Source organism: Macaca thibetana, chromosome 10 (genome assembly GCF_024542745.1).
Source record: "Macaca thibetana thibetana isolate TM-01 chromosome 10, ASM2454274v1, whole genome shotgun sequence".
Lineage (NCBI taxonomy): Eukaryota > Metazoa > Chordata > Mammalia > Primates > Cercopithecidae > Macaca > Macaca thibetana.
In genome coordinates this window covers 29494013-29566101 of record NC_065587.1, presented here as the reverse complement: position 1 = coordinate 29566101, position 72089 = coordinate 29494013, and the positions used below count along the sequence as shown (strand labels likewise).

The following is a 72089-nucleotide window of genomic DNA, read 5'->3' as shown; positions in this document are numbered from 1 at the left end:
TTCATGGATCAATTTGAGGCCAGGACACAGCCCAAGTCCATACAGGAGGCAGCGATCTGAGAATCAGGTAGTCTCATGAGAGACAGAAAGCAGATAAACACCCTCATGTTGAGCTCTTAAGCCCAGAGGAGTTAAGGAAATGAAAGAAATTCAAGAAGAAATATAAGTGGTCACTGCCCACCATCACATGGGCACCTGTTCTCCATCTGCCTCTCTCTCAGTAAAGACCAGACTCAGAGGCCTAGAGAAACACATCCTCATCTCTTCACACCGTGAGGTGCCTCCTTCTGCACTCATCCCAAGACTGCTGCCCCCTCAGGTTACCTGTGTCACTGCTGAGAGTCTTCACAGGGTCCTGGTCACAGGGGTTCAGATCAGGATCAGCCTGGCTATAACTCCGCTGTGAGCCTGCCCCTTCAGGACAAAAAGTGAACTATCAGGGCTCCAAGTGAACTCTAGTGGTTTACTTAAATCTTAAATTCTCCTTCTCAGTATCCTTCTAGGAAGTTCTGTCTCTAACCAATAATATCATGGCATTTCCTCAGGTCTAGGGCCATTTGATTTCCATAATTCTATAGTCACTCTCATGTTGTCATTCCCTGTCATGGCTCATTTTCCACTCAGCAGCTAATGATGCCAACTATGTGTCTACAGCCCATTGTCATGAAAAATGGGGAGGAGAGGGTTCCTTAGATAAATACAGGGTTAGCAAAGAAAAGTTGCAGTAACTCTTAGGAATCACTTCAGGATCCAAGAAAATTCATTCATTCCAGAGCTTCAAGAGTTTATAACTCAAAAACAACAGCAGCAATGCACTAGGTGCTGAATCTTCTTGGCCTTGTCAATAGATAACCTCAGAAATGATCAGAGAATACATTTCAAAAAGGTAAGCATATGACTTTCACAAAAATGTAGTATTCACGTATGTCAAAAATTTTAATAAGCTGATGTATTTTGGAGACAAACAGTATGATGGTAAATAAATGTAAAAAAGCATTTTAAAAACTCAGTGCTTATACTCCACCAGGATAGAACCTGTGAAGGAAATTTTTTGCATTGAAGATACACTGTCTTTTAGAATAATAGCAACATAGGTATGAATTTATGTTCTCATCTCACAATCTACAAATTAAAATCACCCCATTTATATGAAATATCTAGAAAAATAACTGTACATTTGGACATTCCCATCTAACACCACCCATCCATCCTCTCCCAAAGTGGAATCTCTCTGCCCACGTTCTGCTCCTCTCCACACATCTGCCTGCTGACACATGGCTCCTCCCTGTCTTCCTTTCCAGTACCCCCCGCAGATTGGGCCCACGAGGGGAACAAGCTCCTGGGCTTGGGGAACAAAAGTGCATCTTGTTGGACTTCTGAGGACTTGCTCTGCCAGGGTCTCTTTCTGGATCACAATCCCTCTGCTCCTGGGAGTCCACTTTTGCTGGATCCTGTTATTCATCTCTGTGTTACTCCATCTAGGTCTACTCTGTGGACTTCTCGACATCTTCACCTGAACCCCAGGAATCTTCAAGCCATGTCAATATTTCCTCAGTTGTCCTGAAATGTCTTGTTTTCTGTTCTCCTGTGATCCCAACCAAGTCATCCCTTCTGAGACCCCTGAGTGCAGCAGGGGCCTCTCTGGTCTCTTTGCTTCAATTATGAATGAGGAGAATGGGAGGTCCTCTTTGCCACTCCCACCCCTGTGTTGCCATCAGGGTCAGCTTCACGAGGCAGGGATGAGGCTGTCTAGATCAACATGGCGTTCCCAACACTGAGCTCTGTGCCCAGCACAAGGTAGGTGCTCAGTAACTATTTGAGAAAAACCTACATTCCATCACACTGGCCTCATTATACTGAAGCCAGGATGGGGCTGAACTGGGAGAGGCAGCGGTAGAAATGTTCCTCTCTCTGCTTTCAGGCTAAGAACTGATGGGATGTTCACCAGGGAGAGCATCCCTTGGCAGAAAGGCGGCCACGGGCAGCATTGTCCTCTATGGGAGACACCGCTCAGCCTGGGGGAAGCTCTGTTCTTGGAGGTGGGAGAAAAAGATAAACAAAATTCACCGTGAACGTCTATGCATCATCACAGAGGAGGCAGTGACAAAAAATAGAAAGTGCAAGCCCAGTTGCAATTCCTTTCTACTTTAAAAGAAATAAAATTTAATATGCCTGCTGTGTTACGTAAACACAATAAACATTTTTCAAAAGCTATAAAAATATTTAAAATAACACGGCTTACAATAAATGGGAACCTTTCAAATAATGACACCCATGAAACGCAATCCTAAAATACCGCATACACTTTATTTCAGTTACATGTCTTGGCTTGTTTGATTTAAATGTCTGTATTAGATATCGCTATTTCTTTCTGTATTTTTGTTTGTTTGCTCCTTTGTTGCTTTTGAGATGGAGTCTTGCTCTGTCATCCAGGCTGGAGTGCAGTGACACAATATCGACTCATTTCAACCTGCAACTTCCAGGTTCAAGCAATTCTCCTGCTTCAGCCTCCCAAGCAGCTGGGACTACAGACATGCACCACCATGCCTGGCTAATTTTTGCATTTTTACTAGACATGGGGTTTCTTTTTTTCTTTTTTCTTTTCTTTCTTTCTTTTTTCTTTTCTTTTTTTTTTTTTTTTTTTTTTTTGAGACACAGTCTCCCTCTGTTGCCAGGTGGAAGTGCAGTGGTGCAATCTCAGTACACTGCAACCTCCGCTTCCCAGATTCAAGCAATTGTCCTGCCTCAGCCTCCTGAGTAGCTTGGGACTACAGGCACCAGCCAACATGACCAGCTAATTATCGTATTTTTAATAGAGATTCCATTTCACCATGTTGGCCAGGATGGTCTTGATGCCTTGACCTTGTGATCTGCCCACCTTTGCCTCCCAAAGTGCTGGGATTACAGGCGTGAGCCACTGCACCTGGCCCAAGATGTGGTTTCATCATGTTGACCAGGCTGGTCTCAAACTCCTGACCTCAAGTGATCCACTCACCTCAGCTTCCTAAAGTGCTGGGATTACAGGCGTGAGCCACCATGCCCAGCCTAGTCCATTGTTTAGATGGTGCATTTAAAACCTCATGGTACTACAACTGCCAGGTGACAGATACACCAGAGTAAATAACATAACTATCCTGCTGTTCTCCAACCACATGGGATTCCACAAACAAAGATTTGTTGAGTCCAAGATGTATCAGGCCAGAACTCCCGCAGTCACATATACAATCTGTTTCATTTTAATGAACAGGATTATCTTTTTTCTTCAGTTTATTGTTTTTAATGTATCATATTCTAGATTTCATTACAAAACAAAGATGAATAATTTTTATCATCTTTAAGACATGCCCAAAACACTCCTTACTAAATTTGAACCATATTATTTCCTAAACATCCTAGTTGGAATGGTTGATCCTAAAGGCTACCATGTGTCAGGCTCACCTGAGTACAGACTCTGGTCAAAACAAGTTAGAGTTTTAATTCTTCCCATCTTCAAATACTGAACATATTTGCTTTTTTGCTCTTAAGCGAAACACTGCAAAGTCATTTGCCAGGATCTCCTGCAGACTGGCATTCAGTGATGGAGAACAGACTCCTGGGTGAGATCCCTGGGCACAGGATCCAGATGACTGTGACTGCAAGTGTGGAAAAGTAGATAGAGAACAAACATTTACCAGCATAACCCTCTGAGAATGTGTCCCGGCCATTCTGGAGGGAAGATCTGCTGACTACCCAGCACTGCAGAATCCACAGAGGAAGGAGGGCTCTGGCCACCAGGGAGGAGCGATGTGAAAGCAGAGGACCCGGTGTCCCCACAGGTGAGGAAATGAGTCCATGGGGCTGGTCAGGGCTCTTGATTTCATTCTGACATGAGAGGACTTTGTGGAGTCACCACCTGAGTCCTATACAGTGAACAGCCGGGAGCCATGGACAGATTCACCCCTGAGGAACCCAGGAGAACGTGAAGTCTGCCCTGAAGTCATGAAAAAAAGACTCAGGGGGCTGCGTGGCCTGGCCCTGATGGAGAGGGCCGTGGACAGAACAACCGGGAGGGAGGGGTGTCTCTGAGAGGCTCTGGTCACCTTGTCATACAATGGTGGTGTACAATGTCGCACAATGGACACGAGGGGGCGCCAGCGTACCATTCCTGAGAAGACTGGGTGTGATGAGAGCAGGACCAGCGCCAAGTGTCCTGCTTGGTGCCCTATGCTTAGGGCTCATAGATGTGAACTCTCCACCCCTGGGACCACACGGCCCCACCCCTGCCACTCCCTGACATCCTCAGGCAGAGGAGTTTGACCCAGGGCCCAGGGTGGGATCAGAAAGCTGGAGGGTCTGATTTGCATGGATGGACCCTCCTCTCAGAGTATAAAGAGGGGCAGGGAGAGATTTGGGGAAGCTCTGCCTCAGCTGTGAGCACAGAAGGCAGGACTCGGGACAATCTTCATCATGACCTGGTCCCCTCTCCTCCTCACCCTTCTCATTCACTGCACAGGTGCCCAGACACAGGGTCGGGGGAGGGGTCCTGGAAGCCCATGAGGCCCTGCTTTCTCCTTCTCTCTCTAGACCAAGAATCACCATGTCTGTGTCTCTCCCGCCTCCAGGGTCCTGGGCCCAGTCTGTGCTGACGCAGCCGCCCTCAGTGTCTGCGGCCCCAGGACAGAGGGTCACCATCTCCTGCTCTGGAAGCAGCTCCAACATCGGGAGAAGTTATGTATCCTGGTACCAGCAGGTCCCAGGAACGGCCCCCAAACTCCTCATCTATCAAGATAATAAGCGACCCTCAGGGGTTTCTGACCGATTCTCTGGCTCCAAGTCTGGTACCTCAGCCTCCCTGGCCATCACTGGACTCCAGACTGGAGATGAGGCTGATTATTACTGCGGAGCATGGGATAGCAGCCTGAGTGCTCACACGGCGCTCCAGGCCAAGGGGGAACTGAGACAAGAACCCCCTTCCTCCTCTTTCAGGAGGGTGAGTGCCTGCAGCTGCTGCTCACGCCTGACCTGTAGCTTCTGCTGCTGCAACTCCCCCATGGGCCTAGGGACAGCCAGGGCCCTCCTTAGGGGTGGAGGCTCCACCGCTTTTGTCCTCAGAGTCAGGGACAGGGACCCCAGGAAACAGAATATCCTCCTCCCGCAGCTTGGGACACAGGGTCTCTGTACTGATATCGTGGGCCGAGGTGGCAGGTTCAGCTGTGTCTCCACAGACCTCCCTGTACCTGCCCATGGTGGGTGGAGCAGGGGAGGAGGTGTGGGCCTTTGAGCTTCACTAGAGGCCTGAGGGAGCAGAGTTGCTCCACAAAACCTGGACTCCTCCTCTCACCCTCCTCCCATCGCTCTCCTCACTGTAGCTATGGCCAGGTGAAGGCTTAGGGCTACCTGAGGACCTTGCTCAGCCCAGGGCCTCCATCGCAGGCATTGTTTCCAAACTCTGTAAGCGCTGTCTCTGAATCTGTAGAAACATTTATTTCTATGTGCCCAGGACAGGGTTAGAGGGCACCAATCCCACCCCTTGCAAACTGCTCCTCACCTCTCCATGCCCCAATGAGGAGAAGAAAGAGTTAGAAATCAGGAATCCCCTCTCTTCTCTCTCCCAGCCACCCCCTGGCTTCCTCCTTCCACAGAAATAAAGAGGAGGCCGCCACAGAGGGCAAGGAGAGGCCCAGACATTATACTGGGCAGCAGAGCCAGGCACTCCCTCAGAGGATGGAGGGAGGTGGTGGAGGTGTCTGGGACCAGAAAATAGTGAGGGCGCTCTTACTAAAGTGAGGAGGGGGTGTATAAACTGAGGCTCAGGTGGTGGACCAGATCTCCTGAGCCATCTACTCATTTTTTCTTGTGTTACAGTTTGGGTAAGAATAGGATTTTTAAAAAGTCTGAAGAGGTTCCTTTCCTCAGATAAAAATTTGTTGAGGATTCTTGCCCACTCAGGCATTGAAGGGAGGCTAAGCCACACTCTCAGGCCAATAGAATTGGGGGATTTCAAGAGAATTTGATTGTATTGAAGCTCCCAGACTCTGACATTTAAGACTTATGCCCTCATAACAGAGCCCAGCACTGACACCAAAATGGATGAAGGCTGATAGATAAGCCTAGAATATTCTAGCTGACACTGACTTGTGGAAAACAGAATCAAGCTAAAATATTGAAGTGATAAGGTGGCATCCCACAGTGAGGAGAAGAGAACTTGGGTGGGGGAGGGTAGAGGAGCCATTAGAGGGTTGGACAAGGAGGACACAGAATCTGAGGTAAGTTTGTGAGGAAAACTCCAGATGCTTCAGCGAAGATGGACAAGGAGGTAGGGAGTGTGAAGGCTGTGGGATCAGCTCTGGTCACCAGGAGAGAATGGTCAGATTCAGCACCAGTGTCTGGGGAGGAGGGACTGAAGCCTGGGTGACCGGAGAGCGCAAGGCGGGCCTTAGGACCTGAGGGGGGGTGCAGTGATCACACTGTTGGGGGGTCCTTCAAGGGCAAGGGGGCTGCAGGAAGACTGGAGCTCATTGTCACAATGGAAACTTAGACAACAGCTCCCCAGCCTTGTTCAAAGGCATCACAGACCTTTCTCCTTTCCACATGGCAATGGGAGGAAAACATATCTCTGAAATATATAAGATGTTAGTTCTCCATAACTTCTCCTGTCCCCTGGCTGAATTGCTACTTGGAAATAAAATGACTCTCCAGTTTTAAATATGACACCCTCACTACAAAAAAGTTCCAGAATGAGAAAGATCTGCCCTCCCTGACCCACTGGTGAGGAATCTCAGCCTGCGGGACCACCGGACTAAATCATCCATGCCATCTCCCATGACAGCGTCATGGCGACCAGGCAGCTTATCTTATGGGTTTGGGTCACACACTGACTGTCCCCAACACTGCGGCTGGGGACACTTACATGCTGAACTCATGGCTGGGAGATCTGGAGGCCAGACATGACAGGAAAGGGAGAAAGACCAGGAGCTCTGCCTAAGTAGCCCCACTGTGTGAATCACTGCACCCTCCAGCCTCATCTTCCGTTTGTGGTGGGTGTTGTCTTGTGAAAACGGAAAGCTGGGCTGGGACACAAGCAAGAGAGTCTCTGACCCACAAATCTCCATCTTGGGCTCTCTGGCCTTTCTGACATTCTTTTCACAGATCAATTCCGGGCCAAGACACATCCGTTCTCTGAGGACTTGCCCTGCCAGGGTGTCTTTCTCAATCACAGTCACTCCTTCCTGGGAACCCACTTCTCCTAGATCCTGTTATTTATCTAATGTCATTTATCTGTATCTACTTGGTGGACTTCCCTACATCTTCCCCTGAACCCCACGAATCTTCAGGTCATGTCCACATTCCTTTGCTTCTCCTGTAGTCCCTTCCTCCTTCTTCCCCTGTGATCCCACCTAGTCGAGGTCTCTTCTCAGACCCTGGAGTGCAGCAGGGACTTCTCTGGTCTCTGCCCCAGGGATTAAGGGGGTGGAAGGGGGGACTCCTGTGCCCCTCCTATGCCTGTGTTTTCATCAGGGCTAGCTGCACAAGGTAGGGATTAGGCTGTCTAGATCAACATGGCATTTCCAACCCTGCGCTCTATGCTCAGCACAAGATACGTGCTCAGCAACTATTTGACAGAGACCTACCTCTTATCACATGGGCCACATTACACTGGACCCAGGGTGGGGCTGACCTGGGAGAGGTAGCCGTAGACCTGCTCCTCACTCTGCCCTCACCCTAAGAACTGATGGGGCATCCACCAGGAAGAGCATTCCTGGGCAGGGAGGGGGTCATGGGCAGTCTTGTCCTGTATGTGAGGCACGGCTCAGTGCGGTCACAAGATCCAGATGACTATGACTGCAATTCTGGGGAAGTAGAGAGTGAAGATTGACCAGAATAACCCTCTGGGAATGTGCCCTGGGCATCCTAGAGGGAAGAGCTTCCCTTCTACTCAGCCCTGCAGGATCCACAGAGGGAGAGCTCCGGCCACCAGGGAGGAGCCACATGAGAGGATCAGGTGTCCCCACACGTGGGAAAGTGAGTCCCTCAAAGTTGGTCACTGCTATGGGTTTGATTCTGTCCTATGAGGACATTGTGTAGTCACCACCTGAGTCCTCTACAATAAACAGTGACAGCGTCACAGACAGATTCACTCGTGAGGAGCCCAGTAAAGTGGGAGAACTGCCCTGAGGTCACAGGGAGAAGACACAAGCATCTCCTGGCCTGGCCCTGAGAGGGGACAGTGGACAGAACAGCGGGGAGGCAGCGGTGTCTCTGGAGGTTCTGGTCACCTTGTCTTACAATGGTTTGTCTTGGTCTGGACACCAGGGGGCGCTTGGGGACCATTCCTGAGAAGAGTGGGGAGATCAGAGCAGAACCAGCCAGCTGCCCTCCCTAATGTCCTCTGCTCAGGGCTCACAGCTGTGTCCTTTACACCCCTTGATACCACATAGCCCCACCCCTGCCACCCCCTGACATCCTCAGGCATAGGGGCCTGACCCAGGGCCCAGGGTGGGATTAGAAAGCTGGGGGTCTGATTTTCATGGATAGACCCTCCCACTCTCAGAGTATGAAGAAGGAGGGGCAGGGAGAGATTTGGGGAAGCTCTGCTTCAGCTGTGGGCACAGGAGGCAGCACTCAGGACAGTCTCCAGCATGGCCTGGTCTCTCCTTCTCACTCTCCTCGCTCACTGCACAGGTGACTGGATACAGGTCCAGGGGAGGGGCCCTGGGAAGCCTATTGATGATTGGTTTCTCCTGTTGTCTCTAGAAGCAGAATCACGATGCCTGTGTCTCTCCCACTTCCAGGGTCCTGGGCCCAGTCTGTGCTGACGCAGCCGCCCTCAGTGTCTGGGGCCCCCGGGCAGAGGGTCACCATCTCGTGCACTGGGAGCAGCTCCAACATTGGGGGTTATTATGTATCCTGGTACCAGCAGCTCCCAGGAACAGCCCCCAAACTGCTCATTTATGGAAATAATAAGCGACCCTCAGGGGTTTCTGACCGATTCTCTGGCTCCCAGTCTGGTACCTCAGCCTCCCTGGCCATCACTGGACTCCAGTCTGAGGATGAGGCTGATTATTACTGCTCAGCATGGGATAGCAGCCTGAGTGCTCACACGGTGCTCCAGGCCAGTGGGGAACTGAGACAAGAACCCCCTTCCTCCTCTGCCAGGAGGGCGAGTGCCTGCAGCTGCTGCTCACGCCTGACCTGTAGCTTCTGCTGCTGCAGCTCCCCCATGGGCCTAGGGGCAGCCAGGGCCCTGCCTAGGAGTGGAGGCTCCCACACTTTTGTCCTCAGAGTCAGGAACAGGGACTCCAGGAAACAGAATATCCGGCTCCTGCAGCTTGGGGCACAGGGTCTCTGCACTGAAGTCCTGAGCTGAGGTGGCAGGTCCAGCTGTGTCTTCACAGACCTTCCTGTGCCTCCCCATGGTGGGAGGGGGTGAGGAGGTGTTGGCCTTTGAGCTTCACTAGAGGCCTGAGGGAGTAGAGGTGCTCCCCAAGACCTTGAATCCTTCCCTCACCCTCCTCCCATCACTCTCCTCACTGTAGCTATGGCCAGGTGAGGGATCAGGGATACTTGAGGACCTTGCTCAGCCCAGGGCATCAGATAAGAATACTTAGAAAACTATTGCCCACTCAGGCTTTGAGGGGAGGCTGAGCCTCACTCTCAGGCCAAAAGAATTGGGGGATTTCAAGGGAATTTGATTGTACTGAAGTTCCCAGACTCTGCCATCTAAGACTTATGCCCTCGTAGCAGAGCCCAGCACTGATACCAAAATGGATCAAGGCTAATAGATAAGCCTAGAATATTCTAGCTGACACCGACTTGTGGAAAAGACAAGTAAAAATATGGATGCAATAAGATGGCATCGTACAGTGAGGAGGGGTGAGTTTGGGTGGGGGAGGGTAGAGGAGCCATTAGAGGGTTGGACAAGGAGGACACAGGATCTGAGGTAAGTTTGTGAGGACAATTCCTGATGCTTCAGAGAAGATGAACAAGGAGGTAGGGAGTGTGAAGCCCATGGGACCAGATGGGGCCACTGGGAGAGAGTGGTCGGATTCAGCACCCGTGTCTGGGGAGGAGGGACTGAAGCCTGGGGGAGGGGAGAGCGCAAGGCGGGCCTTAGGACCTGAGTGGCGGGCAGTGATCACACTGCTGAGGGGTCCTTCAAGCGCAAGGGGACCGCAGAAAGGCTGGAGGTCACTGTCACAATGAAAACTTAGACAACAGCTCCCCAGCCTTGTTCAAAGTCATCACACGCCTTTCTCCTCTCCACATGGCAACAGGCAGAGGAAAACTTATCTCTGAGATATATAAGATGTTAGTTCTCCATAACCTCTCCTGTCCCCTGACTGAATTCCTATTTGGAAACAAAATGACTCTCAGTTTTATGTACGACATCTTCACTTTTTAGTTCCAGAATGAGAAAGATCTCCCCTCCCTGACCCACTGGTGAGGAATCTCAGCCTTCAAGACAACTGGACTATATAACTGCCATCTCCCATGACAGCATCATGGTGACCAGGGAGACTATCTGACCAGCCACACACTGCCTGTCCCTAACATTGCAGCTGAGGACACTTACATGCTGAACCCATGGCTGGGAGATCGGGGGTCCAGACAAGACAGGAAAAGGAAAAAGACCAGGAGCTCTGCCTAAGCAGCCCCACTGTGTGAATCACTGCACCCTCCACCCTCATCTTTAGTTCATGATGGGTGTTGTCTTGTGAAAACTAACAGCTGGGCTGAGACACAGGCAAGAGTGTCTCAGTCTCAAAAATCTCCATCTTGGGCTCTCTGACTTTTCTGATATTCTTTTCACAGATCAATTCCAGGCCAAGACACATCATTCCCATCAAGGAGGCATTGATAGGAGAATCAGGCAGCCTCAGGAGAGACAAGAAGCAGATAAACACCCTCATGTTGGCCTCCTAATTCAGAGGAGAAACAAAGGGGAAAGAAGCTCAAGAAGCCACACTAGATGTCACTGATCACCATCACCTTAGCACCTGTCCTCCATCTATCCCTCTTTCAAGAGAGGACCAGACTCAGGGCACAGCACCTGCACCTCCCCCTCTGTCCCCGCACTGCATAGGGAGCCTCCTGCTGCTCTCATCTCAAGGCCGCTGCTCCATGAGGTCAGCTTTGTCACTGCCGAGAGTCTTCCCTTGGTCCTGGTCCCAGGGTCTGGGGTCAACGGCAACCTGGCATTGACTCAGCTGTGACCCTGTCCCTTCAGGACACAAAGCCGATTAAACTATTAAAGTCATAACTGAACTTCCTAGTTTACCCAAACTTGAGATTCTCCTTCTCAGTGTCCTTCTAGAAAGTGCTGTCTATACCAAATAATAACATGTTATTTCCTCAGGTCTAGAGCCATTTGATTTCCAAAATTCTGTACTTAAACTTATGTTCTCATTTCCTGTCATGGCTCATTTTCCACTCAGCAGCTAATGATGTCAACCATGTATCTACGGCCCATTGTCACATAAAAGAGAGATGGGAGGGTTCTTAAATAAATAGAGGGTTAGAAAAGAAGAGTTTCATTACCTCTTAGGAATTACTCCAAGAGCCAAGAAAATTAATTCCAGAGCTTCAAGAGTTTACTCCTCAGAAACAACAGCATGAATACATTAGGTAGTGAATGTTCTTGGTCTTCTCAATGAATAACCTCTGAAAGGTCCAGAGTATATGTGTCAAAAACGTAAGTGCGTAACTCTCATAATAATGTAGTATTAATTTATGTCAACAATTTTAATGGGTATATATTTCTGAAAAAAAAAAGCAGTATGATGGTAAAAGAAATGTAAAAAGCCTTTTAAAACCACAGTGCTTATAGTCCCCCAGGATAGCACCTGTGAAGCAATTTTTTTTTTTTTTTTTGGCTGAAGATGCACTGTCTTTTAGAAAATAGCAAGATAGTTTAAATTTGTCGACTTCTCTCACAACACTCTAAAAATTAACATCATCCCATTTATATGAAATATCTAGAAATATACCCCTACATGCGGACATTCCCATCAGACATCTCCCATCCAGGCTCTCCTAAGGTGGAATCTCCTCTTCTTCTGCCCATGTGCTCCCCCTCTCCACCTCTCTCCTGCTGACACGTGGCTCTTCCCTGTCTTCCTCTCCAGTGACCCCAGCAGATCAGGCCCAACCAGTGAACAAGCTCCTGGACTTGGGGAACAAAAGTGCATCTTCTTGGATTTCTGAGGACTTGCCCTGCCAGGGTGTCTTTCTCAATCACAGTCACTCCTTCTTGGGAACCCACTTCTCCTAGATCCTGTTATTTATCTAATGTTATTCATCTGTATCTACTTGGTGGATGTCCCTACATCTTCACCTGAACCCCGGAAATCTTCAGGTCATTCCCTTTGTTCTCCTGTAGTCCCTTCTTCCTTCTTCCCCTGTGATCACACCTAGTCAAGATCTCTTCTCGGACCCTGGAGTGCAGCAGGGACTTCTCTGATCTCTGCCCCAGAGATTAAGGGAGTGGAAGGGAGGACTTCTGTGCCCCTCCTATGCCTGTGTTTTCATCAGGGCAGCTGCACAAGGTAGGGATTAGGCTGTCTCGATCAACATGGCAAATCCAACCCTGCGCTCTATGCTCCGCAAAAGATACGTGCTCATAACTATTTGACAGAAACCTACCTCTTATCACATCAGTCCCAGGATGGGGCTGACCTGGGAGAGGTAGCTGTGGACCTGCTCCTCACGGTGCCCTCACCGAAGAGCTCATGGGGCATCCACCAGGAAGAGCATTCCTGGGCAGGGAAGAGGTCATGGGCAGCCTTGTTCTGCATGTGAGGCATGGCTCAGCGCGGTCAGAAGATCCAGATGACTATGACTGCAATTCTGGGGAAGTAGAGAGTGAAGATTGACCAGAATAAGCCTCTGGGAATGTGCCCTGGGCATCCTAGAGGGAAGAGCTTCCCTCCTACTCAGTGCTGCAGGATCCACAGAGGAAGGAGAGCTCTGGACACCAGGGAGGAGCCACATGAGATGAGAGGACCTGGTGTCCCCACATGTGGGAAAGTGATCCATGAAAGTCAATCCTTGGTCTGGGTCTGATTCTGTCCTATGAGAACACTGTGTAGTCGCCACCTGAGCCCTCTATAATAAACAGTGAGAGCGCCGCAGACAGTTTCACTCATGAGGAGCCCAGTAAAGTGGGAGAACTGCCCTGAGGTCACAGGGAGAAGACACAAGCACCTCCTGGCCTGGCCCTGAGAGGGGACAGTGGACAGAACAGCGGGGAGGCAGCGGTGTCTCTGGAGGTTCTGGTCACCTTGTCGTAAACGGTTTGTCTTGGTCTGGACACCAGGGGGCGCTTGGTGACCATTCCTGAGAAGAGTGGGGTGATCAGAGCAGAACCAGCCACCTTTCCTGTCTGGTGTCCTCTGCTCAGGGCTCAGAGCTGCATCCTCCCCACCCACTGGGACCACACAGCCCTGCCCCTGCCACCCCCTGACATCCTCCGGCATAGGGGCCTGACCCAGGACCCAGGGTGGGATTAGAAAGCTGGGGGCCTGATTTGCATGGATGGACCCTCCCACTCTCAGAGTATGAAGAGCGGCAGGGAGAGATTTGGGGAAGCTCTGCTTCAGCTGTGGGCACAGGAGGCAGCACTCAGGACAGTCTCCAGCATGGCCTGGTCTCCTCTCCTCCTCACCCTTCTCATTCACTGCACAGGTGACTGGATACAGGTCCAGGGGAGGGGTCCTAGCCAGTCCATGAATGACTGATTTCATGGACTGTTTTCTCCTCTTGTCTCTAGAAGCAGAATCATGATTCCTGTGTCTCTTCCACTTCCAGGGTCCTGGGCCCAGTCTGTGCTGACGCAGCCGCCCTCAGTGTCTGGGGACCCCGGGCAGAGGGTCACCATCTCGTGCACTGGGAGCAGCTCCAACATTGGAGGTTATTATGTACACTGGTACCAGCAGCTCCCAGGAACGGCCCCCAAACTCCTCATCTATGACAATAATAAGCGACCCTCAGGGGTTTCTGACCGATTCTCTGGCTCCAAGTCTGGTACCTCAGCCTCCCTGACCATCACTGGGCTCCAGCCTGGGGATGAGGCTGATTATTACTGCGGAGCATGGGATAGCAGCCTGAGTGCTCACACGTTGCTCCAGGCCAATGGGGAACTGAGACAAGAACCCCCTTCCTCCTCTGCCAGGAGGGTGAGTGCCTGCAGCTGCTGCTCACGCCTGACCTGTAGCTTCTGCTGCTGCAGCTTCCCCCATGGGCCTAGGGGCAGCCAGGGCCCTGCCTAGGAGTGGAAACTCCCCGACCTTTGTCCTCAGAGTCAGGAACAGGGCCTCCAGGAAACAGAATATCCTGCTCCCGCAGTTTGAGGCACAGGGTCTCTGTACTGAAATCCTGGGCCTAGGTGGCAGGTCCACCTGTGTCTTCACAGACCCTCCTGTGCCTGCCCATGGTGTGGGGAGGGGGTGAGGAGGTGTGGGCCTTTCGCTTCACTAGAGGCCTGAGGGAGCAGAGTTGCTCCCCAAGACCTGGACTCCTCCTCTCACCCTCCTCCCATCGCTCTCCTCACTGTAGCTATGGCCAGGTGAGGGCTCAAGGCTACCTGAAAACTTTGCTCAGCCCAGGGCCTCCATCGCAGGCATTGTTTCCAAACTCTGTAAGCGCTGTCTCTGAATCTGTAGAAACATTTATTTCTATGTGCCCAGGACACGGTTAGAGGGAACCAACCCCACCCCTTGTAAACTGCTCATCACCTCTCCATGCCCCAGTGAGGAGAAGAAAGAGTCAGAAATCAGAAGCCTACCCAAGGCTCGCCTCTCTCCTCTCTCCCAGCCACCCCCTGGCCTCCTCCTTCCACAGAAATAAAGAGGAGGCTGCCACAGAGGGCATGGGGAGGCCCAGACATTATACTAGGCAGCAGAGCGAGGCATTCTTCCCAGATGATGATGGGAGGTGATGGAGGTGTCTGAGACCATAAAATATTTAGGACCTACCGGGCACGGTGGCTCACTTGTGTAATCCCAGCCCTTTGGGAGGCCTAGGTGGTCGGATCACGAGGTCAGGAGATCAAGACCATCCCGGCTAACACGGTGGAACCCCACCTCCACTAAAAATATAAAAAATTAGCCGGGCATGGTGGCGGGCGCCTGTAGTCCCAGCTACTCGGGAAGCTGAGGCAGGAGAATGGCGTGAACATGGGAGGCGGAGATCGCGCCACTGCACTCCAGCCTGGGCAACAGTGCGAGACCCCACCCCCCCCAAAAAAAATGAAGACCCTCTTACTAAAGTGAGGAGGGGTGGCATAAACTGAGGCTCAGATGGTGGACCATTTTCCGGAGCCATCTACTCATTTTTTCTTGTGTTCCAGTTTGCGTAAGAATGGGAGAAAATACAGCCTTTGAAGAGGTTCCTTTCCTCAGATAAGAATTCTTAGAGGATTCTTGCCCACTCGTGCATTCAGGGGAGACTGAGCCTCACTCTCAGACCAAAAGAACTGGGGGCTTTCAAGGGAATTTGATTGTACTGAAGCTCCCAGACTCTGACATTTAAGACTTATGCCCTCATAGCAGAGCCCAGCACTGACACCAAAATGGATGAAAGCTGATAGATAAGCCTAGAATATTCTAGCTGACACCGACTTGTGGAAAAGAGAATCAAGTTAAAATATTGAAGTGATAAGGTGGCATCACACAGTGAGGAGAAGAGAGCTTGGGTTGGGGAGGGTAGAGGAGCCATTACAGGGTTGGACAAGGAGGACACAGAATGTGAGGTAAGTTTGTGAGGAAAACTCCAGATGCTTCAGAGAAGATGGACAAGGAGGTAGGGAGTGTGAAGGCTGTGGGACCAGTTCTGGTCACCGGGAGAGAGTGGTCGGATTCAGCACCGGTGTCTGGGGAGGAGGGAGTGAAGCCTGGGTGACCGGAGAGTGCAAGGCGGGCCTTAGGACCTGAGGGGGGGTGCAGTGATCACACTGCTGGGGGGTCCTTCAAGCGCAAGGGGGCCGCAGGAAGACTGGAGCTCATTGTCACAATGGAAACTTAGACAACAGCTCCCCAGCCTTGTTCAAAGTCATCACAGGCCTTTCTCCTCTCCACATGGCAACAGGGAGAGGAAAACTTATCTCTGAGATATGTAAGATGTTAGTTCTCCATAACCTCTCCTGTCCCCTGGCTGAATTCCTGTTTGGAAACAAAATGACTCTCCAGTTTTACATATGACATCCTCACTAAAAAAAGTTCCAGAATGAGAAGGATCTGCCCTCCCTGACCCACTGGTGAGGAATCTCAGCCTGCGGGACAACCCGACTAAATCATTCATGCCATCTCCCATGACAGCGTCATGGCGACCAGGCAGCTTATCTTATGGGTTTGGGCCACACACTGCCTGTCCCTAACATTGCAGCTGGGGACACTTACATGCTGAACTCATGACTGGGAGATCGGGGGTCCAGACATGACAGAAAAAGGAAGAAGACCAGGAGCTCTGCCTAAGTAGCCCCACTGTGTGAATCACTGCACCCTCCACCCTCATCTTCAGTTCGTGATGGGTGTTGTCTTGTGAAAACTGACAGCTGGGCAGAGACATAAGCAAGAGAGTCTCTGACCCACAAATCTCCACCTGGGTTCTCTGACCTGTCTGATATTCTTTTCACAGATCAATTCCGAGCCAAGACACATCCATGCTCATCAAGGAGGCATTGATAGGAGAATCAGGCAGCTTTGGGAGAGACAAGAAGCAGATAAACATGTTGAGACAGATAAATAGGAGAGACAAGAAGCAGATAAACCCTCATGTTGGCCTCCTAAGCTCAGGAGAAAAAAGAAAGGGAAAGAAGTTCAAGAAGCCACACTAGAAGCCACTGATCACCATCACCTCAGCACCTGTCCTCCATCTGCCCCTCTTTCAAGTGAGGACCAGACTCAAGGGACAGCACCTGCACCTCCCTCTCTGTCCATACACTGCACAGGGAGCCTCCTTCTGCTCTCATCTCAAGGTGCTGCTCCACCAGGTCAACCATGTCACTGCTGAGAGTCTTCCCTCAGTCCTAGTCCCAGGGTCTGGGATCAGCAGCAACCTGGCTTTGACTCAGCCGTGACCCTGCCCCTTCAGGGCACAAAGCCAACTATTAAAGCCATAACTGAACTCTCCTAGTTTACACAAACCTTAAATTCTCCTTCTCAGTGTCCTTCTAGAAAGTGCTGTCTCTATTAAGTAATTGCATGTTGTTTTCTCAGGTCTAGAGCTATTTGATTTCCAAAATTCTATATTCACACTTCTGTTCTCATTCCCTGTCATGGCTCATTCCCACTCAGCAGCTAATGATGCCAACCATGTATCTACAGCCCATTGTCACAAAAAAGAGAGATGGGAGTGTTCTTAAATAAATAGAGGGTTAGCAAGAAAAGTTTCACTACCTCTTAGGAGTTACTCCAAGATCTCAGAAAATTAATTCCAGAGCTTCAAGAGTTTACTCCTCAAAAACAACAGCATGAATACATTAGGTAGTGAATGTTCTTGGTCTTCTCAACGAATAACCTCTAAAAGGTCTAGAGTATATGTTTCAAAACGTTAAGTGCATAACTTTCACAAGAATGTAGTATTAACTTATGTCAACAATTTTAATTGGTATACATATTTCTGGAAAAAAAAGCAGTATGATGGTAAAAGAAATGTAAAAAAGCCTTTTAAAAACACAGTGCTTATAATCCACCTGGATCGCACCTGTGAAGGAAATTTTCTTTGCTGAAGATGCACTGTCTTTTAGAAAAATAGCAAGAAATTTGGAATTTGTCTTCTTCTCTCACAGCAATCTAAAAATTAACATGATCCCATTTATATGAAATATCTAGAAATATATCTGTACATGTGGACATTCCCATCGCACCCCTACCATCCAGGCTCTCCCAACGTGGAGTCTCCTCTTTTTCTGCCCATGTTCTCCCCATCTCCATGACTTTCCTACTGACACGTGGCTCCTCCCTGCCTTCCTCTCCAGTAGCCCCAGCAGATCAGGCCCAAGCAGTGAACAAGCTCCTGGATGTGGGGAACAAAAGTGCATCTTCTTGGATTTCTGGAGAATTTCCCTGCCACGGTGTCTTGCTCAATCACAATTGCTCTTTCCTGGGAACCCAATTCTCCTAGATCCTGTTATTTTTCTGATGTTATTTATCCGTATCTACTTGGTGGACTTCCCTACATCTTCCCCTGAACCCCAGGAATCTTCAGGTCACGCCCATATGCCCTTGGTTCTCCTGTACTCCCTTCTTCCTTCTTCCCCTGTGATCCCACCAAGTCGAGATCTCTTCTCAGACCCTGGAGTGCAGCAGGGACTTCTCTGGTCTCTGCCCAAGGGATTAAGGGGGTGGAATTGAGGACTCCAGTGCCCCTCCTATGCCTGTGTTTTCATCAGGGTTAGCTGCACAAGGTAGGGATTAGGCTGTCTAGATCAACATGGCATTTCCAGCGCTGTGCTCTATGCTCAGCACAGGATACGTGCTCAGTAACTATCTGACAGAGACCTACCTCTTATCACATGGGCCACATTATACTGAACCCAGGATGTGGCTGACCTGGGAGAGGTAGCTGTGGACCTACTCCTCACTCTGCCCTCACCCTAAGAGCTGATGGGGCATCCACTAGAAAGGGCATTCCTGGGCAGGGAGGGGTCATGGGCAGCCTTGTCCTATGTGTGAGGCACGGCTCAGCCTGGTCACAAGATCCAGATGACTATGACTGCAATTCTGGGGAAGTAGAGAGTGAAGATTGACCAGAATAACCCCCTGGGAATGTGCCCTGGGCATCCTAGAGGGAAGAGCTTCCCTTTTACTCAGCCCTGCAGGATCCACAGAGGAAGGAGAGCTCTGGCCACCAGGAAGGAGCCACATGAGAGGACACGGTGTCCCCATACGTGGGAAAGTGAGTCTATGAAAGTTGGTCCCTGGTCTGGGTTTGATCCTGTCCTATGAGGACATTGTATAGTCACCACCTGAGTCCTCCATAATAAGCAGTGAGAGCACCACAGACAGATTCACTTGTGAGGAGCCCAGTAAAGTGGGAGAACTGCCCTGAGATCACGGGGAGAAGACACAAGCACCTCCTGGCCTGGCCCTGAGAGGGGGCAGCGGACAGAACAGCGGGGAGGCAGCGGTGTCTCTGGAGGTTCTGGTCACCTTGTCTTACAACGGTTTGTCTTGGTCTGGACACCAGGGGGTGCTTGGGGACCATTCCTGAGAAGAGTGGGGGTGATCAGAGCAGAACTAGCCACCTGCGCTGTCTAGTGTCCTCTGCTCAGGGCTCACAGCTGTGTCCTCTCCACCCCCTGGGACCACACAACCCCACCCCAGCCACCCCCTGACATCCTCAGGCATAGGGATCTGACCCAGGGCCCAGGGTGGGATTAGAAAGCTGGGGGTCTGATTTGCATGGATGGACCCTCCCACTCTCAGAGTATGAAGAGGGGCAGGGAGAGATTTGGGGAAGCTCTGCTTCAGCTGTGGGCACAGGAGGCAGCACTTGGGACAGTCTCCAGCATGGCCTGGTCTCCTCTCCTCCTCACCCTTCTCATTCACTGCACAGGTGACTGGATACAGGTCCAGGGGAGGGGCCCTGGGAAGTCCATGAATGATTGGTTTCTCCTCTTGTTTCTAGAAGCAGAATTATGATTCCTGTGTCTCTCTCACTTCCAGGGTCCCGGGCCCAGTCTGTGCTGACACAGCCGCCCTCAGTGTCTGGGGCCCCAGGGCAGAAGGTCACCATCTCGTGCACTGGGAGCAGCTCCAACATTGGAGGTTATTATGTACAGTGGTACCAGCAGCTCCCAGGAACGGCCCCCAAACTCCTCATCTATGACAATAATAAGCGACCCTCAGGGATTTCTGACCGATTCTCTGGCTCCAAGTCTGGTACCTCAGCCTCCCTGGCCATCACTGGGCTCCAGACTGAGGATGAGGCTGATTATTACTGCCAGTCCTATGACAGCAGCCTGAATGCTCACACAGTGCTCCAGGCCCGGAGGGAACTGAGACAAGAACCCACTTCCTCCTCTTCCAGGAGAGTGAGGGCCCAGTAGCTGCTGTTCAGGCCTGGCCTGTGGCTTCTGTGGCTGCTGCTTCCTTCATGGTCCCAGGGGCATCCAGAGCCCTGCCTGGGAGTGGAGGCCCCTCCTCCCCCTTCTGTCCTCAGAATCAGAAACAGGGAATCGAGGAAACAGAATGTCCCTCTCCCTTAACTTGGGACACAGGAGCTCTACACTGAAGTCCTGGGCTCAGGTGGCAGGTCCAGTTGTGTCTTAGACCCACCTCTGATGGGGAACCCATGTATTCATTATTCTCCTTCCCCCAGTTCCAGGAGTTTCTGGAGCTGTGTCTTCCTCTCCCTGCTCCTCATTGTGAGTCCCTGTGTTTCTTTTCTCCTGAGCCTATTGGTTTTCTTAACAAAACTCCTTTTATGAAGGAAAAATGCACACCTAGTAAACCAGCTGAATTTATAGCCTTAAATTAGGCCCATTTTGACATTTTTCTGGATCATTGAAAATATCACCACCACTGAGCTATACAACCTGTGACCAACCACAGCAGCTCTTCAGGACACTTTGTCATCTCCTTCGCTCCCCAAATGCCCACCTGGGCAGCCAGGAATCTGCCTTTGCCACTACTGTATGGTTTCCATTTTCTGAAACTTACTAGTGTTATCAAACACTATGTTGCCATTTGTCCGAGCTTCTTTCACTCTGCACGCTTCTTTTGAGATTCTCCCTGTTGTTGCTGAATTGCATCCCATTCTGCAGAGGGCTCATTACAACCTTTGAGGGTCCTAGGGCTTTTTTTCTGATTCTGTTTATTTACTTATTTATTTTAATGTTTGAATTTATTGTCCATCAAATCAAACTCTACGGGTGATGTTCATCTAAGGTGACAGGAGTCAGTGAGGGCTTGTCTGGATTCTTGCTTCTTCATCTCTTGCCTCTGATTCTCTCTATAATGGTAGTTTCTCACCTTTTTTACGTTTTTATATTTATTATTTTATTTTGGCTTTTAAGGCTTTTAGTGTTTTTTAAATTTTTTATTTCAATAGATTTTTGGGGAACAGATGGTGTTTTGCTACATAAATAAGTTTTTTAGTGGTGATTCCTGGGATTTTGGTGTACTCATCACCCAAGCAGGGAACACTGCATCCAATGTGTAGTCTTTTATCCCTCACCCCATCCCACCCTTTCTCCTGAATCCCCAAAGTCTGTTGTGTCATTCTTATGTCTTTGTGTCCTCATAGCTTAGCTCCCATTTATGAGTGAAAACATATGATGTTTGCTTTTTTATTCCTGAGTTAATTCACTTACAATAATAGTCTCCAATTCCATCCAGGTTTCTGTTAATGCCATTATTTAATTTCTTTTTATGGCTGAGTAGTAGTCCACAGTATGTATGTGTGTGTATATACATATATCACATTTGCTTTATCCACTTGTTGATTGATGGGCATTTGGGTTGGTTCTATGTTTTTGCAATTGCAAATTGTGCTGCTATAAACATGAGTGTTCAACTATCTTCTTCATATGATGACTTCTTTTCCCCTTGGTAGATACCTAGTAGTGAGATTGCTGGATCAAATGGTAGATCTGCTTTTAGTTCTTTAATGAATCTCCATACTCTTTTCCATAGTGGTTGTACTAGTTTACATTCCCAGCAATAGTGTAAAAGTGTTCCCTTTCCACCACATCCATGCCAACATCAGTTGTTTTAAATTTTTTTATTATGCCCATTCTTGAGGGAGTAAGGTGGTATTGCACTATGGCTTTGATTTTCATTTTCCTAATCATTAGTGATCTTGAGCATTTTTTCCATATGCTTGTTAACCATATCTTCTTTTGAGAATTGTCTATTCATGTCGTTAGCCCACTTTTTGACGGGATCATTTGTTTTTTTATTGCTGATTAGTTTGAGTTCCTTGTAGATTCTGGATATTAATACTTTATTAGATGTATAGATTGTGAAGATTTTCTTTCACTCTGTGGGTTGTCAGTTAACTCTGCTGATTGTTTATTTTGCTCTGCAGAAGCTATTTCATTTAATTCAGTCCCATCTATTTATCTCTGTTTTTAATGCATTTGATGTTGTATTCTTGGTTATAAAGTGTTTGCTTAAGCTAATGTCTAGATGGTTTTTTCCAATATTATCTTCTAGAATTTCTAAGGTTTCAGGTCTTAGATTTAAGTCTTTGGCCAATCTTGTGTTAGTTTTGTATAAGATGAGAGATGAGGATCCATTTTCATTCTTCTACATGTGGCTTGCCTATTATCTCAGCACCATTTGTTGAATAGCATCTCCTTTTCCCACTGTATGTTTTTGTTTGCTTTGTCAAAGATCAGTTGGCTCTAACTATTTTGCTCCATTTCTGCATTCTCTATTCTATTACATTTGTCTATGTGCCTATTTTTATACCAGTACCATGCTGTTTTGGTCATTATGGCTTTATAGTATAGTTTGAAGTCAGGTAATGTGATGCTTTCAGATTTGTTATTTTTGCATAGACTTGTTTTGGCTATATGGGCTCTTTCTTGGTTCCATATGAATTTTAGTTCTACGAAGCTCTATGAAGAATGATGGATGTATTCTGATGGAAATTGCATTAAACTTGTAAATTGTTTTGGCGGTATGGTCATTTTCACAATATTCATTCTACACATCTGTGAGCATAAAATGTATTTCCATTTGTGTCATCTGTGATTTCTTTCAGCAGTGTTTTGCAGTTTTCCTTGTAGAGGTCTTTCACTTTCTTGGTTAGGTATATTTCTAAGTTTGTTTTTTTTGTTGTTTTTTTTTTTTTGTTTTTTTTTTTTGGCAGCTATTGTAAAATGGGTTGAGTCCTTGCTTTGATTCTCAGCTTGGTTGCTGTTGTTCTATAGCACTGCTACTGATTTGTATCCCTTAATTTTGTATCCAAAAACTTGCTGAATTATTTCACTAGTTCTAGAAGCTTTTGGGGTGAGTCTTCAGGGTTTTCTAGGTATACAATCATATTATCAGCAAACAGTGACAGTTTGACTCCCTTCTTACCAATTTGGATATCCCTGATTTCTTTCTCTTGTCTGATTGCTCTGGTTAAGACTTCCAATACTATGTTAAATAGAAGTGGAGAAAGTGGGCATCTTTTTCTTGTTCCATTTCTCAGGGGAAATGCTTTTAACTTTCCCCCATTGAGTATAATGTTGACTGTGGGTTTGCCATAGATGGCTTTTGTTGCCATAAGGTATGGTCCCCCTTCTATGCCGATTTTGCTGAGGGTTTGAATCATAAAGGATGCTGGATTTTGTCAGATGCCTTTTCTGCATCTATTGAGATAATCATGTGACTTTGGGTTTTAATTCTGTTTATGTGGTGTATCACATTTATCAACTTGTGGATGTTAAACCATCTCTGCATTTCTGGTATAAAAGCAACTTGATCGTGGTGAATTGTCTTTATGACAGCTGTTGGATTTGGGTAGCTAGTGTTTTGTTGAGGATTTTTGCATCTAGGTTCATCAGGAATATTGGTCTGTAGTTTATTTTTCTGTGATGTCCTCCCTGGTTTTGGTATTAGAGTGATACTGGCTTCACAGCATGATTTAGAAAGGATTCCCTTTTTCTCTAACCTGTTAAATAGTGTCAGTAGGATTGGTACCAGTTCTTCTTTGAATATCTAATAGAATTCAGCTGTGAATCCATCTGGTCCTGGATTTTTTGTTGTTTGCAATTTTTTAAATTACCATTTCAATCTAGTGGCTTGTTATTGGTCTATTTAGAGTTTCTACATCTTCCTGGTTTAACCTAATAGTATTGTGTATTTCCAGGAGTTCATCTATCTCCTTTAAGATTCTAGTTTATGTACATAAAGGAGTTCATAGTAGCCTTTAATAATCTTTTGTATTTCTGTGGTATCAATAGTAATATCTCCCATTTCATTTCTAATTGAGCTTATGAGAATCTTCTCTTTTCTTTTCTTGGTTAATCTCGCTAATTGTCTGCCAATTTTATTTATCTTTTCAAAGAACCAGATTCTTGTTTCATTTATCTTTTGTATTTTTTTTTTATTTTGATTTCATTTAGTTCTGCTCTGATCTTCGTTATTTCTTTTCTTTTCCTGGGTTTGGGTTTGGATTGTTGTGGTTTCTCCAGTTCTGTGAGGTGTGACCTTAGATTGTCTATTTGTGCTCTTTCAGACTTTTTGATGTAGGTATTTAATGCTATAAACTTTCCTCTTAGCACCACTGTTGCTGTATCCCAGAGCTTTTGATTAGTTGCATTAAGATTTAGAACAACTGCAATCTTACTATCAGTCAACAGCTTTTTAATTCCTGAGGGTGTGACCTCATTTAATTCCGACAAGCTTTATTATTGCTTTTCAGGCAGTAGGCCCTGAGTGAAGAGGTAGTGTTTGTGGCCTGGAGGTAAGGTTCTAAAATTTATCAAATATTAAATTGGTGCACAAGTAATTGCAGGTTTTACAAATAAAAGTAATGGCAAAACCCACAAGGACCCGTGCACCAACGTGATATAAACACTGGAGGACAGTTAAATTTGAATTCAGTAAAAACAATGATAAAGAATCAGTATGTGTATCTCCCACACAATATTGTTCAATTGAAATACAAACAACTGGATGCCCTGCATTTTTCTGGAAACTCCACACGAGGTTCACTGCTTGAAAGAGGCAGAGCTGGGGCAGGTCTGCCCTTCCTGATGACAAGTCTAGGTGCTTAACCTCAAAGACAGAGCTTTTCTAAGACAGCTACCCTCAAGTGAGCATGTCAGTTGGCACTAAATACATGTGATATGATCCCCAATCAATGATACATACTCACTTCCCTAATTCTTTCCATTATCCTTTAAGTTTGCAGACTCAGGGCCTTCCCAGAAATTGCTACAGCCTGAGGTCTGGACCTGGGACCTCATGTCCTGTCACAACCAGATACAATGGGGCTCTTCAGTCCCCACACGGAATGGCTTCAGCCAGAAGGGCATAAACATGTAAGATTAGAAGAGCTCAGACTGGCTCTCCTTCTGTCCAATGACAGATGAAACTTCAGGGCTCTGATGTTTGTCAGGGAATCTCCTTCAGTGAGGACAAGATCCCAGGACTTTACTAAAATTAGCAGAGTGGACCAGATAGGCATGTCATGGTACAGGAACTGTGTTCAGAGCAATAACTGCAGATGCATCTTAACAAGGTCCCCCACAGTTCTATCTTTGGTGAAAAAGGAAATAGACAAAGGCATGGAGAAACTGAAGGACTCGATGGGTCTGGCACTGAGGTAGCACTGGGTGCTTCGGGTTTGTCCTGGAGCAGTCTGCAGATGATGACAGCTGGGAAGCCAGCCCCTGCTGTGACCTTGTTTCATCTGCTCACTGGATCAGTGGCTGTGTCCTCACAGAAAGCTGGCTGCAGCCAGCCTAGTATTCTCCACCCAACCTGGGAAATGTATTCAGGTGACTGTCTGGGGTGAGGTTCTACTAAGGGCTTGGGAGATATGGGTAGGGGGCTGATTTGCATGAAAGAACAATTTCACTCCTTTTCTTTCATCTAAAACCCATTAGAAACTTTGGGGCCATTCATAGAAATCCAGCTGGTCTCCTACAGTTGGGGGGCATAAAGGATTAATGCCTGATTGAGGCCTGATCAATCTAAAGGAAGAGGGGCTATCAGCAGGTGGTGGTCAGAGTGAGAAAGGAACTGACTTTTTTGAGAGATTCATCAACACAGCCACCAACTCTGGGACAAATGGGGTGACTCCCTGTAACTGTCACCCCAAATTACCTACAGGAGCCTGAGCCAGTCCCCTAATTCTATTGCTTCTGATTCTGGCCCATTCGCCTCTTGTCCCTAAACACGTTGCCCGCGTCTGAGTCCAGGGTGGCAGAGATACCTCCATCCCAGTCAACATCTACAGAGGGCCTCTTCTGTTCCCCTCCTTCCTCATGCAGGTTACTGCTGTTGTGGGTCTGGTGTAGTGGCCTATGGAGAACACAAGGTATCCCTTCCTCTCTAAAACCAGGCATGTAATAGGCATGGTATGGGTTGGTGTAGAGCAGAGTGGCTCATCCAGATGCAAAGCAGTAAGACCCTGGCTACAGAAAAATTATTTCACAGAAGTCCACACCCTTTCATGACAAAAACACTCGATGAACTATAAATAGAAGGAAACTACCCCAACATAGTAAAGACCATCTATGAAACTCCCATAGCTAACATCATATAAAATCTGAATAACCAAAGGTATTTTCTGTAATATCAGGAACAAACCAAGGATGCACACTTTCACATCTTCAACTGCAAATATTATTGGAAGACCTAGGCAAAGCATTTAGCCTAGAAAAAGAAATAAACAGAATAAAAACTAGAAATAAAAGTATAAAATTATCTCTGCTTTCAAATGACATAATGTCATATGTAGAATGCCATTAAAAGACCCAGAAAATAATTCTGAAAGAATGATTTAAGAACATCTCATGGCTAGACGTGGTGGCTGACGCCTATAATCCCGACACCAGGGAGGCTGAGGTGGGAGAATTGCTTGGGGTCAACAGTTCAAGAACAGCATAAGCAACGAAGCAAGAACCTGCCTCTACCAAAAATAAAATATAAAAAATAAAAAGGAAGGAAAGTCACTTATATTTCTATACTTAAACAACCAAACAGGAAACCATCCAAAATGAAATTAAGAAAACAATTCAGGAGGACCCTCTGAAGGAAGGGAACTGCACCCACAGGACCTGGGAGACACCCCAAATACTGTGAGTGCCTCAGCTGCAGAAGTGGGAAAGGGAGACCTTCCTCTCCCACACACACACCCCTACTGGAGAATCTGAAGGTCTGTTTGTGGGAGAAGTTCTCAACTTTACCTGGAGCGGAGTTAAGTTAGACAGCTAAGCTCAGTGAAATACACGGGTGTAGGAGGTAGCAGAGAGGCCCTGGGGACTTGCTGAATCCCCAGGCAACCCATTCCTGCCTGGCACCACAGGGATACATCAGGAGGGAGGACAGAGGAGCAGCAGGTAAAACTCCATGGGGAGGACTTCCTAGCTGAACTTTGCAACAACTTGAATGGGGTGAGAGACCTCCTGGTGGAACTTGAGGTAGGGCACGAATCTGGCTTGCAGACTTCACAGCAGGAAAAAAAAACTAAAGCCTTTTTCTTTCACAGCTGGGAGGCAGAAAGCTTCAGGCAAGTTTTCAAGCCCTACTCGCCCTCAGCCTGGAAACAGACTCAGGGCTGTTGTCAGGGGCACAGTGGGAGTGAGGCCGGCCCTTTGGTTTGCATGGAGCTGGGTGAGACCTGTGATGGCTGGCTTTCCCCCACTTCCCTGACAACTTGCACGATTCAGCAGAGGCAACCGTAAGGAGTCCTCCTAGGTACACAACTCCAGGGACCTGGGAATCTCTCCTCCATCCCTCACAGCAGCTGCAGCAAGACCCTCCCAAGGAGAGTCTGAGGTCAGACAAGCCTAGCCCCGCCCCCACCCGATGGTCCTTCCCCACCCACTCTAGTAGCAGAAGATAAAGAACATAATCTTGGGAGTTCTAGGGCCCCACCCACCACCTGTCCCTCTCCGCAATACTACAGCTGATGCTTTCAAGAAAGCACCATCTCCTGGCAGGAGGCCAACCAGCACAAAAATAGAGCATTAACCACAAAAGCTAAGAACCATCACAGAGTCGATTGTACCCTCTGCCGCCTCCACCAGAACAGGGTAGTATCCATGGCTGAGAGGCCCATAGATAGTTCACATCACAGGACTCTGTGCAGAAACCCCCAGTATCAGCCGGTTAGACTTGCTGGGTGGCTAGATCCAGAAGAGAAACAACAATCACTGCAGTTCAGCTTACAGGAAGACACATCCACAGGAAAAGGGGGAGAGTACTACATCAAGGGAACACCCCATGGAACAAAAAATCTCAACAGCCTTTAGCCCTAGACCTTTCCTCTGACAGAGCCTACCAAAATGAGAAATAACCAGAAAACCAACCCTGGTAATGTGACAAAACAAGGCTCATCAACACCGCCCCCACACACCCCACCCACAACACACTCACTAGTTCACCAGAAATGGATCCAAACCAAGAAGAAATCCCTAATGTACCTGAAAAAGAATTCAGGAGGTTAGTTATTGAACTAATCAGGGAGGGATCAGAGAAAGGCGAAGTCCAATGCAAAGAAATCCAAAAAAATGATACAAGAAGTGAAGGGAGAAATATTCAAGAAAACAGATAGCTTAAAGAAAAAATCAAAAATTCATGAAACTTCGTACACACTTTTAGAAATGAGAAATGCTCTGAAAAGTTTCAGCAATAGAATTGAAAAGTAAAAAAAAAAGAAATTAAGAGCTTGAAGACAAGGTCTTTGAATTAATCCAACCCAAGAAAGACAAAGAAAAAGATTAAGAAAATGTGAAAAAAGTCTCAAAGAAGTTTGAGATTATGTTAAACGACCAAACCTAAGAATAATCAGTGTTTCTGAAAAAAAAAAAAGAGACAATTCTAAAAGCTTGGAAAACATATTTGGGGGAGTAATCAAGGAAAACTTCCCTGGCCTTGCTAGAAACCTACACATGCAAATACAAGAAGCACAAAGAACACCTGGGAAATTCAACGCAAAAAGATCTTCGACTGGGCACATTGTCATTGGGTTAACAAAAATTAAGATGAAGGAAAGCGTCTTAAAAGCTGTGAGGCAGAAGCACCAGGTAACCTATAAAGGAAAACCTGTTAGATTAACAGAAGATTTCTCAGCAAAAACCCCACAAGCTAGAAGGGATCGGGGCCCTATCTTTAGCCTCCTTAAACAAAACAATTATCAGCCAACAATTTTGTATCCAGTGAAACTAAGCATCATATATGAAGGAAAGATATGGCAATTTTCAGACAAACAAATGCTGAGAGTATTTGTCATTACCCAGCTACCAGCAAAGGAACTGCTAAAAAGAGCTCTAAATCTTGAAACAAATCCTGAAAACATCAAAACAGAATCTCTTTACAGCATAAATCACAGAGATCCTATACAGCAAAATTACAAGTTAAAAAGCAAAATACAAAAAAGAAAAACAAAGAAAAAACAAAGTATGCAGGCAACAAAGAGCATAATGAATGCAAGGGTACCTCACATTTCAATACTAACATTGAATGTACATGGCTTTAATGTTCCACTTAAAAGATACAGAAAAGCAGAATGGATAAGAACTCACCAACCAACTAGCTGCTGCCTTCAGGAGACTCACCTAACACATAAACACATAAACTTAAAGGGGTGGAAAAAGGCATTTCAGGCAAGTGGACACCAAAAGCAAGCAGGAGTAGCTATTCTTATGTCAGACAAAACAAACTTTAAAGCAACAGTGATTAAAAGAGACAAAAAGGGACATTATTTAATGGTAAACGGCCTTTTCCAACAGGATGATATCACAATGCTAAACACAAGTGCACCTAGCACTGGAGCTCCAAAATTGATAAAATGATTACCAATAGACCTAGGAAATGAGATAGACAGCAACACAATAATATTGGGGGACTTCAATACTCCACTGATAGCACTAGACAGGTCATCAAGACAGAAAGTCAACAAAGAAACAATGGGTTTAAACTATACATTGAAACAAATGGACTTAACAGATATATATAGAACATTTTATCCAATAACCACAGAATACACATTCTATTCAACAGCACACAAAACTTTCTCCAGGATAGACCATATGATAGGCCATAAAATGAGCCTCAATAAATTTATGAAAATTGAAATTATATCAAGTACTCTCTCAGACCACAGTGGAAAAACTAGAAATCAACTCTGAAAAGAACCTTCAAAACCATACAAACACATGAAAATTAAGTAACCTGCTCCTGAATGAGCATTGGGTCAAAAATGAAATCAAGATAAAAATTTTAAAATGCTTTAAACTGAACAACAATAATGACACAACCTATCAAAACCTCTGGGATACAGCTAAAATGGTGCTAAGAGGACAGTTCATAGCCCTAAACACCTACATCAAAAAGTCTGAAAGAGCGCTATCTAAGGTCATACCTCAAGGAACTAGAGAAACAAGAACAAACCAAACCCAAACAGAGCAGAAGAAAGGAAATAACCAAGATCAGAACAGAGCTAAGTGAAATTGAAGCCAAAACAATACAAAAGATAAATGAAACAAAACCTGGTTCTTTGAAAAGATAAATAAAATTGATAAACCATTAGCAAGAGTAACCAAGAAAAGAAGACAGAAAATCCAAATAACCTCACTGAGAAAAAAAACAGGTGATAGTAAAACTAACACCACTGAAATACAAAAGATCATTCAAGGCTTCTGTGAACACTAGAAAACCTAGAAGAGGTGGATAAATTCCTGAAAAAGTACAACCCTCCTAGCTTAAATCAGGAAAGATTAGATACCCTGAACAGACCAATAACAAGCAGTGAGATTGAAATTGTAATTTAAAAATTACCAAGAACAACAACAAAAAAAATCCAGGACCAGACGGATTCACAGCAGAATTCTACCAGACATTCAAAGAATTGGTGCCATTCTTTGTGGCACTATTCCATAAGATAGGGAAAGAAGGAAACTTCCCTAATTAATTCTATGAAGCCAGCATCACCCTAATACCAAAACCAGGAAAGGACACAACCAATAAAGAAAACTACAGATCGATATCCTTGATGAACATAGATGATAAAATCTTTAAGAAAATACTAGCTAGCCAAATCCAACAACATATCAAAAAGATAATCCACTAGGATCAAGTAGGTTTCAGTGATGGTTTAACATAAGCAAGTCAATAAATGTGATACACCAGATAACAGAATTAAAAACAAAAATCACATGATTATCTACATAGATGAAGAAAAAGCATTTGACACAATTCATCATTGCTTTATGATTAAAACCCACAGCAAAATCGGCATGCAAGGGACTTTGCTTAATGTAATAAAAGCCATCTATGACAAACCCACAGCTAACATAATACTGAATGGGAAAAAGTCGAAAGCATTCCCTCTGAGAATGGGAATAAGACAAAAATGCCCACTCTCACCACTTCTCTTCAATATAGTACTGGAAGTCCTAGCCAGAGCAATCAGACAAGAGAAAGAAATCAAGGGCATCCAAATTAGTAAAGCGGAAGTGCAACTGTCCCTGTTTGCTGATAATATGATCATTTACCTAGAAAACCCTAAGGACTCCTCCAGAAAGCTCCTAGAACTGATAAAGGAATTCAGCAAAGTTTCCGGATACAAGATTAAGGTACACAAATCAGTAGCTCTTTATACACCAACAGCGACCAACTGGAGAATCAAATTAAGAACTCATCTCCTTTTACAATAGCTGCAAAAAAATAAATAAATAAAATACTTAGGAATATACCTAACAAAGGAGTTGAAAGACCTCTACAAGGAAAACTACAAAACAGTAATGAAAGAAATCCTGGATGACACAAACAAATGGAACCAAATTCCATGCTCATGGATGGATAGAATCAATATTGTGAAAATGACCATACTGTTAAAAGCAATCTACAAATTCACTGCAATCCCCATAAAAATACCACCATCATTCTTCACAGAGTTAGAAAAAACAATTCTAAAATTCACATGAAACAAAAAAAAAAAAAAAAAAAAAAAAAGAGCCCGCAGAGCCGAAGCAAGACCATGCAAAAAGAACAAATCTGGAGTCATCACACACTAGTTTCAAACTATACTATAAGGCCATAGTCACCAAAACAGTGTGGTACTGGTATAAAAATAGGCACAGACACCTATGGAACAGAATAGAGAACCCAGAAATAAACCTGAATACTTATAGCCAACTGATCTTCGACAAAGCAAGCAAAAACATAAAATGGGGAAAGGACCCCATTTTCAACAAATGGTGCTGGGGTAATTAACTAGCCATATGTAGGAGAATGAAACTGGATCCTCATCTCTCACCTTACACAAAAATCAACTCAAGATTGATTAAAGACTTAAACATAAGACCCCTGAAACTATAAAAATTCTAGAAGATAACATTGGAAAAATGCTTCTAGACATTAGCTTAGGCAAGGATTTCATGACCAAAAACCGAAAAGCAAATGCAATATAAACAAAAATAAAGAGCTGGGACCTAATTAAACTAAAGAGCTTTTGCATGGCAAAAGGAACAGTCAGAAGAGTAAACAGACAACCCACAGCATGGGAGAAAACCTTCACAATCTATACATCTGACCAAGGACTAATATCTAGAATCTACAATGCACTCAAACAAACCAGTAAGAAAAAAACACACAATCTCATCAAAAAGTGGGCTAAGGACATGAATAGACAATTCTCAAAAAAGATATACAAATGGCCAACAAACATGAAAAAAATGTTCAACATCACTAATGATCAGGGAACTAAAAATCAAAACCACAATGTGATACCACCTCACTCTGCAAGAATTGCCATAATTGGAGAATCAAAAACAGCAGATGTTACCATGGATGCAGCTTTCAGGGAACACTTCTACACTGCTGGTGAGAATGTAAATTTGTACAGCCACTATGGAAAACAGCACGGAGATTCCTTGAAGAACTAAAAGTAGAACTACCATTTGATCCAGCAGTGCCACTACTGGGTATCTACCCAGAGGAAAAGAAGTCATTATTTGAGAAAGATACTTGCATACACATGTGTGTAGCAGCACAATTGCAAAATCATGGAACCAACCCAAATGCCCATCAATCAACGAGTGGAAAAAGAAACTGTGGTATGTATATATTATGGAATAGTACTCAGCCATAAAAATGAATGCATTAACAGCATTTGCAGAGACCTAGATGAGACTGGAGACTATTCTCTATTCTAAGTGAGGTAACTCAGGAATGGAAAACCAAACATCGTATGGTTTCACTGATATGTGGGAGCTGAGCTATGAGAACACAAAGGCATTAGAATGACACAGTGGACTTTGGGGACTTGGGGGGAAGAGCAGGAGAGACGCAAGTAATAAAAGACAACAAACATGGTGCAGTGTATACTGCTTGGGTGATGGGTGCACCTGGATCTCACAAATCACCACTAAAGAACTTACACATGTAACCAAATACCATCTTCCCAATAACTTATGGGAAAAAAAGAATATTATAACAATGAAATCATATATTATGTAGCCTTTCAACATTGGTTTTTTTTTTTCACAGAGCAGTTTCCTTGAGATATATCTGAGTTGTGTTGTATCAATTATATAGTTTGTTTCTTTTTATTGCTGAGTAATGTTTCATGGTACAGTTGTATCAAGCTTGTTTAACCATTCACCAGTTGAGGAACATGTAGATTATTTCCAGTTTTTTTTTTTTTTTTTTTTTTTTTTTTTTTTGGCTATCAGGAATGAAACTACTATGAACATTCTTATACATTTTTTAAAAAATTCAAATTTTATCATTAGAATGAGTAAAATATGGCCGGCACGGTATCTCGTGCCCATAATCCCAGCACTTTGGGAGGCTGAGATGGCGGATCATCTGAGGTCAGGAGTCGTTAGAGACAAACCTGGCCAACGTGGTGAAACACTGTCTCTACTAAAAAAAAAAAAAAAAAAAAAAAAAAGATAAAAAAATTTGCTGGGTGAGTGGCACACTCGGTGATTGCAGCTACTCATGAGACTGAGGCACAATAAGGAAAGACAGACTTTCCTTTTATTCCAGCCCCACAGCACACAGAAGACCCTTCCTTTTATGCCAGCCCTGCAGCATCCTAACAAGTTAAGACAGTCAGAGGTACCTCATTACAGGTGACTCAGAATAATATGAGAAAGCCTAGGGGTGGCCATGATGTTAGCGGTGGGTGCCCAACCCAGCCCAGGAGCAGCCACAAATGCAAAAGTGGCCAAAAAGGGGGAGATGAAGCTGTTGGCAAAGTAGCAGCCCCTCCAGCTGGAGAGGGGCATCTGCTTCTGTACAAAATGGTTCACAGTTGATAAGTCTTGCATAGATACCTCATCCTGTTTACCTCATGACCAACTACAGTTTTCACTGCAGTGTATGTTATCATAGCAGTAGTATCCGTTTCCTCCAATAGCAAGCAAACATGAAGGAAGTGTGTTTTACTGCTTTGTCCAACCTGACATGGTAGTCCCAAACATGGGACGAATGTTTAAAGGCAATGTTCTCTAAAGATAAGGATATTATACCATTTATTGATAAATACGGGGAGTGCATGCTGACCATTCAGACACTTGGAATAATTACTTGGCTAAATAACATTGTTTAAACAATGAGTAAATTTAGTTATTCTTTGCAGAGCAAAAAAGATCCAAGTTTCACCAGTCCCTTGGCAAACACTACTTTTCAAGCTATGGAAGGGAGACATCTGAAATTTTGCACTACTCTTTCTGAAGAAATGGAAACAGCAAGTCATACCTAATACTTATGAACGTAAGGCTTTGATAAAGTTCAAGAATTATTCGTATTTTGAAGAAAAAGACATTGTTGCTAAAGCAGAGAAGAACCTAAAACAGACTCCCGGTAGTGAGATAATATTTTATAAAAAGGTATCAATCAAGGTGTGGCTTACAAAAACACTTTTCAGGGTGTCTACCTTCCAGCCATCACACTGGACAAGAACTGCATGGTTTTCATTAACTTTGGACTGTGCTTCAAGTATCCTCAAAATGATATCACTTACCGCCTTGAGTGACATGGGATGGGACGCTGTGGTAGAGCACACTCTGGCTGATGTCTTGTATCTGCTGGAGACAGAAATGGATGGGAGATACAGTCCTCCATAGGAATCTCAAATGGGTCCCTCTTTCTTTTCAGATACGGACTTTCTGGGGAATAATACTGTAGGGCTTTTGTTGTTGTTGCTTTTAACTGTCTCAAATATTCTCCCAAAGATGCTATGGAACACAGCCTCTCCTTTGAGCAAGTTAAAAGTCTGGGTACAACTGCAAGAGGTTCCCTGCCTGCCGACATTCTTTCTCCACTTTCGGTGACTGCTCTTCTTCTGTGGGCCTTAAACCAACAACTGGTCATCCCAAGATTCACTAAGCCCTCTGGGAAATTGGTGCTGTACTGCATGCCCTGCCAGCTGGGACTTCTTACGTTGATGTATTTTCTAAGGAGTGAATAATCTTGTCCATGTAACTAACTTATTTAAAGACATTTCCTTTGGTGGGCACTGACTCCATGGCACCCGTTTTCCAAGGAATTGGTGAGCTTGTTTCTGAGAATACCAGAAATCAATGTACATTCCAAATCATTCTAAAAGGGATTTCTTTTTGGTGTGGGTTTGGCTTTGTTATTAATTTTGAAATATATCTTTGAACACTGAGATCTCTGAAACTACTAGATCTCTAGAAAAGTACTTGTGAAAGAAGGTTGCTTGCAGCTTTAACAAAATGAGAAACTCTTTCCAAATAAAACCTGTTTTGAAGTTAAAAATAATGCGACATTAGAACTTGCAAAATCTAAGAGTTCCCAACAGCACTGTCAATTCCGATGCTAATTGTAACCTTGGGACTGCCCCAACAACACTTCACTTCTTATGATTCCCAAGAAGGACTCACATCACTCACTGAAACTCGTGATGTTTGTTGATATGATTTTTTACAACAAAAGAATGCAGATTAAAATAATTCAAGAAAAGAGGCACATGGGCAGAGTTCAGGAGAATTCCAAGCACAAGCATCCAGTTGTCCCCTCCCAGTAAAGTAATAGATAATGCTGCATTCTCCTGGCAGCAATGTGTGATTCTATGCATGAATTATTGCCAGCCAGAAAAGCTCACCGAAGCTTGGTGTCCAGGCAGGTTTTTTGAGGGGTGTGAGTTGGGGATGGGGTTGCTTATGTAGACTTTGTTGATCATCCTTATGGCTGACTTGAATTTCCACTGAATTGACAATAAAACTTTAACCTTAAATATTTGGTCGTTTTCTTTTTAATAAATTTTTTAAAATAAATTATTTTGAAATGCTCACTTTAGCTAGCTGCTTATCCAGTATGAGACTCAACATAAATAGTGTCGAAAAGCCAATGGGTCATTAAAACAATTCCTTTAGTCATTCAAGACATTCAGATAAAAATTTACACCATGTAACACTAAACTCGAATTATAGTCACTGGGGCTGGATTTCAACAACAGGAAGAGAAAGTAGTACAAATATAGATGAGCAAAAAATAGACAAGTAATGGGTGTGAATTGGCCTGGGAAATTTACAGTGGCAGTGTCAAAAAGATAAATCAATAGTTATTTGACAATACATGCTCAGTCCAGGAAAGCCACCAGGGGGCGGTCTAGGTCTTCTGCATCATAAGAAGCTCAAGGGGTTCAAACTGAATGAACCCTGCACAGTTGCTCACTGGGTCATGTAAAATGTTAGAGCAGCTGCTTCCTCTGGCAACACACGGCCACTATGGGCTGTCCCCTCACAGTGTAGCTGCTCGCAGGGCTGAGAACCTGGGTGGTGCTAAAGGTGGTGAATGTGGTAAAGATTTGCATAAAGCACCACAGGACACACCCCCCTTCATGCAGGGATCTCAGTAGCATCTTCAAAGGATGGGCTTTCTGAGCTGAGAGCAATGAGAAGAAACCTTCTAAACTTACTAAAATGTATTTACTGAGTTACATTCAAAGCAATACATGCCTATTACATAAAATCAGAAAGTATTTCAAAATCACCAAGTTCTCTGCAAAGCTTCTTTATTTCAAACAATCAATGTGACTACTTTTTTTTATTTGGATGCATTCTTTCATTTTTGTTCTCAGTATTTCCACAACAGTGATCAAGCCTTGTGATTTTTCATCTGCTTTTACAGCCCTTTATGCTCTTGTCATTTCAGGTTAATGTAAGTAGTGTTCCATTTCTTAAAAGGGATAAAATATTTGAATAGTTGCTAACTTTATTTTTATTTGAATACCAGTGAAATATTATCATTTTTAGGGAATTCTCATTGTTTGCTACTCAAAAAAAGATGTGATATTATCTTATTATTAAAACACTCCTGGTAACTTCTGTGGATTTTATGAGGTCAGAAAAAAAAAATGCCTGAAGTTTTCAATGGAAAGCCTTGAGTACATTATACCTGACTTCACAATGCACTAAATACAGAAACAAGAGTTTCTGATTCATGTAAGAAGGAGCATAACAGATTAAGGCATGAGGAATAATCTATATCCAAAACGACACCAGTGTCTCCATGCATGTGTTAGCACAGCACTCCCCAAATTCTATTGTGCATATGAATCTTCTGGGGATTTTACAAAATGCAGATTCTCATTCAGTGGCTCTGGGGTGAGGACACAGTCTCTGCATTTCTAAAATGTTCCCACCACACAAAATCCACACATATGTTTGAATAATAACAAGTCCAGCTAGGAGAAGAGGCTCACGTGTGTAATCCTAGCACTTTGGGAGTTTGAGGCAAAAGAATTACTTGAGGCCAGGAGTTTGAGACCAGCCAGGGTAACATCACAAGATCTTTTCTCTACAAAACATGTTTTTAAATAATAAAAAATGAATTAGCCAGGCCTAGTGTGGCACGCTTGTCATCGTCGATACTTAGGAGTCTGAGGCAGAAGGGTCGCTTCACCACAGGAGTTCAAAGCTGCAATGAGCTATGATCATGCCACTGCACTCCAGCCTGGGTGACAGTGAGACCTTGCCTCTAATAACAAAATGGCAATAACAAATTCATAAGAATAGTATAAAATAAGGAGAATCCTTGGCAGGCAATAACCTAAGATATATCTCAGACATAGGGAACTAATGTGTTTGGATGATAGAAGAACCCCACAGTTAGCTGGGCGCGGTGGCTTATGCCTGTAATCCCAGCAATTTAGGAAGCCAAGATGGGCAGATCACCTGAGGTCTGGAGTTCAAGACCAGCCTGGCCAAAATGGAAAAGCCCCGTCTCTACTAAAAATGCAAAATTAGCCAGGCGTGGTGGCACAGCCTGTAATCCCAGCTACTCAGGAGGCTGAGGCAGGAGAACCACTGGAACCCAGGAGGTGGGGTTTGCAGTAAGCCGATGGAAGAACCCACACTCCATGTAGGAATATGACCAGGGAGGACAGCTGCAAAGTGGGGAGAGGCTCCCGTTTCTTTAAGAAATGAAACAAAAGCAAACAAACAACAAACCTGACCTCCCCTCTGGCTCCTGTTCAACATTCTTACTGGCTTCTCATCCAGTCTTTTCTGTAGTGTCCTTACCCTCTCCCCTCCCACATCTCTGATTCCTGAATTCCCGTCTTGGGTCTCTTCCTTTTCCTGTCAATGACTTCTCCCCTCTTTCCTCCTGAGTTAATTATCAAGAGCTTTATAACAGGAAACCTACTGGTATTTTTCCAGATTTTGTTGGAATTGGGCATTCATACATTTTCTCTCTTTTTTTTTGTTGGGGGTGGTGGAGGAGGTAGTGACAGGGTCTCACCCTGGTTGCCCAGGCTGTGGTCTTGACTCACCACAACCTTCACCTCCTGGCTCAAGCAATCCTCCCAGCTCAGCCTCCCAAGTATCTGTGACTACGGGCACACACCACCACGCCCTGCTAATATTTTGTATTTTTGGTAGAGATGAGGTTTCCCCATGTTACCCAGGCTGGCCTTGAATTCCTGAGCTCAACTGATCCACCCGCCTCAGCCTCCCAAAGTCCTGGAATTACAGGCATGAGCTGCTGTGCTCAGCCTATTTTTTCTCTTTTACGAGCCTCTCTGATACCCTAGTTCTGAAGTAGCCCAGAGTTGGCTGATTCTCCTATTTTGCCTCAGCTAGCACTTCCTCCTTCTCCTTTCTTTTCTCCTTCTGATTCCTGGAGTCCTCTGCATTTCCAGTGAATCCAGTGAACCACACAAGCATGCTAATTTATTCTCGCCAATCCTCACCACTCTGCCTTATGTGCTGATCTAGTGAGAATCAAGAAGGAAGAGAGACCCATGGATTTCTGTGCAGCCTGGAAAGTGAGTTCATGGCTGGACTTGGCTGGGACACCAGACACCTGTCTCCCTGTCTCTATTTAGTATTCATGGGGTCCAGCAGCTGCATCCTCCCAGGGTGCCTGAAGAGTCACTGAGCACGCTCTGCTACCTCGCAGCCGCCCAGTCCTCAAGAAGTATAATAAGACTCAGCGTCTTATGTGAGGGGAACAACCATGGGGACAGGTTAGACTTGCATTGAGTTCCCTCCTCCAAGAGGGGCCAGGGAAAAGGGGCTGTTCCCCCTAATCTGTGTGGCTCAGGAAGCAGAGCTCCAGAGACTTCTCTACCATGCCCTGTATCCCTCTGCTGCTCACCCTCCTCAGTCTCTGCACAGGAGGCTGGAGAGAGAAAGGCAGGGGCTGGCACTGGGAAGACCAGGGCTCTGCCTTTCTCCCTTGGCTCACGGAGTCATCTCCCATACCTGTGTTTCTCTCCTGGCTCTCACGGTCCTGGGCAGTCAGGGCTCACTTGGTAGCCTGCACAGTCTGTCTGTGGCTAAACCAGTCACCTGCACCGGAAACAGCAGCCATAAGGGTCTTGAGATTATGTCCTGGTACCAACAATGAACAGGAAGTACCCTTAAGCCTCTGATCCATAGATATAAATGTCCACCTGCAGATCCAGAACTGATTCTTGAGTGATCAGTCTATAAAGGAGACCTTCCTGAGCATATCTGGGCTCCAGGCTGAGGACAAGGCTGGTCATTAATGTTGGATTTAGACAGTCCTCTGGAGGCCCCCACGGTGCTACAGTCTGTGGGGAAGTGAGACAGGAACATTTCGGGTCTCTAGGAGCACAACCCTACAGCACCGCCTACAACCAGGAAAACTGGGCTGTTTACCATTTGTGTTCACGTTTTCTTGGGCTGCTGCTAACCAGGGCCCAGGTCTCAGGTCAGGGACAATGATTGAGAGAATGCAGCTTTGTTTCCTCAGAGTCAGCCCTCAGAGAAAGCCCACAGCAACAGCATTGTCAAATTGCCTCAAAAAAAAAAAAAAAAAAAAAAAAAACAGAAAGTCCTTGGTTCCTGGAACAGGCTGCCCTGGGAACAGAGCCAAAATTGGTCAGGGCAAGCAGGGACACAACTATGTAGAAAACAACAAGTTTTACTTATGGAGATGATGGTTGGCTTTATAAAATGAGAAATATGTCACACTATTCACTGGTAAAAGTAAGTCTACCAATGCTATTCATTTCCCCATATCACTACATTGAGTAAAAGCTCTGGAAAATGTATGAAACCACTGTAGAGATAACTTTTGATGAATTGCTGCCTTTAACATGTCATGGATCTTTTATTCTTCTTGCAAAATTCTCATTATTCGTCATCCTTTTGAACAGCCCCTAGCTGCCCTTCAACCCAGATCCTCAGCTGGCCCCTTCTCCACGATGCCCACCCTGATGGCACATGTGGGCAGTTAGATTTTTCTAGATTTTAAAAGTTATATATGCCCATGTCTACATCCCATGGACCAAGACTCATTCTGGGAGTGAGAAATCACAATAATCATGCCTAGCCTTGTGGAATTAGTGTCCAGCAATCAGACCATGGAGGTGTGAGTAGAGACAGTGACTAATAAGCTGCAGAGATCAGCTGGGCCCTGGGGAGGTGAGTGTCCTCTAACCAGCGTGGGATGCAGGGGGACTGCCCTATGGTCCCTACACAGCTGCTCAGTAAGGACCATTCACTCAAAGAAATCCAAGACTAGGGGCTAAGATCCTGTGCTCACTCATGGGGACTTAGCATCTATGTCCTCCCATGGTGTGGCAGAGTCTCCTGAGCAGGAACGTGTTGATGGTTTCAGTAGGTGTTTTCTTCTAGAGCCCTCCCAAGGGGAAAAGCAAAACGTCCTCCTGCTCAGTCTGCAGAGTGAGCTGAGCTGCATCCCCAGGGCTCAGGGAGGGGCTGGGCAGTCCCTGGGTGGAAACACATTTGCATGAGCAGCCCCTCCTCTGCAGAGGGTGGGAAGAAAAGGAGGCCTGGGGCAGCCCAGCCCCACTGTGGGGAAAGAGGCTGTGTCCACCATGGCCTGGACTCCTCTCCTCCTCCTGCTCCTCTCTCACTGCACAGGTACGAAAAGACCGCAGAGACAAGGGCCAGCACCGCAGCCTGATTGTGACTCTTCTGGCAAAGATCCCTGAAAAACTTGACCCTGGTTTCTGCCTTAGCACCCAATAATGTCTGTGTTTGCAGGTTCCCTCTCCAAGCCTCTGCTGACTCAGCCGGCCTCCCTCTCAGCATCTCCTGGAGCATCAGCCAGTCTCACATGCACCTTCAGCGGTGGCATCAATGTTGCTGGCTACCACATATTCTGGTACCAGCAGAAGCCAGGGAGTCCTCCCCGGTATCTTCTGAGGTACAAATCAGACTCAGATAAGGGCCAGGGCTCTGGAGTCCCCAGCCGCTTCTCTGGATCCAAAGATGCTTCAGCGAACACAGGGATTTTACGCATCTCTGGGCTCCAGTCTGAGGATGAGGCTGACTATTACTGTGCCATTGGGCACAGCAGCGGTCCTCACAGTGACACACACAGATGGGGAAGTGGGACAAAATCTCACCCTGCTCTGGGTCTTGCTCTGTAACAATTTTTAAATTTTAAAATAACTGGCCTAGGCACAAACTACATTTGGATGTACTTTCTAGTTGTCAAAGGCTCTTCTGTCAATTTCCCATCCATTTTTCTGATGTCTCAGTAAAACAAAAACAGATCAAAAGGAAACCACCTGATGACCCTGAAGTGTTGGCTGCATGTCCATGTGTGCTAACATCAGTACCTGTGGAGCTGGACTTTTTTCTCGAAAGAAGCAAAATGAGGCTTTCCAAGCTCACAGCATGGTCAGAGCCTGGGGACATGGTAGCAGGTGAACAGTCCCCTGCAGCATGGACTCTGCTCTTCCAGTGTACAAGCAGAGACCTCCCCTTCCATCCCCAGTAGTCTGTTCTCAGGGCTGTCTGAGGCTCACTGTGTCCCAGGAACAAGGCCCTCAAATATGAAATGCTGCCTGAGGACACAGGTCAGGGAGGAATTCCAGATACAGAGCTGACCTGGCTCAGTCCTGGGCACCTGCATTTCAGTGGAAATGCCAGGAGATGGGGTTAGGTCTGAGGGTAACTGCAGACCTGGGGCCAGTAAAGTTCTGTGTCGGACGTGAGAGAGTCAAGGGGAGGCTCCGCCATGGCTGAGACGAGGCTGAGGCTGCTCCTTGGCCACGGGGGAAGTATTTCCCAAGGATGTGACTTTCCTGCAGCTCATCCCACTCAGGACCACGGGGACTGCTGAGGGTGGGTTTCCTGATCGCTCAGGGCCTGACTGTGTTCTCTTCTCCTCTCTTACTCCATTGGAGCTTCTCGCTGAGTCAGGGTCTAGTGGTGAGTCTGTGGAATATCTGGGTACAGAAACCGCCCAGCATTTGCTTCAAGTGACTCCTCCCTGGAAAATTCTTGAGGAGCCCCCACCTCAAAGTCACCTTTTTCTGCACAGGGAGCAGCAAAAACAATGGGCATTCCTACGGAAATGGCTATGGAGGCCTTCCAGAGAGAGCCCCTAAGTTTATGACCTAGGACAGCAGTGATGGTCCCTCAGGGGTCCCAGCCTGATCCTCCTGCTCTGGGTTTATTCCCATAGCCTCCTAGACCACCTCTGGGCTCCAGCCTGAGGACCCGTCTGGTTATCAGTGTCACACAGCTGCACCCTGACTCCATGTTGCCAAAGGTTACTGTTCCACAGGGAAATGAGAGAAGATCCGCCCCACTCATCCTCTCTGCCCGTCCCTCCTTTATCCCTGCCTGTGACCAACGCCAGTTCATGCCAAGGCTTCTGCTGTCACTTGTGTTACTGAAACAGACCAGAAAGTTCAGTAAAAAAAATTCCTTTTCTTACTGGTCTCCGAGTGCAAACAGAATCAAATTGTTTCTAGAAACAAAAGGAGCTACCCACATATGGTGGGTGTGGATGAGGTAGGGACAAGAAAAAATCCAGCCTGTGTGACTCAGAGGCCCAGGAGCCCTTAGATTGGTCCCACAGGTGTCCCCTCCTCTTGGTGAAGGTATGCTGACCATTTCCTGAGCTCGGAAACTGGGAGAAATGACGAGAATGAAGAGTCCAGCCTGTGGGACCCACAGATGTGAGAGAGGAAGTCGGATGCTTAAGAAAACGTGGGCTCAGCATTCTGAAAGTTCTGGATCTGGCTTGGCCTAGAGCTGGTGTAGAAGAGAAGCAAGAGAGATGCTCAGTCTTGGGTGGCCCAGGCACAGCTGTCCTGTCAAAGCGCTGAGCTCTCTGCACCATGGATATCCTGCAGAGATATCCTCGGGGAGGCTGTGATCCAGAATGATGCAAAAATGCTAATGGAAGTGAGCAGGGGATGGTTTATGGGGGGATGAGGAGACGGGTGTGGGGTCAGATGTGATAAGGAGGGTGCAGCCTAAAGAGGAGACTGTACATTGCAACTCATGGGGGGAGGCAGCCCGGGGCCTACTGCGGTGATAAAAGGAAGACCTGGAAGGACCTGGGCCCTAAAGACACATGGGGATTGAGGTTTTGGTCTGCCTCTGAGGGTCCCTGAGGATCACATAAAAAATCCATGATCAGTGTCCTCTGTCCAGGGCTCACTGTCCCAGCTGGTCCCTCCCGGATTCTCTGGGTGTCCAGGTTCCTTAGCTGTGGACCTGTTCTTCTCTCTGTCCTCAGCCTAAGAGCTGATGGGGCATCCACCAGGAAGCGCATCCATGGGCAGGGAGGGGGCCATGGGCAGCCTTGTCCTGTATGTGAGACACTGCTCAGCCTCAGTGACCCCCTGTTCATTAAAGTGGGAGGAAAGGAAAACAAAATTCACTGTGGACATCTATGCATCACCAAAGAGACAGCAATGAGAAGGAAACAGGAAGCGAAGCCCAGATCTAATAGTTTGTTGCTATTTGGAAATAAATAAAACTTAATATGCCTGATGTGTTATGTAAATGCAATAAACATTTTTTTAAAACTATAAAAATTATGTAAAGGAACATGGCTTACACTAAAAGGAACATTTAAAGTAATGACACGCTTGAAATGCAATCCCAAAACAAAGCATACATTATATTTCAGTTCCATATATGGACTGGTTTTATTTAAATGTCTGTAATAAATCTCACTATTCCATTTTTAAATGGAGCATTTAAAATCTCATTCTACTGCAACTGCCTGGTGATACATTCACCAGTGGAAATATCAGCATAACCATCCAGCTGTTTTCCTCCATCCCCATAAAATTCCCCAAACAAATATTTGTTAAGAGTCCAGGGTGTATCATGCTAGAAATCACGCAGTCATAGACATAACCTGTTTCATTTTTCATTTTGATCAACAGAATTACGTTTTTTTCTTAAGCTGGTTGTTTTTAGCTTATTAGATTCTAGATGTCATTACAGATCAAAGATAAATAATGTCTATCATCTTTAAGCCCCCGCCCTGCCCCCGCCCCCCCCCCCCGGCCCTGCAACACTCACTACTAAATGTGAACCATAATTTTTCCCTGAAAATCCTGGCTGAGGTGCTCGATGCTAAGAGCTACCGTGTGTCAGGCTCACCTGAGGACAGACTCTGATCAAACCAAGTTGAAGTTTTAATTCCTCCCATCTTCAAAGACTGAGCATCTTTGCTCTTTTTGCTCATAAGTGAAACACTCCAGAGTCATTTGTCAGGATCCGCTGCAGATGGGTATTCAGTGCTGGAGGACAGACTCCTAGGCAAGATCCCTGGTCACAGTATCCAAATGACTATGACTGCAAATCTGGGGAAGTAGAGAGAGAACAAAGATTGACCAGAAAAACCCTCTGGGAATTCCTCCCCAGGGCATCCTTGAGGAAAGAGCTCCCTCTCACCTCAGCGCTGCAGGATCCACAGAGGAAGTGGAGCTTTGGCCACCAGGAAGGAGCCATATGAGAGGAGAGGACCCGGTGTCCCACACAGGTGGGGAAGTGAGTTCATGGGGCTGGTCCCTGCTCTGGGCTTGATCCTGACATAGGACTTTATGTAGACACCACCTGAGTCCTCTACAATGTACAGCCAAAGAGCCATGGACAGATTCACTCCTGAGGAGTCTGAAGACTCCTCAGTAGAGTGTGAAGCCCGCCCTGAAGTCACAGGGAGGAGACACAGACACCACTTGGCCTGGCTTGGACCTGAGAGAGGGGGCAGTGGACAGAATGGGGGGAGGAAGCCGTGTATCTGAGAAGCTCTGGTCACCTGATCAGAGAAAGCTTTTCCTTGGTCTGGGCACCAGGGGGCGCAAGGGGATCATTCCTGAGAAGACTGGGGGTGATCAGAGCAGAACCAGCCACCTGCCCTGCCTGGTGTCCTCTGCTCAGGGCTCACAGCTCCGTCCTCCCCACCCCCTAGGACCACAAAGCTCCACCCCTGTCACCCCCTGATATCCTCAAGCGAGGAGCCTGGCCCAGGGCTCAGGGCGGGGTCACAAAGCTGGGGGTTCTGATTTGCATGGATGGACTCTCCCCCTCTCAGAGTATGAAGAGAGGGAGAGATTTGGGTGAAGCGCAGCTTCAGCTGTGGGTACAGAAGGCAGGACTCAGGACAATCTCCAGCATGGCCTGGTTCCCTCTCGTCCTCACCCTCCTCACTCACTGTGCAGGTGACAGGATTTGGGGCCAGGAGAGGGGCCCTGGGAAGCCCATAGGACCCTGCTTTCTCTTCTTGTCTCCTTTTGTCTCTTGTCAATCACCATGTCTGTGTCTCTCTGACTTCCAGGGTCCTGGGCCCAGTCTGTGCTGACTCAGCCTCCCTCAGCGTCTGAGGCCGCCAGGAAGAGTGTCACATCTCCTGTTCTGGAAGCAGCTCCAACATCGGAAGTAATAGTGTATCCTGGTACCAGCAGCTCCCAGGAACAGCTCCCAAACTCCTCATCTATTATAATGATCAACGAGCCTCAGGTGTCTCTGACCGATTCTCTGGCTCCAAGTCTGGCACGTCAGCCTCCCTGGCCATCAGTGGGCTCCAGACCGAGGATGAGGCTGATTATTACTGCGCAGCATGGGATGATAGCCTGAGCGGTCCCACAGTGCTCCAGGGCCAGGGGGAAGTGAGACAAGAACCCCCTTCCTCCTCTGCCCGAAGGGTGAGCCCTGGCACCTGCTGCTCAGGCCTGGCCTGCGGCTTCTGCTGCTGTAGCTTCCCCCATGGATCCAGGGGCATCCAGGGCTCTGCCTGAGAATGGAGGCTCCTCCTCCCCTTTAGTCCTCAGAGTCAGGAACAGGGTGTCCAGAAAACAGAAAGTTCTGTTCCCTGCAGCTTGGGACACAGGGTGTCTGCCCTGAAGTCCTGGGCTGAGGTGGCAGGTCCAGCTGTGTCATCACAGACCCACCTCTGATGGGGAACCTGTGTCTCCGTCATCCTCCTTTTCCCATTTCCAGGAGTTTCCAGAGTGCTGCCTTCCTCCTCCTGTTCCTCAGTTTGAATCCCTGTGCTTCCTTTCTCTCAAGCCTATTCTTTTTTTAATAAAACTCCTTTCATGTAAGAATAATGCACATATAACAAACCACCCATATTTACAATAGGGAATTAGACAAATTTTGGCATTTCTCTGGATCCTTGAAAACATCACCAGCACCGGGAGCTATACAACCTGTGACCAACCCCAGCAGCTCCTCATGACCCTTGTCACCTCACTTCCTCCCCCAACACCCTCCTTGGAAGTTGCAGATCTGCCTCTGTCACTACTGTTTGGTTTCCATTTTCTGGAATGTATCAGTGTTATCAAACGTTATCCTCCCATTTGTTCAGGCTTATTTCACTCTGCACACTTCTTTTGAGATTCTCACTGTTGTTGCTGAATTGTACCCATCCCATAGAGGGCTCATTACTATCTTTGAGGATCCTTAGGCCATTTTTTTCTGATTTTATTTTTGTATTTATTTTCAAGTTTCAATGTATTGTGCATCAAAATCAAACTTTAGGGGCAATGTTCATCTAAGGTGACAGGAGATTCTATGATGGCTTATCGGGATTCTTGCTTCTTCATCTCTTGCCTCTGATTCTCTCTATAGTGGAAGAGGTTCTCATCTTTCATTTATTTATATATTTATTTATTTACTTATTTATTTGGGTTTTTAAGGGTTTTAGTGATTTTTCTCTTTTTGATTATTTTTCAATTTTTTTATCTTAATAGGTTTTTGGGGAACAAGTGTTGTTTTGTTACATAAATAAGTTCTTTAGTGGTGATTTGTGAGATTTTGGTGCACTCATCACCCAAGCAGTGTACACTGTACCCAATGTGTAGTCTTTTATCCCTCTCCCCCCTCCTACCCTTTCTCCTCAGTCCCCAAAGTTCATTGTAGCATCGTTATACCTTTGTGTTCTCATAGCTTATCTCCCACTTATGAAAGAGAACATACCATGTTTTGTTTTCCATTCCTGAGTTACTGCACTTAGAATAACAGCATCCAGTTCCATCCAGGTCACTGTGAATGCCATTATTTTGTTCCTTTTATGGCTGGGAGTAATATTCCCTGGTATGTGGATGTATACATCACATTTGCTTTATCCACCTGTTGATTTATGGGTATTTGGGCTGGTTCCATGTTTTTACAATTGCAAATTGTGCTGCTATAAACATACGTGTGCAAGTATCTTTTTTGTGTAATGACTTCTTTTTCTCTGGTTACATACCTAGTCGTGAGATTGCTAGATCGAAGGGTACATCTATTTTTATTTCCTTAAGGAATCTCCACACTGTTTTCCATAGTGATTGTACTAGTTTACCTTCCCACCACCAGTGTAAAAGTGTTTTGTTTTCACCACATCCATGCCAACATCTATTATTTTTTGATTTCTTAATTATGGCCATTTTGTGGTAGTAATGTGGTATCACATTGTGGTTTTGATTTGCATTTCCCTGATTATTAGTGATGTTGAACATTTTTCTATATGTCTCTTGTCCATTTGTATACCTTCTTTTGAAAATTGTTTATTCACGCCTTTAGCCCATCTTTTGATGGGATGTTTATTTTTTCTTCATAATTAGTTTGAGTTCTTTGTAGACTCTAGACATTAGTCTTTTGTGGATGCATAGATTGTGAAGATTTTCTTCCACTCTGTGGGTTTTCTGTTAACTTTGCTGATTCTTTTGTTGTGCAGAAGCTTTTTAGTTTAATTAAGTCCCATCTATTTATTTTAGTTCTTGTTGCATTTGCTTTTGGGTTCTTGGTCATGAAGTATTTGTCTAAAGTAATGTCTAGAAGGGATTTTTTTATGTTATCTTCTAGAATTTTTACAGTTTCAGGCCTTAAATTTAAGTCTTTGATTCATCATGGGCTGATCTTTGTATAAGATGAGAAATGAGGAGCCAGTTTCATTCCTTTACGTTTGGCTTGCCAGTTATCCCAGCACCATTTGTTGAAAAGGATGTCATTTTTCAACTTTATGTTTTTGTTTGCTTTGTCAATGATCAGTTGGTTGTAAGTATTTGGCTTCATTTCTGGATTCTCTATTCTGTTCCATTGGTCTATGTGCCCATTTTTGTACCAGTACCAAGCAGATTTAGTGACTATGGAGTCAAATTTTACTAGAGTATAGTTTAAAGTTGGGTGAATGTGATGCCTCCAGATTTGTTCCTTTTGCTTAGTCTTGCTTTGGCTATGCAGGTCTTTTTTGGTTTCATATGAATTTTAGGATTGCTTTTTCCAGTTCTGTAATGAATGACAGTGATACTTTGATAGGAATTGCATTGAATTTGTCGATTGCTTTTGGCAGCATGATCATTTTCAACATATTGATTCTACCCATTCATGAGCAGGGGATGTGTCGTCTATGATTTTTTTCAGCAGTATTTTATAGTTTTCCTTGTAGAGATCTTTCACCCCCTTGGTTAGGTAGATTCCTAAGTATATTTTTTGCAGCTATTTGTAAAAGGAGTTGAGTTATTGATTTGATTATCAGCTTGTTCACTGTTATTGTATAACAGGGCTACTGATTTGTGTGCCTTACTTCTGTATCCTGAAACTTTGCTGTATTTATTTACCAGTTCTAGGAGCTTTTTGAATGAGTCTTTAAGGTTTTCTAGGTATATGATCACATTATCTGCCAGCAGCAACAGTTTCACTTCCTCTTTACCAATTTGGATGTCCCCGATTTCTTTCTCTTGTCTGATTGCTCTGGCTAAGACTTCCAGTGCTATGTTGAATAGAAGTGGTGAAAGTGGGCATTCTTGTCTGTTCCATTTCTCAGGGCAATTGTTTTCAACTTTTTTCCTTTCAGTATAATGTTGACTATGGGTTTGAAATAGTGGGATTTTCTTACCATAAGAGATGTCTCTGCTATGTCAATTTTGCCAAGGGTTTTAATCATGAAGTGATGCTGAATTTTGTCAAGTGCTTTTCCTGCATCTATTGAGATAATAATGTTATTTTTGTTTTTAATTTTCTTTATGTGGTATATCACATTTATTGACTTGTGTATGTTAAACCATCTCTGCATCCCTGGTATGCGACCCACTTGAACATGGTGGACTATGTTTTTGATAGCTGTTGGATTTGGTTAGCTAGTATTTTGTTTAGGATTTTCGCATCTATGTTCATCAAGGATATTGTTCTATAGTTTTCTTGTTTTGTTATGTCCTTCCCTCATTTTGGTATTAGGGTGACACGGGCTTCAAAGAATAATTTTTTTGTTTGTTTTTTTATATCTGTCACATCTTTTTCAAAGACTAATTTAAGAAGGATTTCCTGTTTCTCCTTCCTGTGGATTAGTGCATTTGTCAGGGTTTTCTTTATTTTTTTTATTTTTTTATTTTTTTGAGATGGAGTCTCACTCTGTCGCCCAGGTGGAGTGCAGTGGCATGATCTCTGCTCACTGCAAGCTCTGCCTCCTGGGTTCATGCCATTCTCCTGTCTCAGTCTTCCGAGTAGCTGGGACTACAGACATCCGCCACCATGCCTGGCTAATTTTTTTGTATTTTTAGTAGAGACAGGGTTTCACTGTGTTAGCCAGGATGGTCTCGATCTCCTGACCTCCTGATCCACCTGCCTCTGCCTCCCAAAGTGATGGGATTACAGGCATTAGCCACCACGCCTGGCCTAATCAGGGTTTTCTAGATGGACAGAACTAATGGAATATATGTATATATACACACACACAGACACACATATATATATAGCATAATCACAACGTCCCACAATAGGCCATCTGCAGGCTGAGGAACAAGGAGAGCCAGGCCGAGTTCCAAAACTAAAGAATTTGGAGTTCCACATTCAAGGGCAGGAAGCATCCAGCATGGGAGAAAGATGTAGACTGGGAGGCTAGGCCTGTGTCTCTTTTCATATTTTTCTGCCTGCTTATGTTCTAGCCATGCTGGCAGCTGATTAGATTGTGCCCACCCAGATTAAGGGTGGGTCTGGCTTTCCCATCCACTGAGTCAAAGGTTAATCTCCTTTGGCTACACCCTCACAGACACACCCAGGAGGGTGTGTCTTTTTTATCCTTCAGTCCAATCAAGTTGACACTCAGTATTACTCATCACAAGTCCACCCCTTGTCAACCTCAACCCAAATATATCTTCTGAGTTCATACATAATTTTCAAATAAAGACAATAATAATGTCATAATTACACCTAACATAATACAACTATCCTTTGTACAACCAGAAACACATCAATCCCCAACCCAAATACTGTTACATAAAGTTAACAATACTTAAATGCTGATGTGAAGACAATATGTCATATGATAAAGGAGAAAGGAGATAAAATGAAGACATTTTCTTAGAACAAGTGTATACATGCACAAATGTGTTTTTAACAAAAGAAGGAGGAAATACTCATGACAATTACACTCCTCGTTTCTGCAGCTGACCATAGCTGGTACTGATGATTACTTTCTTCTACTACACATTCTGTATTCCCTTTGCCTTCAGCAAGCACCTCAGCAGGTCATGGGTTTTTTTTCCAGGTGGAGTGACCCAAATCTTCATTCCTGAAGGATCTGGTTCATTTGTAATCCTGCCTGGATTGGGCTGTTGTAGTTTTCCATTGTCCTTAAAAGGGCATGGCAATACTAAGAAATGCCCTAATGACCCTCCTTGTATTCCATGCATACTCCTCCTTACCTCCATTATGGAGTAGTAAACTGATTTCATCTTGATAGTCTGTGGCAAACACCCCAGCCAACACTGTAACTCCTTCTTAGCCTGTTGACTTAAAGGTAGGAGGAGCCCAAAGTGTCCAGGTGACAATCTTAACTTCCAGTTTAATGGAATCATTGATGTGTCTCCAGGTGGCAGTGTTCCTTCCTCTGGAACTAAATCCTCTAAACCAGCAGAACATAATGTTGCAGGAATAGGAAGTAAAAATTTTGCTAGTGAACTAGGTGATGGTGGGTTGTGCCACTTCCACTTCCACCCCTTGATTCCTGGACCCATGGATCCTGGCTATGGGAGGAACAGTACCATATATCAGATGCTGACTCACAGAATACACACCTTCCGGAGAACTTAGCCCCAGTCTTGCAAAGTATTGTCACCTAGTTGGCATTGTAATTGTGACTTCAAAAACCATTCCTCTGTTCTATCAATCCAGCTGCTTCAGGATGATGGTGAACATGGTAGGACCAGTGAATTTTATGAGCATGAGCCCACTGCTGCACTTCTTTAGTAATAAAGAGAGTGCCCTGGTGAGAATAATGCTGTGTGGAATACCATGACAGTGAATAAGGCATTCCATGAGTCCATGGATGGTAGCCTTATAGGCAAACCCATATCTGGAATAAGTGTCTATTTCAGTGAGGACAAACCTATGCGCTTTTGATAATGGAAGATTTCCAATATAATCAACCTTCTACCAGGTAGCTGGCTGATCACCCTAAGGAAGGGTGCCATATCAAGGGCTCAGTGTTGGTCTCTGCTGCTGGCAAATTGGGCACTCAGCATTAGCCATAGCTAGGTCACCCTTGGTGAGTGGAAGTCCATGTTGATATGCCCATGTGTAACCTCCATTCCTGCCATCATAGCCACTTCGTTCATGAGCCCGTTGGGCAATGACAGGGGTGGCTGGGGAAAGAGGCTGCCTGGTGTTCACAGACCGGGTTATCCTATCCACTTGATTATTAAAATCCTCCTCTGCTGAGGTCACCCGTTGGTGAGCACTCACATGGGATACAAATACCTTCACAGTTTTTGACCACTCGGAGAGGTCCATCCACATATCTCTTTCCCAAATTTCTTTGTAATCAATTTTCCAATCATGCTTCTTCCAAGTCCCTGATCATCCAGCCAAACCATTGGCTGCAGCCTATGAATTAGTATATAATCACATATCTTGCCATTTCTCCTTCCATGCAAAGTGCACAACCAGGTGCCATGCTTGAAGTTCTGCCTGCTGGAAAGATATTCCTTCATCGCTGTACTTCAGGGACGTGCTAGAAAGAACCTGTAGTGCTGCAGCTGTCCACTTTCAGGTGGTGCCTGCGTATCGTGCAGAACCATCTGTGAACTAGCCCTAGTCTTTTCTTCTTTTGTCAATTGATCATAGGGAACGCCACACGAGGCCATCGGTGCAGGCTGGGGGAGAGAGGGCAGGGTGGCAAGAGTGGAGGCCATGGATATTTGAGCCACTTCCTCATGTAACTTACTTGTGCCTTCAAGACCTGCTCGAGCCCGATCACGTGTATACCACTTCCATTTGATGGTGAAATGTTGCTGTGCATGACCCAATTTATGGCTAAATGGGTCAGAAAGAACCCAGTTCATGACAGGCAGTTCAGGTCACATGGTGACTTTATGACGCATAGCCAAACATTCAGTTTCCACCAAAGCCCAGTAACAGGCCAAGAGCTGTCTCTCAAAAGGAGACTAGTTATCTGCAGAAGATGGTAGGACCTTGCTCCAAAATCCTAGAGGCCTCCATCGTGATTCAACTATAGGGGCCTGCAAAGGTCCAAACAGCATTCTATCTGCCACTGACACCTCAAGCACCATTGGATCTTCTGGGTAATATAGCTCAAGAGGCAGAGCAGCTTGCACAGCAGCCTGGACCTGTTGCAAAGCCTTCTCCTGTTCTGGACCCCACTCAAAACTGGCAGCCTTTTGGGTCACTCGATAAATGGGCCAGGGTAACAAACTCAAATGAGGAATGTGTTGCCTCCAAAATCCAAATAGGCCCACTAGGCATTGTGCCTCTTTCTTGGATGTAGGAGGGGCTAAATGCAGCAACTTATCTTTTACCTTAGAAGGAATATCTCTACAGACGCCCTCACCACTGGACCCCTAGAAATTATAATGAGGTAGAAGATCCCGGAATTTTAGTTGGATTTATTTCCCATCCTCTGACATGCAAATGTCTCACCAATAAGTGCAGTGTTTGCTACTTCTTGCTCGCTGGATCCAATCAGTATAATGTCATCAATGTAATGGACCAGTGTGATATCTTGCAAGACCAAAAAGCGATCCAAGTCTCTCCGAATAAGATTATGACACAAAGCTGGTGAGTTGATAAACCCCTGAGGTAGGACAGTAAAGGTATATTGCTGGCCTTTCCAGCTCAAGGCAAATTGCTTCTGGTGGGTCTTATGGACAGGAATGGAGAAAAAAGCATTTGCCAAGTCAATGACCACCAGCATACCACGTACCAGAAGATGTGTTAATTTGCTCAAGCAATGAAACCACCTCTGGTGCAGCAACTGCAATTGCAGTCACTACTTGGTTAAGCTTCTGATAATCCACTGTCATTATCCAAGATCTTTCTGTTTTCTGCAGTGGCAAAACGGGAGAGTTGAATGGGGACGCGGTGGAAATCACCACCCACCCCTGCGTCTTTCAAATCCTTAATGGTGGCCCTTATCTCCACAATCCCTGCATGGATGCAATATTGGTGTTTTTTTGTTTTGTTTTGTTTTTCAGATTGAGTTTCGCTCTTGCTGCTCAGGCTGGAGTGCTCAGGCTGGAGCACAATCTTGGCTCACTGAAACCTCTGCTTCCTGTGTTCAAGCAAATCTCCTGCCTCAGCCTCCCAAGTAGCTGAGATTACAGGCATTCACCACCACATCCAGCTAATTTTTTATGTTTAGTAGAGACAAGGTTTCACCATGTTGGTCAGGCTGTTCTCGAACTCCTGACCTCAGGTGATCCACCTTCCTCATCCTCCCAAAGTGCTGAAATTACAGGTTTGTGCCACTGCACCAGCCCAATATTGTTTTTTGTAGATAGAGACAGAGCTCTAATGGCTTTCATTTGACTTTTCCCACCATAATAGCCCTCACCCTACCAGTCAGGGAGCCAATGTAGGGGTTCTGCCAGCTGCTAAGTATGTCTATGCTAATTATGCATTCTGGTACTGAGAAAATGACCACAGGATAAGTCTGGGGACCCACTGGACCCATTGTAAGTCAGACATGAGCTAAAACGTCATTCATTACCTGAGCTCCATAAGTCTTTACATTAACTGGAGAAACACAAGGATAACGTTTTGGGTCCCCTGGAATGAACTTCAGCTCAGAGCCAGTGTCCAGTAGTCCCCGAAATGTCTGATCATTTTCTTTGCCCTAATGCAGAGTTACCCTGCTAAAAGCCCGGCAGTCTTTTTGGGGAAGGATGGGAGAAAGATTCACTGCATAAATTGTTGGTCACGTGATGGGGTCCTGCCTCAAGGAGACCTGCCTCCCCTTTATTCAAGGGGTTCTGGGTCTGTATACTGGCTCAAGTCAGGAAACTGATTGAGGGGTCATGATTCTCTGTATTTATAATTAAAATTAGTCTTTTGTGCATTTGACCTAGAAGTTTTCTGCTTGTATAAATTAAGTAGGAATGCAGTAGGCTTTCTGTCAATTTTACTTCTAGGGACCCCATGATTAATTAGATAATGCCAGATCTCTACACAAGTCAGACTATTCTGATTGCTGCTTTGCCTCTGCTGTTCATTACAGTACCTATACCCACTTGCCTTTGATAGTTGAGTGCCACAATTTGGCTCCTGCCACCTTGGATCAGTTATTTCCATTGTATTTAAATTTTGTAGTTGAGTGACTGTTGTTCCCACTATTAGCTATGACATCTACAGAAGGGCTATCTATTACAAGTCTCTTCAAAAATGCAGGTGCTGCTGTCACAAATCTATTTTGCAAGGCATTGGTTAAGGGTATATCTTCTGGACCCTTCCAGCTGAGATGAGTAGGTCTAAAGTGACTAACCCACTTCACCATGCCAATCTTCCTATGCCTTTGGATCCCTTTCTCTACATTAAGCCAAGGCAGATCAGGAATTTTCAGCTCACTCACAGTGGGCCATCTTTTAATACATATTTCAGCTAACCAAATAAATAAAGTATTAGAGCCTTTTTAACTCCCTGAGCTGCAACATTAAATGCAGAGTCCCTCCTTACTGGGCCCAAATCAACAAATTCAGCCTGATCCATCTCTGTGTTCCTTCCACCATTAACCCATACCCTTAATATTCATTCACATGTCTGTTTCGAGATTTCTGTTTATATAAATTAGAAAACTCAAGCAGATCTATTTTAGTGTAGCTCACTTCCTCATGGGTCACACTCCCCACCTAATCTTTAGGGACCAACTGGGACTTTAGTTATAGGTCTAGAAGAAAACAGGCGTTGTGTGGGTGGCTCCTGAGGACAGCCAACATTATTTTTCTTGGAAACTGCCTCACGGAACAGGGGACATCAATGTTGCCTCAATTTCTGGTGGCTTCCCCTTTACCAAACTGGGTTCCCCACTCTGATGACTATCGGAGAATCTCCCTCAGTGAGACCGAGATCCCAGGACTTTGCTAAAAATAGCAGCATAGACCAGACAGGTATGTCATGGTACTGGAATTCTGTGCAGAGCAATAAATACAAATGCAGCTTAAGAGAGGCCCTCACAGTCATATCTTTGGTGAAGAAGAAAATAGACAAAGGCAGAGAAAAACTGAAGGACTCAGTAAGTCTGGGACTGGGGTGGGACTGGGGCAACACTGGGTGCTATAGGCTTGTCCTTGAGGGGCTGCAGATAATGACAGCTGGGAAGCCATCCTGCTGTGACCCTGTATCATCTGTTCACTGCTCACTGGGCTCAGCAGTTGTTTTCTCACAGGGAACCAGATTCAGCCAACCTGGCCTTCTCCACCCCACCTGGGAAATGTATTCTGGTGACTGTCTGGAGTAAGGTTCTATGAAGGGACTAGGAGACAAGAAGAGGGAGACATGCTGATTTGCATAAAGAAAGCATTACACACTCTTGCATCTAAAACTCATTAACAGAAACTCTGAGGCCACCCATAGAAGTCTAGCTGGTCTCCTAAATTTGGTAATTATGAAGGATTCATTCCTGATCAATCTATAAGAAGAGGGGCCATCAGCTGCAGAGAGTCAGAGTGAGGGAAAAACTGGCTTCTTTGAGAGACTCATCAACACAGCCACCAACCCTGGGACAAATGGGGTCACTTGCTGTACCAGTCACCTCAAACTACTCACAGGAGCCTGAGCCTAGTCCCCTCACTTTATTGTTTCTGATTCTGGTCCATTCCTCTGTTTTCCCTGGACTCCTTGTCCATGTCTGAGTCCAGGGTGGCAGGGGTAGCTCCATCCCAGCCAACATCTACAGAGAAGTCTACATCTACAGCTACTATGGCTTGAAGCAGAGTCCACAGTTGTACCCATGAGGGCCTCTTCAGCTCCCCCACCCCCTCACATGGGTGACCTCTACTGTGGGTCTAGTTGAGTGGCCCCTGGCCCCTGGCCCCTGGAGGTATTTATTCCTCTCTAACCCCAGGCATATAGTGGAGCAGGTATGGTTAGCTATAGAGCAGAGTGGCTCTTCCAGATGTAATGCAGTAAGATCCTCACTACAGAAAATCATTTCACAAAACTCCATGCCCTTCCATGGTAAAAACATCAAAGGAACTATGAATAGAAGGAAACTACCTCAACATAGTAAAGACCATCTATGAAAATCCCACAGTTAACATCATACGCAATCTGAAAGACCAAAGAGGTTTTCGTAATATCAGGAACAAAGCAATAATGCACATTTTCACCACTATTAAAAACAGTATTGGAATGGCTAGCCTGAGTAATTAGGCAAGAAAAAGAAATAAACAGAATAAAAATTAGAAATAAAAATTAAAATCTCTGTTTTCAGATGACATAATATCACATGTAAAATGCCCTTAAAAGTCCCACAAAAAATATTATTAGAAAGGTTAAACGTATTCAGTAATGTTTTACAATACAAAATCACCATGTAAAAACATCTCATGGCTGGGCATGGTGACTCATGCCTGAATTCCCAGCACTTTGAGAGGTTGAGGTGGGAGGATTTCTTGGGTTCAAGAGTTCAAGAACAGCCTGGGAAACAAAGTAAGATCCTGTCTCTAAGAAAGTGAGAGGCAGGGAAAAGAGAGACAGAAGAAAGGAAGAAAGGAAGAAAGGAAGAAAGGAAAGAAGGAAGGAAGGAAGGAAGGAAGGAAGGAAGGAAGGAAGGAAGGAAAGAAAGAAAGAAAGAAAGAAAGAAAGAAAGAGAAAGAAAGAAAGAGAGAGAAACAGAGAAAGAGACAGAGAGAGTGAGAAAGAAAGAAAGAAAGAAAGAAAAAGAAAGAAAGAAAGAAAAGAAAAGAAAAGAAAAGAAAAGAAAAGAAAGAAAGAAGAAGGACGGAAGGAAGGAAGGAAAGAAGCAAGGAAGGAGGGAGGGAAGGAAGGAAGGAAGGAAAGAAGGAAGGAAGGAAAAGAAAGAAAGAGAGAGAGAGAAATAAAGAAAGGAAGAAAGGAAGGAAGGAAGGAAGGAAGAAAGAAAGAAAGAAAGAAAGAAAGAAAGAAAGAAAAAAAGAATCTCCTATATTTCTATACTTAAGCAAACAGGAAACAACTCAAAATGAAATTAAGAAAACAAATCAAATTACAACATCACTCTAAAGAGTAAAATAAGGCTGGGCACAGTGGCTCATGCCTGTAATCCCAGCATTTTGGGAGGTTGATATGGGAGTATCATCTGAGATTAGAAGTTCAAGAGTAGCCTGGCCAATATGGGAGTATCATCTGAGATTAGAAGTTCAAGAGTAGCCTGTCTCTACTAAAAAATAAATAAATACATAAATAAAATTTAAAATTAGCTAGATGTGGTGGCAAATGTCTGTAATCCCACCTGCTCATGAGTCTGAGGCACAGGAATCACTTGAGCCTGTTAGGCAGAGGTTGCAATGAGCCAAGATCCTGCCACTGTACTCCAGCCTGGATAACAGAGTGAGACACTGTCTCAAATAAACAAATAAATAAAAATAAAAGCTTAAAATACTTAAGAATAAAATCGGTCAGCGGGGTGGCTCGCGCTTGTAATCCCAGCACTTTGGGAGGCTGAGGCGGGTGGATCATGAGGTCAGGAGATCCAGACCATCCTGGCCAACATGGTGAAACCCCATCTCTACTAAAAATACAAAAAATTAGCCAGGCATGGTGGCAGGCATCTGTAGTTACAGCTACTCGGGAGGCTGAGGCAAGAGAATGGCACGAACCCAGGAGGCAGAGCTTGCAGTGAACCGAGATTGTGCTGCTGCACTCCAGCCTGGGCGACAGAGTGAGACTCCATCTTAAAAATATAAATAAATAAATAAAAATAAACTGAAATAAAATAAATCAAAATGGTGAAAGACTTGTACATTGAAAACTATAAAACACTGCAAAAAGAAATTAGTACACAAATAAATGGAAATAAATCCTTTGTTCATTTATTGGAAAACTCAATATTGTTAAGCTAGCTATACAAACCAAAAGGAATCTATAGATTCATTGCATTCTCTATCAAAATTCCAAGTTAGTATGGCGATCATTAAAAAGTCAGGAAATAACAGATGCTGGAGAGGATGTGGAGAAATGGAAATGCTTTTACACTGTTGGTGGGAGTGTAAATTAGTTCAACCATTGTGGAAGACAGTGTGGGGAGTCCTCAAGGATCTAGAACCAGATATACCATTCAACCCAGCAATCCCATTACTGGGCATATACCCAAAGGATTATAAATAATCCTACTATAAAGACACATGCACACATATGTTTGTTGCAACACTAGTCACAATAGAAAAGACTTGGAACCAAATGCCCATCAATGATAAACTGGATAAAGAAAATGGGACACATGTACACCATGGAATGCTATGCAGCCATAAAAAAGGATGGGTTCATGTCCTTTGCAGGGACATAAATGAAGCTGGAAACCATCATTCTTAGCAAACTAACGCAGAGACAGAAAACCAAACACTGCATGTTCTCACTCATAAGTGGGAGTTGAACAATGAGAACACATGGACGCAGGGAGAGGAACATCACACACCAGGGCCTGTTGGGGATGGGGGTTGGGGTAGGGATAGCATTAGGAGAAAAACCTAATGTAGATGATGGATTGATGGATATAGCAAACAAACATGGCACGTGTATACCTATGTAACAAATCTGCACAGTCTGCACATGTATCACAGAAATTAAAGTATATATTTATTTAAAAGTACAAGCCAAACAAACAAATAAAAAAAGAATAGAAAAAAATTAATCTTAAAATTTATATAGAATATCAAGAGAATCTAAATAGTCAAAATCATCTTGTAAAAGAAGAACAGTGTTGGAGGTCTCACACTTACCAATTTCAAAACATACTATAAAGCTACTCTTAATCAAAACAGAGTGGTACATATAGACAGACATACTGACAAATAGAACTGAGTGGCTAGAAAAAAACTCTTAGTTATACAGTCAAATACTTTTAAACAAGGTTGTCAAGATCATTTAGTGAAAAAAGAATAGTCTTTTTCACAAATGCTGTTGAGAAAACTGGCTATTCACTAGCAATCTGGAAATAGACGAAAAACCCAAATGGAAGAGCCAAAACTGTCAAAATCTTAAAAGAAAACATTAGGGAAAAGGTTCACAATATAGGGTTTGGAAATGACTTCTTAAATATGACACCAAAAGCACAGAAAAAAAATTAAAAAAGAAGAATACAGATAAATTGGATTTTATCAAATTCTAAAACTTATGTGCATCAAAGGACACTATCAACTGAGCAAACATTTGAATCATAGAATAGGAAAGATTGTTGCAAATTTTGCATCTGATAAGAGATGCAGACTGTAGAAAGAACTCCTACCACTCAAGAGTAACCACAAAAATGAAAACAATCTGAATTACATGGGCAAAAACCTTGAGTTGGTATTTAGTAGACTCCAAAGAAGATCTACAAATGGGCAATAAGCACATGAAAAGATGTTCAACATCACTAATCATTAGGCCAGTGAAAATCAAACCACAATAATATACAACTCCACACCCATTAGGATGGCATTACCAAAATAATAGAAAATAACAATGTCTAGCAAAGATGTATAGAAATTATAACTGTTATGCATTGCTGGAGGGACTATAAAATGATGCATCCATTGTGGAGGTCTTACGGCAGTTCCCCAAAAAAATTAAACATAGAATTACCATTTTATCAGAATTTTCAGTTCTGGGTATGTGCCTCAAATAATTGAAAGCAGGATCTCAAAGAGAAAATTGTACACCCTGGTTCATAGCAGCATTATTCACAATAGCTAAAAAGTGAAGGCAGCCCAAGTGTCCATACAATGGATAAACGGGATATAGTATACACAAACAAGGGAATATTATTCAGCCTTAAAAAGAAAGTTCTGACTCATGTGATGGCATGGATGAACCTTAAAGATATCATGCCAGCAGAAGTAAGCTGGCTTCAAAAGGACAAAAGTTATTTGCTTACCCTTCTATGAGGTATCTAGAGTAGTCAAATCCATAGAGACAAAAAGTAGAATGATGTTTTCCAGGTATTAAGTTTTGGTTTGGGAAGATGAAAAATTTCTGGAGATAAATGGTGGTACTGTGGTTGTATAGCAGTGTTAATTTACTTAATAACACTGAACTATACACTTGAAAATGGTTAAAATAATGAATTTTGTGTATGAATAATTTACCACTGTCAAAAAGAGGAAGATTTATATTCAGTGTAGTTTCTCTTCCAGGAACAATCAAAACATACAGGACTGGGAGAGTGTGCCTGACTATTTAGGACGCCCTTCCTTTTATGCCAGCCCTGCAGCATCCTGAAAGGCCAATAGAGTTGGAAGCACCTCATTACAGGTGACTCAGAATAATGTGAGAAAGTCTGGGAGTGACCATGATGTAAGTGATGAGTGTCTGACCCAGCCCAGGAGCAGCCGCAAATGTAGCAGCTGCCAAAAAAGGGGGAGATAAAGCTGATGGCAGCAGTAACAGCCCCTCCAGCTGGCATGGGGCATCTGCTGTTGTACAAAATGGTTCACAGCTGATACATCTAGCACAGAATCTCATCCTGCCTACCTGTCATGATCAACTACAATTTTTACTGCAAAGCATGCCATCAGAGTGGCATATTTTATCCAGCAACAAGCAAACATGAATTTTCCTTAGTGCTTTGGTCAACCTGGCATGGCAGTCCTGAACACTGAATGAATATCCAAAGACAAGGTTCTCCAAAGATAAAGATATTATACCATTTATTGATAAATACTTGCAGTGCGTGATGACCATTCAGACACCTGGGAAAATGACTTGGCTGAATAACATTGTTAAAACAACGAGTAAAAAAAGAGATGTGCTCTTGGTAAAGGAACACCTGGATCCAGGGTGTAAAGACCGGAAAGAAGACTACCCCAGATTTGGACTTTTGGATCAGGACTTGGTAACATTGACCTGTTTATGACAACTGAAAACAAAGCAGTGCTGTGTCTACAGTGGGAATCTGAGTCGGGAAACTGCAGCAGGAAGCGGCAGAAAAAAGGAAGAGGAGCTTAGTGCAAACAGCAGGATGGGGAGACCACAGGGACCACCAAGAAGGCCCAGAGTGACTTTTTGTTTTCCGTTCAGTGCTGTCCTCCTCACACCCCTTGGATCACACATTTAATGAAGGTGGCTACTGGTATATTCTGACTTAGCCTGATCCTCACACAGTTGGTCCTCGGAAGCTTGAAATTAACTGCTGGGTAGGAAAACATTCCTAGAGACCTCTACAGAGCCTGCTTATATGAACAGGTTTTGTTAGACCAACGTGATTAAGCTCCCCAGTTAGAGATCTCCAGTGACTGGCTGGCTGACTGTGGGTGGAAAGAAGGTCTACTTTACAGTGCAGACCTCTCATGGGATACAGAAAGGGTCCTGGTACTTTGAAATCACCATGAATGAGATGCCACCAGACACCACTGCCAGACTGGGTTGATCTCAGCCCTAACGTAACTGTCAAGCTCCCTTAGGTTATGATAAATGTAGTTATTCTTGGCACAGCAAAAGGGAATCAAGTTCTACCAGTCCACTGGCAAACACAACTGTTTTAGTTATGGACAGGGAGACATCCTAGGATTTTATATTAATCTTCCTGAAAACACAAGAGACAGCCAAGTTATTGCCTGATACTTACCAAGATAAGGCTTTGATAAAGTTCAACCATTATTTTTATTTTGTGGAAAAAGACTTTGTGGCTAAAGCAGGGAAGAGTCTAAAACAGACTCCACATAGTAAAATAATATTTTATAATCAAGACGTGGCTTAAAAAGATATTTTTAGGGGGCTTACTTTCCAGCCATCTCACTGGACAAGAGCTTCATAGTTTCCATTAACTTTGGACTGTGCTCCAAGTATCCTCCGAAGAATCTCACTGCCCTATGCATGACATGGACTGGGATGCTGTGGTAGAGCACACTCTGGCTGATGTCTTGTTTCCTCTGGAGACAAAAGAGGATGGGAGGCACAGTCCTCCATGGGAACCTGGAACAGGTCCTTCTTTCTTTTCAGATATGGACTTTCTGGGGAATAATATTGGATGGCTTTTGTTGTTGTCATTGTTTTTGAACTGTCTTAAATGTTCTCTCAAAGATGCTACAGAACATAGTCTATCCATTTACCAAGTTAAAAGGCTGGGTAGGACTGTGAGAGATACCCTGCTCATCATCATTCTTCTTCCACTTCCAGTGACTGCTCTTAAATTCTGTGCCATAAGCCGACAACTGCTCATCCCAAGATCTCATAATCCCTCTGTAAAACTGGTGCTGTACTGCATACCTTACGAGCTGGGACTTGTTATCTTACTGTATTTTCTAAGGAGTGAATAATCTTGCCCAAGTAACTAACATAGTTAAAGACATTTTCTTCTGTGAAATCGAATTATAGTCACAGGGGCAGGATTTCAACAACAGCAAGAAAAAGTGCAAATAGGAATGAGCAAAGAATAGACAAGTAATGGGTGTGAATTGGCCTGGGAAATACTGTGGTAATGTCAAAACATAAACCAATTGTTATGTGTTAAATAAGTGAAAGACCACGCATTCTCATCCAGGAAAGCCACCAGGGGCTGGTCTGGGTCTTCTGCACTGTAAGAAGCTCAAGAGGTTCAAACCTAATAAACCCTGCACAGTTGCTCACTGGCTCATGTAAAATGTTAGAGCAGTTGCTTCCTCCCACTGGGCAAATCCACAGCACACAGTCACCCCGGTTTGGCTCTTCACAGTGTAGATGCTCTCAGGGCTAAGAACCTGAGTGGTTCTAAAGGTGGTAAAGATTTGCATAAAGTGCCACACAACACACCCTCTCCACATAGGGAGCGCAGTAGGACATAAAGAGCTATCAGAATCCAGCCCCAGCTCTGGAGCCAGGAGTCACTGCTAATATCAGCATCATGGCATCATGGCCTGGACTCCTCTCCTTCTCCTTCTCCCCCTGTACCTCCTCACTTGCTGTGCAGGTTAAGAGAGATTTCAAATATCAGCCTTTGGAGGGATTCCTGTGTCTCCCTTTCTAATTCCTAACATGTGTCTGTTTTTTTGTTTCCGGGTCGAATTCTCAGGCTGTGGTGACTTAGGAACCCTCACTGACTGTGTTCCCAGGAGGGACAGTCACTCTCGTCTGTGCCTCCAGTGCTGGAGCAGTCACTGGGGGTCATTATCCCTACTGGGTCCATCAGAAGCCTGGCCAAGCCCCCAGGACACTGATTTATCATGCAAGCAACAAACACTCCTGGATCCCTGCCCAGTTCTCAGGCTCCTTCCTTGGGGGCAAAGCTGCCCTGACACTCTCAGGTGTGCAGCCCAAGGACGAAGCTGAGTATTACTGCTTACTGCACCATAGTGGTGCTTGGCATAGTGATAGACTCAGAAGAGGAACCAAGACATAAACCTCCCTAGGCCTTTGTGATATGAAGATCATACGATCACACATACCAGCTCTCAAGGCAGCTTACATGTGGACCAGTCATAGAAAGGGGAAGGAAGGGGTCTGAATTGATTCCTATCCCTGCTTAAGCCCTGAAGTGGAGGAAACGTTAGAATGATCTGGGAACAACTGGATCAAAAAAATCAGAAGTTTATTGCTTTGTATTCTAAAAGGAGCACTAACAGCTGGATCAGCTCTAAAGACTGAGGCTAAATGCACTTCCTCCAGAAAGAAGCATCTTCAAAGTATGGGCTTTCTGAGCTGAGAGTAAAGAAAAGAAACTCTACTTTGTATATTTCTAAAGTTTGTTTTATTGAGTTACTTTCAAAGCAATACATGCTTATTATGTGAAATCAGAAAGTATTAAAAATCACCAAGTTCTCTGCAAAGCTACCTTATCCCAGATAATCAATAGAAGTACATTTCTTCATTTGGATGCATTCTCTCATTTTTGTTGTCAATATTTTCACAATAGTTATCAAACTTTGTGCTCATTCCTCTGGTTTTATACATCTTTTTGCTCTGTCATTTAATGTTAATGTAAGTAGTTTTCCATTTCTTTGAAAGGGTAAAATATTTGAGTAGTTGCTAATTTTATTTTGATTTGAATACCAATGAAAAATTACAATTTTGGGTAATTCAAATTATTTGCTTGTCAGACAAATATGTGATATTAGGTTATTATTAAAATGATCCTGGTCATCTCTGTGGATTTAGTGATGTCAAACAAAATGCCTGCAATTTTCTATGGAAAGCCTTAAGTACATTATGCGTAACTTCACAATGCAGAAAATAGAGATATAAGCATTTCCTGCTCATGTTTGCTGGAGTATAATAGATTCAGGTACGAGGAACAATTTATATTGAAAACTATGTCAGTGTCTTCATGCATGTGTTAGAATAGTACTTCCCAAACTCTATTGTGCATACAAATTATCTGGGGATTTTACAAAATCCAGATTCTCATTCAGTGAGTCTGGAGTGAGGACACGAGCTCTGCATTTCTCACATGTGCCTGCCACACAAAATCCACATATATGTTTGAATAATAACAAGTCCAGCCAGGAGTGGAGGCTCATATGTGTAATCCTAGCACTTTGGGAAGCTGAGGCAAAAAGATTACTTGAAGCCAGGAGTTTGAGACCAGCCAAGAGCAACATAACAAGATCTTTTCTCTATAGTGTTTTTTAAATAATGAAAAATGAATTAGCCAGGCATAGTGCTGTATGATTATAGTCCTAGGCACTAAGGAGGCTGAGGCAGGAAGAGAGCTTCAGCCCAGGAGTTCAAACTTGCAGTGAGCTATGATCATGCCACTGCACTCCAGCCTGGGTAACAGAGTGAGACCTTGTCTCTAATAATAAAAATAAAAACAACAACATATCCATAAGACTAGTATAAAATAAGGAGAATCCTTGGCAGGCAAAAACTTAGGAGAATTCTCTGACATAGGGAACTTACCAGTTTGAATGACAGAAGAACCCCATACTCCATGGAGGGAGATGACCAGGGAGGACAGCTGCAAATCTGGGAAAGACTCCCATTTCTTTAAGAACAAAAGCAAAAGCAAACAAACAACAAACCTGACCTTCCCTCTTGCTCCTGTCCAACACTCTTACTGGCTCCTCCTTCAGCCTTTCCTATAATGTGGCCCATCCTTACCCTCTCCCCTTCCACATTTCTGATTCCTGAATTCCCTTCTTGGCTCTCTCTTCCTTTGTTACCACTCACTTCTACCCTCTAACCTCCTGAGTTAATTAACAAGGGCTTTATAACAGGAAACTCATTGGCATTTTTTTCTACATCTGTCCTTGAAAGTTGACACTCATATTTTTATCTCTTTCTTGAACCTTTCAGATACACTTAGAACTGAAGAAGCCCAAAGTTGATTGATTCTCTTTTTTCACCTCAGCCAGCACCTTCTTATTCTCCTTTCCAGGGTTCTCTGTGTTTCCAGTGAATCTGTCAGACACAGTAAGTTCCTCTTCAAAAGTTTAATTTCTGACTTCCTTGTTCTTTGTTCTTGATATCAACTTCTTTCCCCTTCTACTAAGCTACCTACTCTATAAACAACTTCTCCCACCAGTCCCAATCTGTAACTCACATCTCTTCCTTATTTGGAAAGAGTCCTCTTTTACTACTGGCTACCCATTCTGTAAACTGCCCCTCCTGTGAAACTACCCTGCCTGACTTTGCCATACCCTGACTTGCCCAAACATGCCTTGTACCATAACAGACAGCCTCTCCCTTCCTACCATATTCAATTTTAAGCAGTAGCCAATCAGGTCAGTGTAGATGGTGTGGTCCAGCTCCAGCCAATGGGGACAGGACACAGAAGCAGGGACTAACCGCGTTAGGGATGAAAACCCCTTCCCTCTTTTGTTCAGTATGCTCTTGCAGTGGCCAGAAGTGCGAGTGGCACCCTTCTGCAGAAATAAGTTTGCCCTGCTGAGAAATCTTTTGTTTGAGTGCTCATTTGCCTTGTGACTCTGAGCTCTTGTTTCTAACAAAATAGGGGGTCATTAGGGATTTCCATTCTCCTCCAGGGAAGGGCCTCCAATCACCTCTCAGAAGGAGCTGCCTCCCGCTGCCTCATTGCAGTGACCTCAGGGATTAGAAATCAGGACCCACCCAGCATGATAAATAAACCCAGACTCTCAGCAACACAGGAAGAAAAGGCCTACAGTCACCAGGGCAACCAGGTAACTCTGTGCACAGACAAAGGTAAGATAAACCACGAGGGCAGTGAAGTAATTCCTTGGTGGTCAGGACATTCTGGAGGTTGAAAATGTGCAAATGAGATGCACAATTAAGTGCAAAGTGAGTGTGGAGTAAAGTAAAGGTGGCAAGAAATCTCTAGTAAGAGAGGTTGAGCCCCAGGGAAAGGGTGCAAGAAATCTCTAGTAGGAGAGATTAAGCCCCACACACACTCAGCAGGGAAAGATAGTGAGAAACCTCCAGTGGGAGGGAGGTTTGAGTCTCCAGGGAAAAGGGTGCAAGAAATCTTTAATACAAGAGATTAAGCCCCCATTAACCTCCAAGACGGGAGTGCAAGAAATCTCTAATACAAGAGATTGAGCCCCCATTGACTTCTGGGATGTGAAATACCCTTAGTAAAACAAGAACTACAAAGGGCAAAGCAGATAACATAATTCCCTCTGATAGCCCTCTAAGTCTCATGTTAAAATATTGGAGGGATAATGACAGGACTAAACACAAGAAAAAGCAACAAATGATCAAATATTGTTGTTTTATTTGGACCAAAGAACCTATTCTCAAACCTTCAGTTTTCTGGCCAAGGTTTGGGTCAAATGAGAGTTGGATTTGTCAACTTTCAATAGAGTATATAAATGACAAAAGTCCTGCCTTCCAGAAGGAAATAGACTATGCTGTGTCCTGGTGGCAGGGGCCTGTCCACCTCTACCCCCTTAAAGCTAGTAAAGATAAGCCAGAAACTAATTCCACTATAGAAACTAAGGCCCCCACCCCTAAGCAATCCATTTGGGATCCCTTAGACCATCTGCCTCCACCAGATACCCTTAACTTTCCTCAAGCAGCCACCCCAGACCCTTCCCCAACTCACATTGTGCCCTCCCCACTTATAATCCTGACTCTTGGGACTATCTCCAACCTGAACACCCTCCCCCACGAAGGCTTCAATGTGAGATAGAACAATGTAAAAAAGATATTCAAAACTTCTCTTTCCCCTCCTCCTCAAAAGAGTCTGCCCCAACCCTTTTTCCCTTAAGGGAAGTGCTTCTAGGAGGAGGGGGAGTTGGCTTTGTAAATGCCCCCTTAACTAGTTCAGAGGTCAGAAACCTGAGGGAAGAACTTAGACCACTATTAGATTATCCCTTTGGGGTCACGGATCGAATTGACTAATTTGTAGGACCACAAGTATACACTTAGGCTGAGCTAATGTCCATCTTAAGCACTCTCTTTCCGGGGGAGGAAAGAGCCATGGTCCTCAGGGCTGCTATGATAAGTCTGGGAGTGCAAATATCCTCCCAGTCAAAATATCCCTGCAGTAGAACAAAAATTTCTGGCCCAAAACCCCAATGGGATAATAACAATGCAGCCCACCGAGAAAACATGAAAGACCTTAGGGAAATGATAGTCAAAGAGATTCAGGAATCAGTGCCTGAAACCCAAAATATTTCCTGAGCATTTAATATACAGCAGGGAAAAGACGAGGGGGCCGTGGAGTTTTTAAACAGACTTAAGGAACAGATGAGAAAATAGGCAGGCTTAAACATAAAGGATTCCCTTAGGCAGGGGATTTGTTTGTTTGTTTGTTTGTTTGTTTGTTTGTTTTGAGACAGAGTCTGGCTCTGTCTCGCTCTGCACTCCCAGGCTGGAGTGCTGTGGCATGATCTTGGCTCACTGCAAGCTCCACCTCCCAGGTTCATGCCATTCTCCTGCCTCAGCCTCCCGAGTGGCTAGGACTACAGGCGCCTGCCATCACGCCCAGCTAATATTTTTATATTTTTAGTACAGACAAGGTTTCACCGTGTTAGCCAGGATGGTCTCCATATCCTGACCTCGTGATCCACCCGCCTCGGTCTCTCAAAGTGCTGGGATTACAGGCGTGAGCCACCGCACCCGGCCAGGCAGGGGATTTTAAAGCTCCATTTTGTTACTAATAGTTGGCCAGATATCAAGAAGAAATTACAGAAAATAGAGACCTGGAAAGATTGGCCTATAGAGGGAACAAGAGGGCAGAGAGAGGAGCGAGAAAGACTGACAGAGGGAACAGAGGGAGTCAGTGAGAGAAGCAAGGAGAGATGGAGAGGCAGAGAGACAGAGAGAGAGAGGGAGGAAAAGGCAGAGAGCCAGAGAGAGAGAGGGAGAGAAATAGGACAAAAGAAATGTTTCAAATGTGAAAAAATAGGTCACTTCAAAAGAGAATGTCCTGAATGGGGAAAAGAAACAAAAATCATATATAAAAGCAAATAAGCTAATATTAAGTTTCTGTTAATTCCAGAGGCAGGAAGAAATCTATTAGGGAGAGATTTAATGCTAAAATTTGCCTTAGGCCTCTATATTAATCAGAGAAAATTTCTCATCTCCTTAAACTTACCACCACAGATGAAGAGCGTATCCATCCTGACACATGGTCAAAAGAAGAAAATCAGCGGAAATTACAGTTCCTCCAATCAAACTCAAATTCAAAACTCCTGGGGAGGTAGTAAAAAGAAAAACAAAATATTTCTTTTGAAAGCCGAGGGAATAAACCTCACCGATCAAATAGCCAAACAAGTTGCCATTTCCTCCAAAACGCCCGTGTTTCACCTCACCCCTTGCCTTTCTCCTCCAACCGCCATTCCCATCTTCTCCCCTGTGGAAAAGGAGAAATTAGTAAGAATAGGAACCAAGGAAAACTCAGAAGGGAAATGGGTGTTACCAGATCGAAGAGAAATGCTATCCAAACCTCTCATGAGGGAGGTTTTATTTCAGCTGCATCAAGGAACCCACTGGGGACCTCAAGCTAAGTGTGATGCAGTTCTTAGAGACTATGGATGTATAGGAATTTATACTCTAGCAAAAAAGTTACAGATAGTTTTTTAGTATGTAAAAAAACTAATAAGCAAACCCTAAGAAAACCACCCCTTGGAGGAAGAAACCTAGGATTAAGGCCATTCCAAGGCATTCAGATAGATTGCACCAAAATGGCCTCAACGGGTCACCTAAAGTATCTACTAGTAACAGTGGATCACCTTACTCACTAGGTAGAAGCTATTCCCTTTTCAAGTGCAGCCACCAGTAATGTAGTTACGGCATTAATCAAAAATATACCTAGGTTTGGATTAATAGAAAATATTGATTCAGATAATGGAAACTATTTCACTGCACATGCCATTAAAAAGCTAGCCCAAGTATTAGAAATAAGATGGGAATACCATACCCCGGCACCCACCTTTATCAGAATGAGTAGAAAGAATGAACCAAACCCCGAAAAGCCACCTAACCAAATTAGTTTTAGAGACTCAACTACCATGGACCAAATGCCTTCCTATTGCCTAATTGAGGGTCCGAACTGCCCCTCAGAAAGATATTGGCTTATCTCCCTATGAAATGTTATACGGGTTGCTTTATTTACACTCCTCTGCTGACATTCCTACATTTGAAACTAAAGATCAATTTCCCAGGAACTATATAATTGGTCTGTCTTCCACTTTCTCTTCCCTCAGAACTAAAAGCCTTTTAGTACAGACACCACCCTTGGAGTTCCCAGCACATCAGCATCAGTCTGGGATCACGTTCTCATCAAAAGCTGGAAAGAAGGAAAACTCGAACCAGCTTGGGAAGGACCCTATCTAGTGCTCCTAACTATAGAAGTAGCTGTCTGCATGGCTGAAACGGGATGGATACCCCACACACAAGCGAAAGGGGTGACTTCCACAGCCAGAGAAAAATGGGCCATCACCCCAGGGCCCATCCCCAACAAATTAACTCTAAAAAGGGCTTAATAATCACTTATTTATTTTCCCTTTTCTTTCCAACAGAAAGTCACCTCATCATCAATGTAACTCAAACTAATCTTCCCTTAATCCTCCAGTTCGATGCTTGTTCAGTCATCTCATGTAGAGACGAACGAGCTCAAAGGCAGCTGTCAAATGTAGATAAGTATCTATGTCCATACCATAGTGAGTCAACCAAGTATAAGTACAGAGCCTTAAAAAGTCCCTGTGGTGATTGGATGGATGCTTGGTGGACCATCCAATATGGAGGGTGGACAGCCAGGCCCCCTTTTTCAAACAATTCTGAGGACTGAAACAGAAGCTCCAACTTATTTGTGGTACCACCCCACCAAATTGTAAGTTATTGCAGTGTAATCCCTTGTTGCTAATTACAGATAATCCCCAATGACCCAAGAACCCTCCATATTCAAATGATATGGGTTAGGAGCAGATGTTACAGGACAGGACCCCATAGGAATCGTCTCTCTGAGATTGGCTAGACCATTGGTTAAAAACAATAAAGAAATCCAAACTCAGAGTCCAGGGAACCTATTGGAGCCAACTCTCTACCCAAATATATCACGCTTAGCGTTCTCCCATCTCCATAATGACCCAACTAAGGTAATGGTTGGGGAGGTAAAAGATTTAAAGCAGACTATAGCTCTAGAGACAGGGTACAAAGATGCAAATGCCTGACTGGAATAGATTAAATATTCTGTCCGCACTCTAAACAAAAGTGATTGTTACGCTTGTGCACGTGGCAGACCAGAGGCCCTGATTGTCCCCTTTCCACTTGGATGATCCTCCAGGTGACCAGGCATGAACTGTATGGTAGCTGTCTTCCAACACCCCACAGCCTGGGGTAATGAATTATGCCCAGCTCTCTCTCTCTCTGCTATCCCCTGAAGTCCAGCACCCTGCGGGTCAGCCCCCAAGGGCCATCCAGCTTCTGTCTCCCAGTGCAAGTTTTACCTTGTGTCTCTCACAACCAGGGAAAAACTAAGCATTACTTGGAGACCTAAAGGGACGCAGTGAGCTTAAGCCATTCCGAGAGCTGATCAATCAGTCTGCCCTGATCCATCCCTGAGCAGATATATGGTGGTATTGTCACGGACCATTACTAGACACCCCCAAGTAACTGGAGCAGCACTTGCGCTCTGATCTAATTGGCCATCCCTTTCACTCTGGCATTTCATCAACCAAAAAGGATAAAGACAAAGCATCAAAAAACAAAAGGTGCTCCTCATGGGTCCTTTGACTCTCTTGCTTATATAGATGCCATTGGAGTCCCAAGAGGAGTGCCAGATGAATTTAAGGCCCAAAATCAGACAGTTGCAGGGTCTGAGTCCATACTATTCTGGTGGTCAACTGTAAATAAAAATTTAGATTGGATAAATTACATTTATTACAACCAGCAACGATTTGTTAACTATAATAGCGATGCTATTAAAGGGACAGCTAAACAATTAGGACCCACCAGCCAAACGGTTTGGGAAAATAGA

General features: G+C 44.7%; 1 pseudogene and 1 gene segment (V, D, J or C); both read left to right on the top strand.

The window, feature by feature from the left end:
* Positions 1-4326: 4326 nt before the first annotated feature.
* On the top strand, positions 4327-9346 carry LOC126964062 (probable non-functional immunoglobulin lambda variable 1-50). The segment is given in 2 exon segments: positions 4327-4492; positions 8772-9346. Coding segments are annotated over 2 exon segments (621 nt in total).
* Positions 9347-33863: 24517 nt separating this feature from the next.
* On the top strand, positions 33864-63261 carry LOC126929655 (set1/Ash2 histone methyltransferase complex subunit ASH2-like; annotated as a pseudogene).
* The last annotated feature ends 8828 nt before the right edge of the window (positions 63262-72089 follow it).